The sequence below is a fragment of the Magnolia sinica genome, chromosome 4, assembly GCF_029962835.1.
Source record: "Magnolia sinica isolate HGM2019 chromosome 4, MsV1, whole genome shotgun sequence".
NCBI lineage: Eukaryota > Viridiplantae > Streptophyta > Magnoliopsida > Magnoliales > Magnoliaceae > Magnolia > Magnolia sinica.
Window position 1 is genome coordinate 7,202,990 of NC_080576.1, and position 72,089 is coordinate 7,275,078.

At 40.5% G+C, this 72,089-nt stretch overlaps 3 protein-coding genes and 1 non-coding gene across 7 annotated transcripts; 1 reads left to right on the top strand and 3 right to left on the bottom strand.

Moving 5' to 3' along the window:
* Positions 1–15,944: 15,944 nt before the first annotated feature.
* LOC131242300 (uncharacterized) lies at positions 15,945–19,826 on the top strand. Of its 2 annotated transcripts, none has more exons than XM_058240869.1 (5): positions 15,945–16,103; positions 16,505–16,968; positions 17,077–18,394; positions 18,510–18,656; positions 19,257–19,826. In XM_058240869.1, the coding sequence occupies exons 2-5, from the start codon at positions 16,909–16,911 to the stop codon at positions 19,724–19,726; spliced, it is 1,995 nt and encodes a 664-aa protein (XP_058096852.1). In that variant the 5' UTR covers positions 15,945–16,103; positions 16,505–16,908; the 3' UTR covers positions 19,727–19,826. The 2 variants fall into 2 exon arrangements, with proteins under 2 accessions (XP_058096852.1, XP_058096853.1); XM_058240870.1 differs by having other exon boundaries at positions 17,080–18,394.
* An 11,111-nt stretch (positions 19,827–30,937) lies between these two features.
* Positions 30,938–40,954, bottom strand: LOC131242007 (protein WHAT'S THIS FACTOR 1 homolog, chloroplastic). The gene is made up of 3 exons (XM_058240360.1): positions 40,839–40,954; positions 34,303–35,652; positions 30,938–31,294 (listed from the first exon to the last, which is right to left on the bottom strand). Exons 1-2 carry the CDS (start codon positions 40,952–40,954, stop codon positions 34,386–34,388), a joined length of 1,383 nt encoding a protein of 460 aa, XP_058096343.1. The 3' UTR covers positions 30,938–31,294; positions 34,303–34,385.
* On the bottom strand, positions 38,983–39,077 carry TRNAY-GUA (transfer RNA tyrosine (anticodon GUA)). The gene is made up of 2 exons: positions 39,041–39,077; positions 38,983–39,018 (listed from the first exon to the last, which is right to left on the bottom strand). It is a non-coding gene; the product is annotated as a tRNA-Tyr (tRNA).
* A 51-nt stretch (positions 40,955–41,005) lies between the features above and the next one.
* Positions 41,006–51,040, bottom strand: LOC131242301 (probable pectin methyltransferase QUA2). 3 transcript variants are annotated; one of them, XM_058240871.1, is made up of 9 exons: positions 50,891–51,040; positions 49,408–50,131; positions 49,183–49,315; positions 47,313–47,553; positions 44,335–44,560; positions 44,001–44,176; positions 43,450–43,753; positions 42,519–42,657; positions 41,006–41,680 (listed from the first exon to the last, which is right to left on the bottom strand). In XM_058240871.1, exons 2-9 carry the CDS (start codon positions 50,121–50,123, stop codon positions 41,522–41,524), a joined length of 2,094 nt encoding a protein of 697 aa, XP_058096854.1. In that variant the 5' UTR covers positions 50,124–50,131; positions 50,891–51,040; the 3' UTR covers positions 41,006–41,521. The 3 variants fall into 3 exon arrangements, with proteins under 3 accessions (XP_058096854.1, XP_058096856.1, XP_058096855.1); XM_058240873.1 differs by having other exon boundaries at positions 50,833–50,973; XM_058240872.1 differs by lacking the exon at positions 50,891–51,040 and adding an exon at positions 50,548–50,794.
* Between the last annotated feature and the right edge of the window lie 21,049 nt (positions 51,041–72,089).

Sequence of the window (72,089 nt, forward strand, 5' to 3'; positions counted from 1 at the left end):
TCCTAAAATTAATTTTTCTAATTGTTTCCTCTAGTGTGTTCCTCTTGAGATTTTAATATGCTTCAATTTTGGGCTACACCCATTAAAGAAGATGAAAAAAATGGATGGATGGGGGTGGATAAACCACATGCATTCACTGTAGGCCAGTGAAGAACTTCGATATACGTTTAAAGGAGCTATAGTACAGGTTGGTGTGGATCGATGTGTGTCGATGTGTAGTTTGAGTGTATTTGGAGTCTCCGTACTCTAATGCAACATCTTCACAAGTAGATACGCACACACTCGCAATTTGGCGAAAGCGTTCGACGTGCGTTCGAAGGGGCTACAATGCAAGTCAGAGTAGATCAGTGTAATTTTAGGGATTCGATGACGGTCGATGTTTGTTCGTATAAGGATCGAGTGTTTATGGAGTCTCCATACCCTGATACAACATCTTCTCAAGTGGATACACACTCGTAGTTCGGTGAAAGCGTTCAATATGTGTTCGAATGGGTTGTAGTGCAAGTTAGAGTGGATCAATGATATTTTAGGGGTTTGGTGTTGGTCGTTGTTCATCATTGTTCATCATTGAGGGTCAAATATTGCATATTAGACCACAGTTATTACCTGATTTTACAAACATGATACTATTTAACGACCTATTTTAATTGTGTTTATGTTGTAAAGTGGATTTAGGAGCCTGGACTGAAAAATAGTACTAAAAGCATGGATTTAACGCTCGTAAATCATCAAGGCAAGGGACGGACCCAAGGTGACCGAGATCGAAGAATTTGCATGCCAAAGATCCGATAAAACCTCGTGATCAACGATGAAGAAGCTTGAAAATCATCCAGATTGCAAGGTCACAGGGTTTTCACTATCTGTTTTGCTCGAAACTTTATATATGACCTGAGAACCCAAAATTAACCGTACACGTCGAATTTCAGCCATTGGATCCTTATCAAAGTGGCCCAAAGGATAGATAAGCCCATAAAACTCTGATTTGGGGCCCGCCTGATATCTGGATGTGCTTCTATTTTTGTCTCAACCCCCTAAATGAGGTGGTAAAACGGATGGACGGAGAGGATTTTGCATGAACATTAATGTGGGCCCCACATGGGGTTGCATGCGTACACAGGGCATGCAAGTGGGATGTGCACCGAATCCCATTACGTCGGTCAGCGCACGCTGACCGACTCCAAATTTCTTCTTCCTGCATAAACAGCCAGTGGCCGCACAAGGCTGGCTGATCTTGGCTAGTAGGCCCCACTCATCGCCCATATCAGTGATCAGAGCCGTCCATTAACTTCAGAAGGGGAGCGTGACCCTCGCCATGGTGGTCTTTTGGCCCATGCAAACGTACACACGTGGATCGCCAGAAAATGCAAGATGAACGGCGAGTCGATTTGATACAGTGGACCGCACCAAAATCCGATAAAAACTACTCCTTCCTGACTAGTTTCTCGCTAGAAATCCAATGAACGGGGTGAATTTCACCAAAAACATCACTATATGGCCCATCGAACACGTTAGTGTGATGACGTGCGAATGGTGTGCGTCTGATTTTTAAGAAATCGTGACCAGCTGTGGCCTACCATCGTCCACTATTTCGACAGTCTGGACCGTCCAAGTGGAGCCCAGGACAACCACGACCCTAACCTAGGTGACGGAATCAAGTTCGAGACGTTCACCGTCCCGAAAATCCAGTCCAAATGCAAGTCACTGCGCATACTTGCATTACCGCATAACAGGCTGTGTAAGTCTTTTTCCTGTGAAAAATCTCTACTCTCAGCCTTCATATCTATAAAAGGGAGAGAGAATCATCCTTGCAGTCGTGGACCCATCCTTAGAAGCAGAGCACGTGGGTGAATGTAGAGCACAAGACTTTTCTTCTTCCTTCCTTTTTCTTTATTTGTTTTGTTTTTTTTAGAGTCTTTAGTTAATCATGCATATAGTTGGCTAAACCTCTTAGCTAGGGCTAAGAGGTGAAGCTTGTAGTGTGATGGGTTTGGTTCTATGTCTTTGATTTATGCTTTACTGAACTAACTTAAATTATAGTTTGATTATGAGGAATATTCGTAGTTTTTAATGATTTATTGTGACTTAAATTACAATGGATTTGCGATAGCTTCGGGTATGTTCTTTGCATTATAGAGATTGTGAACATGGGAGCCCTGTTGTTCGTCATCGTCTCATGGGCATTGTTGGATGACGGAACCCTTCCTAATGTTCATAAATTCCTTAGATTGGATGTGGATTGATTAAAGTTCTGTTGTTTGCTTTGTCTCATGGGCATGGTTTTGTGATGAAATCAATTCTAATTCTCATACCTCTCATCTCTTGAAAACTAGATCAAAGGAAGTTTATATTGGATTTTAGTGGATTATCTTCCAACTGGATGAAGATGAGACTCTGATTCTAGTTGTGTTTATAAATCAAGCATAGATCTTCCTGATTTCTACAAGTGGATCCTTGACACCCTAGTTTTCCACCTTTGAATCTCACAAGTTTTAGTTAATTAAATTCACAATTATTTCCTTAATTTTCCCTGGTTTAGATTACATCTTCGCCTAGTTCTAGTTCAAGTTACTTTCAGATTATGCACAAGGTTCAGTCCCTGTGGATTCGACCTTGGTCTTACTGAGATTATTATTACATCGCAACCCTATACTTGGGGTGTGAACACCTTTATTCATCGTATGATCTACTTAAGTTAGCGTGGGGCCTGTTAGCCTTGCATAGTCGGTCATTTCCCCTTTCTACAAGAAGGACAGGCTAAAAGACATGCCATCCAAAATAGGGGAGTGGAATAGGTGTTACCATGGGGCCCACCTTGATGATGTTCTGTATATCCACACCATACATCCATTTTAAGCCCATTTTAGGACGTGGTACCTAAAATTAAGCAAATCCAAATCTCAATTGGACCAATCCATAGGAAATAATGGTGATTGAATGCCCTACCATTAAAAACTTCCTGGGGCTCATTTTCCATCCAACTTGTTGGTAAGGTCAAGAAGACCTAGATGAAGGAAAAATACAAAGATAAGATTGATTCAAAACTTTTGTGGCCCATAAAAGGTTTTTAATGGTCTGCTTTTTTTTTTAGATCATGTTTTAAAATGAGCTAGAAAAATAGATAGACAGTGTAGATATATAACACATTCATCAAGGTGGACTCCACATGGTCTAGGTAACACCTAATTTGCTTTCTCCATAGAGTTGGGCCCTGCGTCGAGATTATTGATGAGCAATATTATACATAAGTCACATTTGGCCATTGGAGCACATAGCTAGTGATTGCCTGGACCATGCTATTTGGCCCAAAAATGCAAAGGCTCAAAGAATCCAAAGGCCTGGTTAGCTTAGGTCCCACTAGAAAAGCTTCTTCTCAAATCCCTCTCCCACTCAAACAGCAACACATAATGATTCCACTATCCCTTCCAGGGTTCTGATGCGACATGGACCTATTGCATTCCGACATCATATTCCAGCGGCAGATGAAACCCTACATGAAAGGGTATGATTATTCTTTACCTATCCAAGAGTTAGAGACGTGCATATATGAAAACATTAAATGCTAGAGTTTTATCAAAAGCAATTCTTTACAAAGTAAATTACATTAAATCAAATTTCTTTCAAGTATTAAATGTTAGAGTCATACAAAAATCAACTTTTTATAGATGCAAGGACTCCAACAAAGTTTCCTATGTAAGAGTCCTAATATGAAACTCTAGTAAATCTTTTTATGCACAACTGGAATAGTAAGAGGCGTACATAATCTCTTGTATATATGACCTAATATAATTAGTTACGCTTATGTAAAGAATTAATAAGATTTGTATGTCCAATTATTCAAATCTCTCACAATTCTGAATTAAACGCACAGTTACCACCTCTTCGAAATCTATAATTTTTTTAAAAAAAAAAAAGCACTCAAAGAAGAGCTTTGAGCCATCCCCACACATAATCAATCTCTCTACATCACAATATTGTCTATTCTTAATTTTATATTCTTAGCCTAGACACTTCACTTCTACCTAATCATGCCGCGGCAAGTCCAAAGTCATTTAATTTAGCTTTTATTTGTTATTGTCAAGGGTCATTGCTTCAATACGCCTTATGAGTAAGTTAAATATTCACGACCACCATCGTCAAATCACCAATTATCGAGTCCCTAATTAAACTATCACTAGTCACGCTGACTTCACACCATGATAGTCTCATGACTGTCTAGTATTTTTCACGGCCGTTTTGTCAACACAAGCGACTGTAGGTATTTATTTTCTTCTTTACGTAATTTCTTTTCTTTCTTAGTGATGGTATTGTCCTTACATTTCAATTAATAAAATCGACTATCAACCTTATTTTTAAGTATGTCCATCCATTATTAATTCATCGAGAAACCTGAGACACTATCATTGTTGAAAGAAAAGTACTTAACTCAAGGCAAAAAAAGATCTCATTTTAAAAGACTAACTCTCCTTCTAAAATCTCCTGATCACAATCATAATTGGTGGGTGAATAATCAAATCAATCTTTACAAGTCTAATTCTAATCCAACTAATTTAGTATATGGTTCATAAGTGTTCAATGTAAGTGTATATGTAGAATTACAAGGACTGTGCTATGCATCAGATATGGAGATCTCAAGGACTGTAGGACGTACCATGTTGGGACGTCATTATTGTTGTAGCTCATTAGAGTCTTCCTCTCCTTACACCCTTTCGAGAAGCTATGATGGGGCTGTAACTTCTGTCGGTGGTGTTGGATTAAGGACTCAGCCCTGTTAATATAGGTTAGAGGGGTGAAGAGTTTAAAACCCATCAAAACTCCTCTCCCTAAGGCTCCACGAATTGTAGTTCCTCTAAAAAATTGTGTGCGAATCATAGTTGTAGCACTTCACCCCTTGCATGAATTTCTGGATGTATCACAACTTAGTGGGGCCAACTTGCATACTCGATCAATTATTCAATCCTTAGGATAATCCAAACCGTTGATCAATAAGGCCCACCTTATAGAATTCTTACAGTTAATTGATTCGAGTCAAGTATAACTTTGGCTGGCCGAACACTATTTTTAATCGCACACGTTTGACTGAATTTGGGTCATTCGTTACATGTGTAACTATGCGTTCATATTAAACAACAATAATAGTACTTTCAACAATTCTCTTGTGTGCCACCACCATGCAATCGTCCACGATCTTCCTCTATCTCATCTCGATAACCTAATCTTGATTTGGCCACTCTTATAGTGTATTTCTGATCTAATTGAATATGTTTCCATAGCCTTGACAATGAGACCAAAATAATGTCACCTTAATGCAACCTTGTCATGTAGTGTAAAGTAATAAAGACACAATAGTCACCTAAAAGACTAGAATATCCATATAGTGATTGGGCCGAAATTGATCCATTACTTATAGGGAGTTGATCTTACAACATGTGTGGCTCAATTCGATTAAACTTTCATCATTTATGCAATCGTTGTACAGGTTTCATTCGATTAAACAATAATTTATCTCGATTAAAATTTTAAGCTTACGATATTTGATTAGGCACAAGAACAATTATGTTGATATCTAAGAGATCTTATGTTGATCATTACATAAATCAGGGCTAAGGTACATCTCATATATACATGCACTCATTATGTACTTTTATTGATCATACTTGCACGATAATCTACACTGTAAGAATGAGAAGCATACTAACCTTTTAATTAGGCCTATTTGATTTGTTGTAATTCATGTGAATTAGGGATAAAACTGTAATTATAGTTTTTCATGAGTGTTTAGAAGGGAGGTGTAATTTCACCTCGAAAGTTGGACGAAATTTAAATTAAGAAATGTTTGAAGCCAAAATTTCCGTGGACCCATCATGAAATGTGTTATATCCATATTGTCCATTCATTTTTATTTTATTTTTTTTCATATTATCTCAGGGCATGAGCCAAAAACATGGTAGATCTAAAGCTCAAGCCGACCATACCACATAAAACAATAGGAATTGAATGATAATCATTGAAAATTTTTTGGAGGCTATTGAAGTTTTGGTGGAAGTTGATATTTAATCTTCATCCATGCCTGTGTGAACTTATGTTGGATCTCAAATAAATAGTATGGTGGGTCCTATGTAGTTTTCAATAGTGGATATCATTATCTCTATTACTTCTTGTGGTGTGGTCTACCTAAGTTTTAGATCTACTTTAATTTTGGACTCATGCCTTAAGATGGCCTGGCAAAATGAATAGACATTGGGGATAAAGCACATACATCACGGTGGGGTCACAAAGTTTTGCCACCTATTATCTTTGGGCTTCATTTTCTAGTTAAGCCTACCAAAGATGTCAACATTTTACATCCAATTTTATCAAATAATAAATGTTAAATTCCGAAAGTTTTATATAAATGCAGCAAGCCAAATAGGCCTTTAAGCAATGAATGTCAGCTACACCCATCATGAAGATGAATCTTACTATATATATATATATATATATATAGGAAGTAGCTACCTTCTTTAGTGAGAGTGTACTCCAGTTGGCGGAACGGTACATTCCTTGGGTGTTTCGTATGCCCATGGAATGTGGACTTCAGTGGCTCCCTCAATGGAGCGCTTCTTCAGTTGTTGCTCATGGGAATAGGCTCATCGCCAAAGCTCATGAGTGAACCCGAATCCCCTCTTCAATTCCCAATGAACAATATGATCTTGACCTATCGTTTGTTCAATTTGGTTGATCGGATACTTGGTTAACTCATTCATCTTGATGTTCCCACTGATACTTAATCGATATCGAACCTGAATGGCTTTTTTAGGTCCAATTCCATCCATTTTTGTTGAGGCAATTCTGACTTTTTTATTGGGAACTGATCTCTCTCTCTCTCTCTCTCTCTCTCTATATATATATATATATATATATATATATATATATTAAAACAATCACATTTATACATATAAATTTAAACCTAGGAAGTTTTCAATATAAACGTAATAAATAAATATATACAATTGTCATGCTCTGCCAGAATATTAAATAGCTCCCATCATCCTACTTTTGTAGTCCATACAAGGACCGTTTCCCTCTGCGCACCTGCAGTGCACTAATTAACCATATAAAATACCAAAAGGCACGTGAGAAAAGATAGGAAGGGTTGAAGCGACGCGGATTGCACCCTAACCCCGCCTGTCTCCATCTGGGAAGGGGCAGCAGCTTTGAGCGGCCACCGTGATGTATGGGTCTTATCCACACCGTCCATTCATATTTTGGTACAAATAAGTTGGAGGGAAAATGAGGCAGATCAAAGGCTCAAGTGAACTATACAATGGGGATTAAACTCCTACTGTTGAAAACTTCTTGTGGGCCATAGAAGTTTTGAATGGAGCTGATATTTTTATTTTCTCTTCGTCCATGTCTATGTAACTTTATTAATAGGTTGGATGGAAACTAAATATCACGGTGGGCTCTAAAAAAGTTTCAACAGTGAGAATTACTATCACCGTTGCTTCCTGTGTTGTGGGTCACTTGAGCCTTGAATATGCTTCAATTTTTTGAGCTTAAACCTTAAAATGATATAAAAAAATGGATGGACATTGTAAATAAGATAAGAAATAAGAAAAAGGAAAACAATGGTAGATCCTGCATGAGATCTATCTACTCTTTCCACCACACCTAGATTCATAGCCCAAGTGGTAGACTGAGTGAAAGATAACTCTATCACTCTTTTGACCACACTCAGATCCATAGCTCAAGAAGTAGACTGAGTGAAAGATACCTCGTTAACACTGAAGTGTGAGCTAACCGGGGGTAAACTAACAATCTAATAAAAAAAGAAAAGAAAAAGCTACTCTTTCCATCGCGTGTGTGCTTTCTCATCTTCTGTCTGGTGTCTCAAAATTCATCCTAATCCAAAAATACAGATGGGCCACTCTGTTGGGAACCATTGTAACTAACGGCAATGAGATTTTGAAATCCAAATCCTGGGTTGTTTTTGTGAACTTGGATCAAACATGATGGAACTATTTTGATAAATATCATAGAGGTGTTAAAATCCTGCGACACTTCCATGCAATTTAATTAAATGATATTATTGTGATAATCTACTAATCTTTAAGTTTTAGTTTTAATAATAAATATTTATAATTTTTCATTGATTACCTTTTCAATAATATGGTGAGAAAAATATCAAAATTCAAAAATCTCTTCAGAAATTGAGACTGAAATGTGTCACTATATGCAGTGAGTAAGCACATTTGAGCGCCCTTGCCGTGGGGCCCACATCGATGTATGTGTTATGTATCCATGCTGTTCATCTATTCATCTAGATCAGTTTGCGGCAATATCCCAAAAATGAAGTAGATCCAATTATCAGGTGTTTATCTGCCATCCAATCCGTTGAGAATGTCACAAAAAATATCAGCTTGATCCAAAACTTTTGTGACCCATTAATGATCAATCACCACTGTTTCCTATCGTATGGTTCACCTGATAATTAGATCTGCTTCATTGTTTGGATAATGCCATAAAATGATCTGGCAAAACAGATGGCCGGTGTGGATACAGAATTCATTCATCAAGGTGGGTCCTACAGTAAGAGCTACACTGCACCGCAACGCACCTCACCTAATATTTTTTTGTTTTTTGTTTTTGTTAGCTGAAAGCGTCATCGGCTCTTATCATGCAGGCAGGATGCAGGTCATCAATTCTATTTAAAATCACGCCTTAAAGCCTTAAATTCATGTGGTGTGGTCCACTAAAATTTTGAATCAAGCTGATTTTTAGAATTGATCTGGACCCTTGTGAGGTGCAACTGATTGTTCCATGTGATGCAGCCCAACTGAGTTCTTTCTGGCCCCAGCAAGTTACACTGAGGGGACCACATAGTTTTGATCAAACAACACGTATGGCCCACCAAGCTCGGGTTTTATTACCTGCGTAATAGGTGTTGCATGCAAACCACTACGGTCCCAGTCTATTTAACGGTCACTGTTGGCCACCCATGTAAAGAAACAGCTCGCACGTGTTATTTTCATACGTATACGGTCTACCTGGTAGCTAAAAAGTCCGAGTTTCTGGGAAAATTATCTACAAGGTTGGTCCCACCTAATGTACGGCTCAGATCCAATTAAAAAAGAAGAAGATATATTATCAAGTGCTGCTGCATGTAGAATGCCACGAGTCCATTGATCAGGTTGATTATTCGTCCATTGCGTGCAATTTTTTCAAACGAGGATTCTCTACAGTGGGTGGGCCCATATTGGATGATGACAGTACACGTGGCCACGTGTCGGAGAGGGGATACGTGGATGTTCTAAATACTCATGGCTTACTCCATTTATCGGGATAAAAACAACTAAGGCCAAAATATCGCTAAGCTTAGCAGGCCTAACGTGGTTACACTGCATCAGATGTTCTGATACGGCCATTTTTATTCCACCCACATGTGCCCCACCCTTTTCAGGGTCCGATATTCTAAAAAAATGATGTGGGTAGAAAAAAAATGGCTGTATCTAGATGTGATGGGGCATGCTATCATGATTATTTGAGATAAAATAAGGTCGATATGTTGATTGCAATTCAGTCGAATATAAGGTCACACGTGGCATCTAGAGTTTGCATTCAGATTTTGTGTGTAATTATAATACACGGGAATATTAGAGTCTATGTCTACTCAAATTAATGTTTGATTAAATGTTGATGACCGAATTAAATTGATTAGAAACTAGATGTAGGATTAATCAGCTATCCTTTCAGCCAACCTTTGGCATCTTGTGAAAGGGTAAGATTCAATCCTTTCAAATAGATTCTTTTTGCCTTGTGTCTAATTAGGACTTGATTTTCAGCGTGATAGTTATCTTAGTTCAACAATAATAACATAGCAAGAAAATAAAACTCAAAAGTACTATTTTTATTAATAATATTTATAATATTGTCACTCATGATCGGCCAGAGGGATGACGATCTGCTCGTTGCTCTATTGCGGATTGACCTTTGTAGCAGGATGGTCATGATGTGTGGAATGATCATCTGTTCATTGCTCGATTGGCAATTGAGTCTCATGGCTAGACGACTGATTGAGGGCGGATCTTTAATAATCTGTTTATTGCTTGTTTAAAACTGGACTTCATGACGAGATGGTTGGTGACGTGACAGTATGTTCGGGGACTTTAAAGGAACCAAGTGAACTATCAATGCCCTCCGCCAATGAGAAGTTCATGTGGATGGATTCTACGTTGGGACCATGTGAGAAATCCATTCCGCTCGTCAGTTTTTTAAGCTCACATTGGGGCTGGAGTCCAAAAATCAGGCAAATCTAAAATTCAGGTAAGCCGTGCCACACAAAACAGCAGCGATTGAACAGTCATAAAAGTTTTCAATCAGGATAATATTCATGGCTGGTCATCTCCACAAAAGTTCTAACAATGAATGTTTTCAATGTGGCCTACCTGGGATTTGGGTTTGCCTACTTTTAAATCAATGGACATAATTGATTCTCCATGCATCTCCGTGGATGAGAATTAGCCAATGAGTACTTTAGTAGCTATCTTGCCAGTAAAGTTACATCAAGAATTAGCTAATGAGTGCTTTGGTAGCTATCTTGTTAGTAAAGTTACATCACTAAGTCTTATAGGCCTCACTGTGATATATGTGTTATATCTGTGTTGTTCATCCATTTGGCCATAGCATTTTAGGATATAAGTTCAAAAAGTAAATAGTTGGACACATTAGGGCCCGTTTGGCCAGTCGGATTGGAAGGGATTGGATGGTATTGGAAGGGATTGGAAGTCAAATCCCGGGATTGGCCTGGCGTGCCAAACAGAGCCGGCGATCCGATCCCAATCCCATGGATCTCAAGACAATCCACTCACGACACCATCATTACATTTAAATCCCTTCCAATCCACCTTAATCCTTTCAAATTTGCCTGGGACGTGTTTGGTTTGAGGGATTGGAAGGGATGAGAAGGCTTAATCCCGGGATTGGCCGGGCGCGCCAAACAGATGGGATATAGCAATCCAGGGATATATCAATCCCATGGATCCCCAGACAATCCACTGACAACACCATCATTGCCTAGAAATCCATGCCATCCACCCTAATACCATTCAATCCCTTCCAATCCACCTGGCCAAACGGGCCCTTAGAGAAAGCGGTTGGAGAGATTAAAAGTTTCTTAAGCCCACCATGATATTTATTTGAAATCCAAATAGTTTATAATAAATTCACACGGACATGCACGAAGGAAAAACACAAATATTAATTTGATCGAAAACTTACATGACCTCTAAAAAGTTTATAATAGTAGTCAATAAACCTCTGATGTTTTCTTTAATAGGTCCACTCGAACTTTGGATTTGCCTCATTATTTGAATGAACTGACAAAGTGTGTAGAAGGCATACACCATAATGGGGCTTATTTTCCTCGTATGCTTTCTTTGGTGCGGTTCACTTGGATCGGTCTCATTCTTCAAATAGACTGACAAAGACATACACCATGGTGGGGCTTATTTTCCTCCAACGCTTTGTACGGTGGGGTTCACTTGAACTTTGGATATGTCTCATTCTTCGTGTAATAAATGGACAAAGACATACACCATAGTGGGCTTTTTAACCTCCAATGTTTTCTACGGTGGGTCCACTTTAACTTTGCATCCGACTCGATCAAATGGACGGACAAAATAGATAAAAGACACCATTGTGTGCTTATAAAATTTGGTGACGTCACCTCATTGTGATATTTCCAGCCGTCTGTAGCTATCCCATCTCTGGCCCAACCGCGTCCCGACCAAACTAACGTGGACACGTCATGAATGACGTCAGATACGTACACTGGTTGTACTTATCGAGCAGGAACAAACGAAAGGCCCATCAATCATGGAGCGGATTAGGTGCGGCCTCGGCCTCACCTAAGCCGGCACTGCGCTGCTCATCGTGGGCCCCACCTTGATGTATGTATTTTATATCTAATTTGGCCATCCATTCTTTCGGATCGTTTTACACCGTAATAATAAAAATGAGATAGTCACAACTCTGAGGTGGACCATACTATAAAAAACAGTGGTGGTTGAATCTTCACCGTTAAAAGCTTCCTACGGATCGCCCTAATGTTTTTGTAATTTTTATTTTAAACCAATCTTTTGACAAGGTAAAATAAAAAAATGGATGAAGAAAAAAAAAAAATCATTTTAATCCAAAAGTTTTGTGGCCCATGAAAAGGTTTTAATGGTACGATCATCACGGTTTCCTATGATATGGTCCACCTGATATTTAGATCTGCTTCATTTTTGGTTTTATGCCCTAAAATGATCTGAAAAAAACGGATGGACGGCGTGGATATGCAGTAAATACATCAAGTCGGACCCCACAGTAAAGGCTGCACCGTCTTGCGGTAAGGCCTAATCCGCTCCTCATCAATCCGCGTACGGCCGGGAGTAGACCCTTTCCATGAGAGCTCAGAGCAGTGGAGGCACGGCAATGGCATTCTGAATACGTGATGAACGTGAATCAGATCAAAGCCATCCATTTCAGGCTTCATACGTGGATCAGATCGAAGCCATCCGCTTCGTGCTTCCAACGTTCCTTAGTCAATGATCCAAGAATCATAGTGTTTAAATAGTTCTAGCACTTTTAAATGATGGCGTACAAATAAACACTAAACGACAAAAAATAAAATAAAATAATCAACGGCTGATATTAAATCATGAAAGGTCCATTTATTAGATGGCTAATTTATTATAATCAAACAAACACTTCGTTATCAGTCAATCTTCGACTGATTCCTCAGAATGTATGGTTCAGATCATAATGTATATATTCGTAGCCATCTATTTTTGGGTCAGCCCCATGAATCGCACCCTCGCACGTGCTGTCCTATTTCGTCAACATCCTCAGTCTTGGAATTGTAAATGTTCAACGGGAGGGATGTCCACCGTTTGATCAGTGGGTCCCTTGGTGTTGGATGTGACCCTCTGTGGTCTCTACCTTAACGGTGCATTTTCAAAACATTTTTTCAGACGGTTGAGATTGTTTAATCAGTTCTATTTTTTAACGGCGATCCACTAACAGATGCTTCCTCATAGACCTATTTTCGGTGATCCAGTGGGCCACCTTCCTTTTCCCACGAGGGTTTTATCGGTGGATATTAACCAGTGAGGAATCAGCGAATCCTCAACTAGGATTGATAATCCAGGCCGTTGATCCGATTGGCCCCTACTAGATCGAGGATTGCTTAGCACCATGCAGGTTGAAGGAGTCCAATCTTTGCTCTTTGGAGGTAGACCCATCACAATCACAATCTGGTCCATCAGATCAGCTGTCTGGATGAATTCCTCTGCTGCAGGAAGCCAGTGCAACATTACATCACTCCGTCCATCATTTATGCCAGCTCCACGTCAGCTCAAAAATAAAGCCAATCCAAAACTGAAGTGGGCCACGCATCAGGGCGAGAAGGTGGGGTATGAGGACACCTACCATCGATTCCTTCTTGGGCCTACGGAAGTTGTGGATCAGGCTGATATTTGATTTTTTTACCTTTCTCATGGTGGGACTTTCCTTATGAACGGTTGTGATGGCATATAAGCATCACCATTGGGCCTAAGAAGGTTTAATGGTGGGTGATCCCATCTCCACCGTTCCTTGTCGCGTGGCCCACTTGAGTTCTGGACCTGCTTAATGTTTGGGTTCAGTTCCTTACATGATGGGTGGTGCAAATGATGGACGGAATGGATGTCAGACGCTCATCAAGATGGCCCACAGTTTTTTGTTGCACAGGCTCCCTGCAACCGTTGTTGTAGGAAATTCGTGCCCGGATCACCTAACCTTGGCCATATCAGCATACTACCGCGTAATGGTGAGGATCCTCGACCGCAGATCAGCGCAATGCACTCATCATGTTCTAAGTAGTAGCTTGTACCAGAGGAGAACATTGTTGCGTAGTTCTAACCGTTGGTTTGTTGGGCCAAAATAGAGAATGGCCTGTAATGCCACAACTCTCTGATTCTGGTGGGCCTTCAATCCCCATTGTTTCAAATGGTGTGGTCCACTTGAGCTTTGGATCTACTTCATTTTTGGGCTTATATCATAAAATAAGCCGGCAAAACAGATGAACGGCATGGATAAATACATACATCACAATAGGCTCCACAGTGCTTAATATCCCGAAGACAGGTGCTCATGTAGTCCGCGTCCTTGACACGCATATAATATAAAATCCTCCAATGGAGAATCATACGATCCCTTTTTTTTAAACTTTTTTGGCAAGTGGGTAAGGATCAAATCAACGAGCCGTTTGGATGAAAGAAAAGCTGTGTCCAGAAGAGGTTGCTGAGCCAGACTGGCTTATCCTTGGTTTGTCTTATCTAATGGATGGACTCAGCTATTCTTCGTGTCATGGCCTGTAAATTGGTGGCATGGTTGAACTTCGAGGGGTCAACCTTGTGGACGGACTGGATTTCCTATAGCCGATATAGTGGGCCCACAAAGGTTGGGTGTGACCCACTATACAAAACCCAGTCCCACGTAGAGTGTGCTACTCATAGACAAGTCACCAGATAAAGAAAAAGTAAAAGAAAACAGCCGAGTTCGGTTCTATATGGGTACTCGACTGTTTAGCGAAGCTTCATCTGTTTAGTGGGTTTTAATGTTTTTTAAGGAATCTTACAAAAAACTACATATTACGTATAGAAATCACATTTAGGTATATTCTGTACAAACGTTTTGAATAAGCTCCATCATCGATGTAAGTAATTACCATTTGAATATCACCACATTCGATTTATTAATTGGGGATTTGGGTAGGGGTTCAAGCATTAAGGTTGGCAACTAGGGTGGGCCCAACCATGATGTTTATATGAAATCAATCACCTACAACTAAAAAAATCAGTCCCATTAAAATGGGGGCTATATAATTGAAAAATGTGTACAAAACAATTTCCAAATTATTTCCCTTGTCGGTGCACATATGAACCATGAATGGACCTGATTTTTGGCCACCAGATTTAAATTTTGATGTGGCATCTAATGGTTGGAATGGATTTTATATAATCGATTTTATACAATCATCATAATGGGTCCTAAAAAAATAAATGTAAACATCTTTCACAACTGATTCTTTTAGGCACGCCTTAATTACAAGTCAACCTAGTGTTTTTTTTTTTTTTTCATTGACCTAATTAGGGATTACACATTTAATGATTAGAATATATCTCACACACACATCATGTTGGCCTAATAAAAAATAAGAGTGGGTGTTCTTAAGTTTTTTAATATATAATGGGGAATACTTGTTCCTTCAATAGTTACTTAGATGAATGTATCATTTTTTTTTTTTTACAAAGCATGCATATGTAAAATTCAAATTCAATCTTGACCACTGAATGTGTAATCTCATATTAGGTCCAAGGTTAAAAGAAGTATACTAAACTGTGATTAAGGTAGGCCGCATCAATGAAAATAGTTGAGAAAGACATCTACCCTTAATTTTTATAGGGCCGTCTATGGCAATTATATAATGGTACACAAAAATTTAAGCCCGAATCTAAAAAATCAGGTCCATCCATGATTTAGGTGGGCCATACCTACAGAGAAGTTTTGGAGGACAATCATTGCGTTGCACATTATTCTTAATCATGTGGTCAACCTCGCCCTTAGTTTTGACCTTGAGCATAAAAGAGGTTGACACGCCTGATAAAGGGGATTTCAAGTGAATATCACAGTGGGGCCCACCAGAGCTGCCTACCACTTTGCTCGCACGGCTGATCCGATCCACTATCAAAAAGTCCAAAAAGGCTAACGGAAGGTTAGGTTAATGATTCTTTTTTTTAATGTACAGGAATGTAAATTCTAATATTAAGTGGTAGTTATTTATAAAATTCCTTTTTTTTTTTACTAGCCCGCGTGGTATCCGCGTATTGCGAATCCAACCTCCGCCAATTTATAAATCTTTACTGCTCTCTCCATCTGGGACATACACACAACCCCCCCTCTCTCTCCCTCCTGAACGGCCACCCAAACACGTCCTTCTTCCAATCTCCATCAGTAAGGAAGGCAAGCGTTTGTACTCAAAACAAACCCATCTGTGTTTTTTTTCCTTCCAATCTGGCATATCTCTGTCGAGCTACTGAGAGGTGAGAAGATGGTTTTTGTTTTAACATTTTTCATCATTGGGTTTTTTTCCTTTTGCTGAAAATCTGGAGCTTGTCTTCCCTTTCCATGGATTTCATGTTAGAAATCCTGAAAACAGCGCTTTTGTTTTCCTGGAAGCCTTTCTTTCATGGGTTTTTCTTTTGGTATTCTTTCACTTGAGATAAGCCATTGATGGGGGTCTGGATCCATGGAATTTCATTGATTCTAATAGAAAATCTAGATTTCTGTAATGGGTTTTTTTTATAGATTGGATTCTGTTTTATTTGCCGGTTTCTGAACTTTTTTCTTAAAGGATTGATGGATTTTTTATTTTTTATTTTTAATGTGGATTGTTCAATATTAAAGAACTTGTTTTGAGGGTATGGTGCCTTTGGTTATGCAGGTTTGGATTCAAAAACGGAATCACCACGGCTTCCTTTGAAAAGGGGTTGTTTTTTTCACTCTGGCCGGCATCGTACTGATACTTCCTCAAACCTTGAGGAAGGTGTGGACCCACGGCGACGGCGGTGACGGGTTTCCTTTTGATTGGATTTGCAATTCGACTGTTTCTCCACTTTGGCGTCTTTGCCTCATGGTTAAAAGCTTTCCGATAGACAATGGCTAACGCTTGAATTGTCTCTAATACCATCTGATATTTTGCTTCTTTGAATCTCTTGTAAACCTGAACATCTGTTTTTTGGTATTAGTGATGTAACGATTGATAGGAGAGATTGGAAATTTAGGATTAGAATTTCAAAAAAAAAATAAAATCGAACAGTTCTCAATTCGAAGCTTGAAGCGAATTCGATGTTCAAAATGGCTAAATTCAATTGCTTCTCTGCATTTGTTGGAAAGAAGAAATCAAAGGTGAGTGGGAGGGCTATTTGATTCTAAGCTTTTTCATTGTGTTAATTGTCCTGTTCTTACTTAGAGATTTTCACATTATGGCTTCTTCTTTTTCTTCTTTTTCCTTAGAAGGCAATTTCAGATGCGCCTGATACATATAAAGGGCATGGAACTCTTCAAGTGAAGCTGGAACATCTCACCTATCCTTCCAAGGAGAAAGTCTCGACCCCAACTTCTTTCGACGTGCCCTTGCCCTTTGAAATTCAGGGGAATTCTACTTTCAAAGTGAAAGTGGTGAGTGAGGAGGATTCGATCAGACCCGAAGTGGTGGAGGTGGCTTATGAAGGTGGGGATGAGCATGATGAGATTTTGTCGATGAGAAGAGATCTCTCTGACTTTGATCTCCAAGCCCGAGCTGTGAACGACGGAGTGGAAACCAATCTGTCAATGAACACAAACTACAGGTCATATGATTCGTTCAACACTGAATTGAATGGTAAATCAGGGAGAGAGGAAGATGGATCCGAGATGATCCAGGGCGGGCACGTCAGCGATCCTGGGATCGGAAGGAGGGAATTCTGGAGCTCGCCGAAGCTGATGCGGTCGTGCTCAAACATAGAAACTCGGGACATGCTGAAGAAGATTGGCAACCAATTACCTCCTTCGAAATCGCATTCGTTCGAAGATCTACAGAATTTGATGGAGAACATGAAAGCAGATATTGTGCGAGGGATTCAAACCAGCCCAATGTCAGTAATAACATCTTGCAGTGCTGACAAAGTGATGTTGAAGAGGCGATCTTCGAGCCAAGTGCTTCCTTCTAGGAGTAGGAGACTTTGGTGGAAGCTCTTCCTTTGGAGCCACAGAAACCTGCACAAACCTGTGACAGCAAAATCAAGGCCGGTCTCAATCAAAACTACTGTAAACAAGAAAGACGGCTATTCATCAGATACTTTGGAACCGAGCCGGGCTTTGGCCACAAGGAAGAACAAGGGCAAGGAGGTCTGCAAGTTCGAGCTGCCAGGACAGTTCTATGCTGAATCCAAAAACAATTACAGAGGTGGTGTTTCTGGTTTATGGCCCCATAATCAATGGGTTGCTTTCTGTACAGAATCGTCCCCTACATCGAGAGTGGACGAATGGGTGAACAGCCTTGAGGCCCACTCATTTCTTCAACATGATGAACATGACACCGAGGGAGAAATCAAGGAGAGTATTGATTATCCACCTTCTCCCAAGATTGCCGGAACACCAGGGAAATCCCTACACACACCACACCACCCAAATTTCAGTCTTTCTGAGGATATTTTACAGGCCAACAACATCATCCAATCGTTGAATTCCTTCTCAACCGCGGCCCACATAGCCGGCATGGGCTTGAAAGTCATCCCCAACATTTCTCCCTTCGCTAGTCTCCGATCAGTTGATTTATCGAGCAATTGCATAGGTAAAATTTACAAACAATCTCTAACTGATACAACCAAATGCATCCTTTCTACATATATCTGTTATAACTTAAGTTGTTATTTATTTTTCTTTTCTTTTTTGTTTTTTTCTTGCAGTTTATATAACACCAGGGTCACTGCCCAAGAGCCTTCACACCCTTAACTTATCAAGGAACAAGATTGCCACAATCGAGGGTCTCAGAGAACTAACGCGATTGCGGGTTGTTGATCTCAGCTACAACAGAATCTCCCGAATAGGCCATGGTAAACATCTTTGATGCTTACATCTCAATCTTCTTCCGTTCGCATTTTTGTACAACATCTGTATCTAACATAGGCACTGTTTGGATGTATCTGAAATCACCATTTGACAGAACATTCGTTCATTTTGATTGACAACTTTTCGGAAATTGTGCCCAAAATGGGGATGTTTCTTGGCCAAATAGCCATCCAGAAGGCTTTGGATCAGATTTGCAGTTGCCTGGATGGATATTTTGGCGGAGTGTATACAGTCCATTGCTTTCTGTGTTTGGACGGGTAGGTGAATTGAATTGCAAACATTCAGTTCAATCGAGAGGAGATTGAAACAAAATTAACAAAGTCTACTCGCATTCTTAATGAGGAATCAACCCCAAAAGGCCAAAATTGCATTTTCTTACATCTTCAACTTCAAACGAACATAATCGCAATTCGGAACCAGACTCTCCATATGAATGCTGATTGCTGAGGGATTTCCACCTTATTGGGTTGGTAATTGCAATTCAATTTGATAGTGCATCCAAATGCGCACTACAGAGTGTCCATCGTAGACTTCCTACCATGAACATGCCTTGGGATTACTGAATACGGGCTATTGAATTTCAGGGTTGTCAAACTGCACTCTCATCAAAGAGCTGTATCTGGCCGGCAACAAGATCAGCGACGTGGAGGGCCTACACAGGCTTCTAAAACTGACAGTCCTAGACCTGAGCTTCAACAAGATAACAACGGCCAAGGCACTTGGCCAGCTCGTGGCAAACTACAACTCTCTGTTGGCTCTGAACCTGTTGGGCAATCCAATTCAGACCAACATGGGTGAAGATCAGCTTCGGAAGGCTGTTTCAAGCCTCCTACCTCAGCTGGTTTATTTGAACAAGCAGCCCATTAAGCCGCACAGGGCACGGGAGGTGGCCATGCACAATGTCGCAAAAGCTGCGCTTGGAAATGGGGGGTGGAACTCTCATGGGAAGGGGTCGAGACGGTCGGGCCATGGGTCATCTCCGAGGGGGAGGATGAGTGAAAGTGTGCAGAGATCAAAGAGTGCTCACCGAAACTCACCCTCTGCTAGGAGATGATCAGCGCCTGGGTTGCATTTGCCATCTTTTATTTAGAAACTACTTATGCGTGTGGAGAGAGATTGCTTGTATGCTTGTGTGGAGAATTCATTCATTAGAAGAGGCTTTTTCTTCTTTTTTTTTCCTTATGTTTTTGAGTGGATCACCTAAGTTCTCCTCTCATTGCATTAATGATTCCACTCTATTAGAATGCAACACCAACTAGTTGCATATATTTGCATCTGTAACATCTGCATTGACACTGACGTAGCGACTAGGGCTGCAATTTGGGTTCAGGTCAACCCAAACCAGGCTGATCCAACCCAAGTTTGTGTCGGGTACTCAAGAGCCCTTGGGTTAGGTTTGGAAAACTCCAACTCGATCTGAAATCGGGTTCAGTTCGGCATGCACAAAATCAGTTGGTTTTGGTCATGTTGGGAATAATCACATGTTTTTCTAGTTGGGTTGGATAGGGTCAGGTCAGTTCAGGGTTGAGTATAGAGGGATTTTGGGTTAGGAACCTTAGGTTGGAATTCAGGTCAGGTTAGGTTCAGTAATACAGGGGTATTTTCACACCGGGCTCGAGCAGGGTGGCCTGTGGCATACAAGGGCACACTCAAGGTGGGCGGCACATGTGAGGTGGGGGGCTTGTGTGAGGCAGGTGACTCGTGTGAAGCGAAACCCATGTGAAGTGGGGCCCGTGATGAGGGTTTGGTTGAGGTCATAACCCATGAAATGTGGGGCCTAGGCTATGAGATAAAGTGATTGATTCGTCATGCTCTATCAGTTTAAGCTTTTAGAGCAAGTAATTAATTGTCCTGCATCAAAGTGGTATCAAAGTAGGAGGTCTTATGTTTGAGACTCATCACCAAGTTGGACCCTTAGTAGCAACCCCTTATGTGTGCCTTGGAACACCATATGTTATTTAAGAAAGTCCAAAGTTTATTTCTTGGGCCTTGTTGGCCCTTGTTGGCCATGAAGGGGTGAAAACTATCGACAGAATGAGAGCTCACACTTAAGAATCCAAGTGAATTTCTTTGCAAAATATGTTATGACATTTTCAGTCGTCGTGCAGAAACAGGACTCTTTAATATTCTTACTTTCCATTTTTTTTTAGTACTGTTGAAAGAGTCGTTTTCTTATAGTCCACTGATATATGAAAGAAGAAACACAGTCGTAATTTTGAAGGAGATTGTAAAATTCCAAATACAACCAAGCATTTCATCAGATGCCATAGTACTTGGAATCTTTATCAACTCATGAAAAGATTATTCGGATTTGGTGAGCATTGGCCACCCCGTCATTGGAAGAGCCAAACTGGTATCATCCACACCACATGCAGAATTCTGCATGGCTCCAAGCATTGCTTTCATTTGGGCCCAAGTTTCAGTTAGTGTAGATTTCATAAGGCCACGTTGAGCCGTCTTAATGGAAAATTTCCACCAAACATATATTTCAATGGGTGTGACAGAAATAACTGAATGTTTGGCTGAGACAAAAAAAGGGCGTGACAGAAATATCTGAATGTTTGGCTGAGGAAAAAGAACAGAGTGTGGCTGATCTTTTTCCCATTCCACATTATGCATTTGTAATCTTGTTGTGAAAGGTTCAAGACAACCTCAATAGATTTGGAAAGCGACAAGACCTACGTTATCAGGTGCACATGAAAGCCTTTCCCTCATCCTGATGATCTTCTTATCTTCTTTGGATGTTAGCTTTCAGGTGCACTTGGACATATATATGATAGAGAAATGCTCACACACAACTAGTTGGACATTGCATTTTCGTCCAACTAGTTGATTAATTCAAGGACTAATTAATGTTATTTAATACCAAGACAGCGAAATGTTATTCTAAGAGGAAAAGTAGCCAGCGGTGGTGGCCCCACTATGGAGTTAAAGTGAAATCCACCCCAACCATCAGGTGAGTCACCCTATATTAGAACCGCGGATTAAAAAATCAGCCTCGACTATGGTTCAAGTAGACCACATGATTGAAAACAGTGTATAAGGAAAACTCACCCTCTAAATTATTTTCATTGGTTTGGCCCACATGAATCACGAATGCCCCTGATTTTTAGACATTAGGCATAGATTTTTAATGTGTTATCTTAATGGTTGGAGTGGATTTCACATGCTTGTCATGTTGAGCTTGGTAAAAATCAAGGGTGGACGTCTCTCCCAATGTTTCCATTGCTGTGGCTGAATTGAATCAAAGGTTAACATGATTTTTTGGCTCTAGGCCCATAATAGGATTACACATCTAATGATTGGAGTGAATCTTACTTACACATCATGGTGGGCCTGTAAAAATAGGAAGGTGGTTGTCCGTGCTGTGGCACCACTTGATAAGTCACGAAGGTTGGTCATTTAGATGGACCTGCTATGGTGTTAATGTTGTAAAACAGATGTCTTAAATCTGGTTTCACTACACTGCTCGACCGGTCGAAGGGCTGGTATGACTAGTCAAAAGTCACCTTCGACTAGTCGAAGCCCGCTCGACTCGAAGTCCAGCGACAATGTTTCTGAAAATCCTGAGGTCTTCGACCAGTCGAGGGACAGACTCGACCAATCAAGGGACAGGCTCGACCAGTCGAAGCCCTGGCTTGACCAATTGAAGGCTACGCAGATGGTGTGCGGATTCTGCGCGGACTGTGTAAATTTGAGGCGATTTCAGAGAGGTGCGTAAGTGGAGTTTCCTAAACTATAAATAGGGGTCCCTATGATTTTTCTAAGTAGTGTTAAGGCTTTCTAAAGGGGTTCCAAGGGTTCCTAAAAAGGTTTTAGGGTTATCAAAGGGTGTAGCAAGGGTGAGATTTGAGGTTGTTCGAATCAGATAAGTCCTTTCTCATTGTAATTTCTATTTTCATAGTGGAATTCTGTCGCTTTGTACTGTTGTTTTTTTTCCGAAATGGTTTTCCACGTTAAAACTTTATGTTCTCTTGTGATTGTCTGGTGTCATTGGATTGCTATCCTAAATCCATATCTGTGTGATTCTGCCACACAAATTCCCAACAATTGGTATCAGAGCTATTGTTAGGGTACATGTCTGAATTTGAGGGATAACTAATAATGGGAAGCACTAGGTATGATATTGAGAAGTACTCAAGGAAAAATAATTTTGAGTTGTGGAATATCTAGATGATCAGTTCCTTAATCAAGCAAGGTGAGGATAGTGATCTTGAATAGCGAAAGTCTACTATGACTGATGATGATTGGAATACTCTTGATAAGAAGGTCTTATCATCGATCCGTTTATGTCTCATGGATGAGGTTCTCTACAATGTCATGAGGGAGAAAACTGCGGCTAAGTTATGGGCGAAGTTAGAGGATGTCTATGCGAAAAAATCATCTGAAAATCGCATACACTTGAAGCGACAGTGGTATAACTTCAAGATGGCAGAGGGCGGAGATAAACTCGGTAAGACCGAGGTCGAATCCACAGTGACTGAAACTTGTACGTTTCCTGAAACTAGGTAGAAATAGAACTAGCCTAAGATGCAATCTAAATCAAATATAAATTTATGAATAATGTTGAGAAATTAATGTAAAACTTTAAGGAATTCAGAGAAGGGAAACTAGGGATTCAGAGGATCCACTTGTAGGGATCAGGGAGATCTTTTGCCTGCATCAAGAGCCATGGAAATTAAACTGAACTTACTTGATTTGGTCTTCACGAGGTGAAAGGTATGTGAATTAGAATGGATTCCATCATCAAACCATGCCCAGGAGACAGAGCAAACAACAGAATTAAACTAATTACCAACCAATCAGATGATTATGAAGGTTAGGAAGGGTACTGACATCCAACCATGCCCAGGAGACGATGGCGAACAACAGGGCTCCCTGACATTATAATCAAAATAAGGGAAGAGGAATACTCAAAGCCATTGCAAGCCCATTGTAATTTCAGTCACAACATGCCATAAAAAACAAAAAATATTCCTTTAATTAAACTAAAAGCAACATCAGTTTTGTTTAAACAAAAAAAAAGGCATAAGTAAAAAGTCTCTCCCATCAGACTACAAGCTTCACCTCTTAGCCCTAGCTAAGAGGTTTAGCCTAAGATAGACATAATTAGGCTGATTCTTAAAATAAGAAAAAATAAAAGAACACAAACTCTTAACTACTCTGTCTCTGTCTGCTCCACATCCAGCCGAGCGCCACAAACCGAGTCTCCCACGGCTACCTCTCTCACGTCCCCACCAAAAGATGCCCCTCCCCACACGCTCTCCCTCCTTCTTATAGCTAAGGAGTCGGTTCGAGAACCTACGCACCTGCGGAGCACTGGAGTCGGTGCGGAAGCTTGCTTTACGCCCCAGTTTCCTTTACGCAGCAACCTTAAGCGCGTTGCGTTTGCTCCATGAATGCCTCATATGCTAGATCCAAGCCATCCAGGCTCCTTGGACTTGATCGGTGGTCCCCTGGGTTGGATTTGGACAGTCAGATTCATCGAACCGATCCTGTCAATGGTCCTTGAATGGCCCGGATCAACTAGGTTTCGGTCTAGTTTTACACAGTCGTCGCAAGTTGCCTGCGCTGATGCTTTATATGGCCTAGGATCAATCGTCAGGCCATAAATCCATTCCGACCATTGGATTGGTCTCGCAAAACCGGTCGAAATTGATGTTGTTTGGGTCGCATTTAGTGTGGCCCATCAAGAATATCGTTCTACCGTCCGAACTGCGCTTGACCAAAACTCTTCTGAGTGTGTGTGCATGGGTTTGGAGGAACTCCTTTTGTACGGTCGGTTTGACCTTCTGGAACGAATGGATGGCTTGGATCGTCCTGATCAATTCAGATGGTGGCCCAACATAATTTTTCACAAGCTCCGTTGCGAAACAAAGCTTTCGGAACTCTGTGTTGATGATCGGTGGGCCTATGATCAAGGTGTTTAGGACAATCCGATCCATTCATTGGAATGCACTCGAAAAATCATTCGAAAAGGACTATTTTTGAACTGGAATCGGTGTGGCTCATACAATCTTCTGAGCTACCGTTCATCTTGCGTGCGGTTAAGATTTTCACCCGTATGCTTGCATGAAGGAGAAAGGAAACCTAGGTGTCGGTTTTGGCTAACCCTTGGAACGAATGGACGGCTCTGATCATCACTCCGTGCGTCTAGTGGGGCCCACTGGCCAAAACCGCAGCTGCAGTGTGAAGACGCTGGAGCTTTTTTCGAAATTTTGAGAATATGTCGGTCAGCGTAACGCTGACCGATTGGGACATTGGCGGTGCACGGCGAGTGCATGCACATTGTGCGCGTGCATTCTCTTGAGTGGGGTCCACTGAGATTTTTGTGAGAAATCCGTTCCGTCCATCCTTTTCCTCATCCACTTTAAGGTGTTGATAATGAAATTTAAGTATATCCAGATATCAGGCGGGCCCCAAATCAAGATTTTAGGGGCTGATCTGTCCGTTGGGCCACTTCTGGAGGGATCTGAAGGTTGGAATTCGCCGTGTACGGTTAATTTGTATTCCTCAGGCCATGTATGAAGTTTTGAGCTGAACGGATGGTGGGAACCCTGTGATCTTGCATTTTGAACGTCTTTTGGGCCATTTATTCTTGGATCCTTGGCGTGCAAATCTATCGATCTTGGTCTCCTAGGGTCCGTCGCTTGCCTTGGTGCCTTCAGACCGTTAAATCCATGCTTTTAGCATCCCAATCCAGTCCTAGCTCGCAAGTCCACCTTGCAACAGAAACATGATCAAAATGAGCTATTAAACGGTGCCATGTTCATAAATCTAGGCAACAACTGGGTCTGATATGCAATATTTGACCCTCAACATGAGGCAGATCTAAACTTCAAGATGGCAGAGGGCGGAGATCTGGAGGCTCACATCAACAACTTTAATAAATTGGTTTGCAAATTGTTGAATATAGAAGAAGTGATGAAAGATGAAGAACAAGCATGTATGTTACTGAATTATCTTCCAGCGTCTTATTAGTCATTCAAGGACACAATGTGTACCACGAATAAAGCCCTGAGTGTCGATATCGTTATCTCATCCTTTCAAGGGAAGGCTATGAGAAAACTTAACGTCGACATGAAGATATCTTCTAATGCACTGCTTACAAGGGGTAGGAATTCTGAACAAAGTATAAGTTCTTCAAGTTCTAAATCCAAATCCAATGGTAAGGGCTAAGGAAAGGTAATGTGTTAGAACTATGGGATGGAAGGACATGTGAAGAAGGATTGTACAAATCCTAAATCTAAGAGAGAAGAATCTGAGGCTTCATATAGGGAGGCCAATACTACCACGTCAGATGAATCGAGTGGATGTGATGATGATGTTTTGTCTGTGTCTACGATCAAATGGCCATACGATGATCGTAAGGACGAGTGGATGCTAGACACAAGGGCATCTTTTCACATGACTCCTCATCGGAGTTGGTTCACCAGTTATAGGGAGTACGATGGTGGACAGGTGTTTATGGGCAATGGCATTGTCTGTAATGTTGTGGTTATTGGTATGGTGCGCATCAAGATGTTTGATAGGGTGGAGCGTACCTTGACTGATGTCAAGCATGTTCCTGATTTGAAGAAGAATTTAATTTCTCTTGGTGTACTTGAGGCAATGGACTGTAAATTTACAGGTATTGATGATGCTCTTAGGTATCTAAGGGGGCACAGGTAATCATGAAAGCGCAACGACTCGGTAATATGTACAAGTTGATCGAGAGCACTTCAAAAGGTGTAGCTGTAATGGTTGCAGCGAATTCCACTTCTACACGTGTGTGACATATTGGGAATGGCCACATGAGCGGGCAGGACATGAAGCTTGAGACGTGCGGATAGGGATACAGAGCAGGTGGAGTAGCCACCTGTGAGAAGAATCACACAGTATAATCACAAAATATCGGCGAGGTACATGGATGACTCCAATATCGCAAGGGATCCGTCTTCTATTCAGATGGCTCTAGGTTAGCCTGGTACTGAGAAGTGGAAGGTGACTGGGCAATGTGATGAACTCGTTGTACCATATCGACACATGGGAACTGGTGGAGTTTCAGTGAGTCGGGAAGCTGTTGGATGCAGGTGGATCTTAAGGAGGATATAATATAAATACAGTGCGAGGTTTGTAGTGAAAGTTATGCTCAAAGAGAATGGATCAGCTTCTCAGAGATATTCGCGCTGACAGTATAACAGGTGTTTATTAGATCCATAATTAGCGCTGGTTGGCCAATGCGATCTTGAGCTGGAAGGATGGATGTGGAGTCTACACTTCTGTATGGAAAATTAGAAGAGTAGATCTAAGTGAAGCAAGCAAAGCGGTTCGAAGTTAAAGGGGTTAAGAAAAAAAGTTTGCAAGAGGTCGTAGTACGACTTGTCGCCTAGGCAGTAGTTTGATTCCTTTATGGTGAGTCAGGAATTGTATGCTGATGATATGTAGATCACCAATTATGACATGTCTGAAATCAATATATTGAAGACTCGGTTAAGTGGGACATTCAGGATGAAGGATCGAGGGGCTGCAAAGATGGTTCTGGCATTGAGACTGAAAAAGGAGTGGGTTTTGGTAATTACAGGTAAAATACCTTGGGTAGGTATTGATCAAGTATGTGATGGACCAGGCAAAGCCGGAGAGCGTTCCCTACATGTCTCTCCTCAAGTTTTTCTAAGGACATGTCCCAAAACAGATGAGAAAAAGCAGTATATATCTCATGAGCCTTATTCGAATATGGTTGACAATGCATGCTATGGTCTGTATTAGACCGGTTATTTCACAGGCTATCAGTATTGTGACCAAATACCCCAACAACCAATATTGGGTAGCGATGAGATGGTAAGAAGACTACGTTTTTCCTTTTGAGAAGACAGGAGCAAAAGTGGTTGGGCACGTGGATTCTGATCAGGCAGACATGCTCACCTAAAACGTTCCTGCAGAGAAGTTCAAGTTCTATGCAACTTCTCTGGGCTTGGCGATGGCGAAAAAGAAAGATGGAGTGTACACAAAAAGCTATGATGTGATATAGAGATAAGAGAAGAGACCAAGAAGCTATACAGTTGAAGATTGAAGACATAGTGGAGATTGTTGTAAAACAGATGTCTTAAATCTGGTTTCACCGTGCTGCTCGACCAGTCGAAGGGCTTGCTCGACTCGAAGTCCAACGACAATGTTTCTAAAAATCTCGAGGTCTTTGACTAGTCGAGGGACATGCTCGACCAGTCGAAGGTTACGCAGACGGTGTGCAGATTATGCGTGAACTGCGTAAATTTGAAGCAATTTCAGAGTGGTGCATAAGTGGAGTTTCCTAAACTATAAATAAGAGTCCCTAAGGTCTTTTTAAGTAATGTTAAGGCTTTCTAAAGGGGTTCCAAAGGTTCCTAAAAGGATTTTATACTTATCAAAGGATGTAACAAGGGTGAGATTCAAGGTTATTCGAATCGGGTAAATCCTTCCTCTTTGTAATTTCTATTTTCATAGTAGAATTTTGTCGTTTTGTGCCGTGATTTTTTCCCGAAAGGGTTTTCCACGTTAAATCTGTGTTTTTTTTGTTTTCCCTATACATTTTATCTTCGCCGTCCATGCATATTTTCAAATCATTTTAGGGTATGATTTAAAAAATAAGGCAAATCCAGCGCTCAAGTGGACCACACCACAAGAAAAGGTGGAGATTGAAGACCTGCGTTCAAAAACTTCTTGGGTTTCACAGAAGTTTTGGATCAAGCTGATATTTGTATTTTCTCTTCTTCATCCAGGTCTGTATGATTTTATGAATAAGTTTTATGGCAAATAAACATCATGGTGGGCCTTAGGAAGGTGTCAATGCCGAGCATCATTGTTCCCATTGTTTCTTTTGGTAGGGTTCACTTGAGCTTTAGATCAGCCTCAGTTTTGGGGCCATGCCTCCAATTAATATGAGAAAATAGATGGATGGTGTAGATAAAACAAAAACATCAGTGAGGCACACAGATCTTTGCCATATATAGGCGCGCGTGCCATGTGGTTAGCTACACAATCTAAGTCCGTTCCGGAAGGTATCGGTCTTTCCTTGGAACTAGTCTATTTTTTGGGAACCGGTGCGGGAGGGACGCCAACCGTGATATTTTATGGGGCCATACGTTGATGTGTATGTGAGATCAAATCCGACCATTATATGTGTAATCAAATCCAACCATTAGATGTGTAATCCCATGGTAAGATAGTAGCCAAAAAATCAGGATAATATGTTTTTTTTTTTTTTTTTTAACACAAGCACACACACACACACACCCCACACACACGCACGCACACCCAACACACACACGCCGTGGGATTTCACCACAGGTGGGTACTCAAACCCTTGACCCGGTGTTGAAACTCCTGGGAGTCTACCACCCCGGTAAGAGTAAGGACCCGGATAATATGTTATTAATTTGGGTCACACAAAGGAAAATAATTGGGAGAGAGACGTCCACCTTCGATTTTCATAGGGCCCACTATAATGTGTATGTAAAATCAATTACACCCATTAGATGTGAAACCAAAAGATTGGCTTAAAGGCTAAAAAATGAAGCTCACATGTGATTCAAGTGGGTCGCATTTAGGGAACAGTGTAGAGGGTCAGATTTCCGGATAAAATTTTTCCAATAAGTGTGGTCCATCTGAAATAAAGATGGGCAGATTTTTTTGGCTGCTTGTCTGGGAGGTCTTGGACTCAGCTGGATTCAACCCGGTTCAACACCACGAGTCACACTGATGAGTCGCCCTGACTAGGACAAGTGGAGCTGATTCACCCCTAACTCGGGTGAGTCATGACTCGACCTGAGGCCCAAGAAGTCGGACCAAGTTGCTGAGTCTTTTAACCATGCTCACCTAACACCATTCACATGCTAGCATAGACCCACCCAGTATTGACCTTAAACTCGATCATTACACTACACACCCTAAAGAGTGAGCAAGCTAAGTAGGGTCATTGAGGGGGATTAGGCAGGCAAATCACCAAGCACCGAACACCCACACATGAAAGGGAGTAGCTAGCTGCACAAATTGGCAAGAATGACAATGATTCGTGATTACCAACAACACTCACATGCAAACACCATGCATGCATCAGACTGCACACCCACCCGCGTATACTTGGCCATGATTTCCAATGAATCCATCAACAGTTCCTAATGTGTAACATGGTTCTCAACTTACAGAGGATCGACTCAAAACTCAGCCGAGGCAAATCAACTCAAAGAGATTTCGAGCCAAGAATATAAGAAACTTGATTACAAGCTTGAGTTAGTCCATACCCAACAAGACTCATTGAGTTGGCTCAACAACTTGGCCGGCTTCATACAACTTAGCATGAATCGATTTGTGTCACTCGCCCTATCAACTACCATTTAGTTATAAGAGAACAAGGTGTGCACTGCAGATCCCAGACCGGCCGATTGAGCACACAACTAGAAATTATGAGATTTTTTAGATGCCACAAGGTACTTCGAAATTGCATGCATGGCATACAACCGAGTCAAATTAAACTGTCCAAATTATGGCTCTCTGTTTAGATGCATCATGAAAACAAAGGGATTGGTTAACATTTATAGGATGGTTGAAAAAGATAAAATATTCAATGATCCTACTTTAACAACTAGGAATGTTCATCCATCTGATTTTGGGACTCTTTAGTGACAGTGCGCTACATCCCCAATTTGGCCTGTTTGCAAATGCCACATAGGCAATTTCCGAGTGCCTGCATATCAAGCGTTGTACAGCTGCCTAAGTATCATATAACTTCCCCAAAAAATGTCCTTGGCAACCTGACCACTACAACCTGTTACATCTCAAACCTTACTCGAAACATTTCAAGATTGAAGTGCATAAATCCCACTGTTAAACAAGCCTTGTTAACTGGAAGCGAAAAATCTATTAAGACATCTCATAAGAAATTCTCATAAATTTCCTTTCTTGTTTTCTTTTTTCTTTTTTCTTTTCTACTGATAATCTCCTCAGAGCCTTAGCCTATAGCATGGATGTCTAGAGAATAAATGGAGCTTTTAAGAGTCATCCAAGTTAGATTGAAACCATACATTTTATACCAACAGGCAAAGCATCAGATAGCTGAAGCTTGGTCATGCATCTGGTCAGGAGCTGGGCTGCAATTACATCAAATCTCACGGACCTACACCCTGCTTCTGTGGGTGCTTCCGGGAAGCTCAAGGAAACAAAAACGGCATCCAACGCATGAGCAGTCAATTGTTCAGGCTGTCAGAAATACAAATCCAATCAACATGATAAGAACAGACGGCCACAAGCATGAATAATGGTCAAACCAGACGGTATGTTGTGAATCATGATTGAAATTGTCAATGGCTAGGAGAACAGATGGCCACAAACACGAGCAATCGTCATACCAGCAGTACGTTCCGAATCATGATTGAAATTATCATTGGCTTTGTTTTTGTTTTTTTTTTTTGTTAGCTTGTTAGTACGAGCACAGTCAGATCACACTTTACCGTTAGCCACCCCCACTAGGGAATCGATGCCAAGACCTCAGTGTTGAAACGAGGTAACTTTCACTCAGTCTACCACCTGAGCTATGGATCTGGGTGTATCATTGGCTTTGTTCACTTAAGAAGAGTTCCTCTGGTAAAGTATAAATCGGTTGCCATACCTGCAAAAGGCAATGCAACATTAACATATGAAAACAAATCATTGTACAAAGAAGAAAGGGCTTCTTTCATAATATTTATGTTCCAAGGACTGATCACCTACAACCGGTTGTAGGTTAACCTAACCTGAACCCATTTTTTAAATCGCTTTGCCCTTAAAAAAAATAGATGACATTTTCAAGGGGCAAGATTGGAAATGAAAACTCTGAAGGCAAAAATAAGAGTTGTGGCAGGTTTTAGGTGATCAGTCCCTTCTCATTCCACTCATATTCTAAGGCCCCTTATTTTTCTACCGTAGGTATCTTAATTTGATTAGTTGGAGTAATCCAAGATGTTTTAACAATACAACAATACAGGATTGCCAAGTTAAGGTTTCCTGGCCTGAATTTCAGCTAGTCTTTTTTGAAAGGCAAGGTATTTTATTAGAAAGCACCGCCTCTGAATTCTTCCCTTCTTTTCTTTCTATGTCAATTGTCAAAAGGGAAATATTTTGTGATTGGAACCATGTGTGAAGTGCTTCTTCCGAACATTAGTTCCATCAACATTTTGGAGTACATGGAAGAAATGCAATCAAGGATCTTCTCAGGGATTTATTCAAATGTCTTGGATATGATTGGGGAGATCGTTGAAGGTATCTAATTGGGTTGTATTGTATCTGTGTTCTGCCAATATCTCATTGGGAACGCTTTCTTGACATGCTGGGTTCACGTAGAGTCTCTCATCCTCTAACTCAACTGGTTAACATGACGATTAAAATTGAACTTGATGGCAGGATCTAAAATAGACCATGGGCTGGAGTATCTTGGGACAGCATGCAGGCTGTGCAGGATTGGACCAAGGGTGTGATCATGCTTTTTAAAGGTACTCACCTCGCCTCACACCTTGAGGTGTAGGGTATGCTGCAAGAAGACACAGAAGAAAACAGCCGTGAGGCTGGTTCCTGAGAATGGGGCATTAGCCTCACATATTCTGGTGAACTCAAATGAAGATGAAGACAAATACGGTCATGGGCCACCTGATGAGCGGATGGGACTGATTCTTTTAATCATTGGGTATTCTGGGTGGGTGTTGTCTGATGAATAGTATGGATCTTGCACACAACGGTGGATGGGACTGAATTTTTTTATCAGTCCATGTTCAGGGTGGGCATGTCCTGATGAACAGCTAATGTCCATTTTTTTCTGATAGATAACCGAATTTGTTAAAAGGGAAGGTTGGTGCAACTGAGAGTGGATTGGACTTTGCCTGCATGAAACGTAAGAGTGGGTAAGTCTGATTTTTTATTTATTTTTTTATTTTTTAAAATCAATGCATGCTTATGACGGGCCTCTCCTGGTGAGCAATCAATATCTCACATGCTTGAGATGATTAATCATTGTTTCCTCATTACTTTTCCAACAAATCCACACAGATCCTTAGATCAAAGCTTAATTTATGAAAAATACCTCTTCTCACAAATTTCTTGTATTTTTCATGAGCTCCCGAGAACTTCTTGATTCATTCTTCTAGACAGTTCTAGTAGTGTTTTAAGCACTACATTGAACTTTTGAAAGCAATTTGAGCTTCCATTTGTGCTGTACAAGAGTGAAGATGAGTTGGGGATTTAGGTGGAGATTTGAAAAATTAGGTGTTAGGGTTTGGAACATGGATTTTGGAAAAATTGTGATTTTGGGTCGGGGAATTATGGTAAATTGGGCAAATTGGGAATTATATCTTAGAATTGGGGAAATTTAGGGAAATCGGGGATTTGGGCTAAGAGAAACAGGGAATATTTAGAAATTTAGGTTTCTAGGTTTGAGAAATTGGGGAATTAGAAATTCTAGGGTTTTGTGATTTTGTTGGAAAATTTGATTTGATGTAAGTTTTGAAAGTGGTGTCTAATGATTAAAAAAATATATGTTTAAATACAGACACACACACACACATAAATATTCTAAATTTCCAATGTAAAATAAATTAAAAACTGAGACTGATTCTCCAGTCATGTGCCTTGTGCACCTACGCATTTCAAGTGTCCCATGGGCACTTGCCCCTGGCATGCGCTAGCACCTTTAACCAGACTGATATACCCTAGTGTTGGTTAGGTATATTGTAAATTTATTTTTAGAATTAGAGATTTATAATTTGATGTATGTAACAGTATGCACGTTTATAATAATGTGTATGCAGGATCCATAATAACAACATCACCAGTTCATGTGTAAATTCCAATATCAATCTGTACATAGAACTATATCATGTATACTTGGTATATGTACTGGAGCAACCCAAATGATCTTACCCCTAGCGTACCACATACTAAGAAAGTTGCGCAATGTATACCCATTGGACCCCTTAGCAGAGCAAACAGCAATCAAGTAACCTTGAAATGGAACGTGGTCTAAAAATCTCCTAGATATCCTAACTAGCCAATCTTTAGCACTTTTCAGTTGAGTGTGGATGGTCAGTGACTTCCTTTTGCTGTCAATGGAGGGGTTAGTATCGTCCGATCTAGGAGATTTTTGGGTCACAATCCATCTGCAGTGGAGCTCATCAGATAAACGGTCTGCATCACTGAATCATGGGCCCAACTCAGAACAAGCTCCCAGATATCCTAGCTACACAAGCTTTGGCTCTTTTCAATTGAGTGTGGACAGAAAGTACCTTTATATGTCATCCATGGAAGGGTCAGTATTGTCCTATGCAGAGATTTTTGGGTCATAGCCCATCCTTGGTGGAGCTCATCAGAACAATGGTCTGTATCAATGAACCATGGGCAAACTGTGCACAAAAATTGAAACCCAAGGATAACGTAGATATCTTCAGTCTGAGGATTCATAATTCCGCCAATGTGAATATGGGCAAAGATAACTATAATATGGTCATTTCCAACTTAGTGATATACGTGTTGCAATTCAATCCCGTAGTGGATCCAAATGCAGCTTAAGAATATCTAATATAACCCTATTACTAGCACAAGCATGAATACCACATGAGCATCAAAACACATTATCAGTCAAGTGAAATGTACCTGATTAGCGAATACAGTATTGCATTCAAACCTGTCCCATCATTCTTCCATTCCAAAACCCACTTCCCAAGTCAGTGCCCTTACTATCCACAGTCTTCAATATCAATATCAGATCCCATTCCTTTCATATTGGCCAACCGATACATCTTCTCATTGAACACCACTTGTGGGTCCTTCACTTTCAAGACCCCATCGTTTCCATACGCATCCCTTAAGAACACCGTCCAATTCATCTCTGTACCCGCCAAATAGAATGCCCGTGGCTGCTTCATAAGCATCTGATAAGTATGCTTTGTGAGGCTGAATTCCTCCTTAAACTCCACGATATGATGTATTGAGGCCCGCTTCTCTAACGTCAAGCTCAAGAACTCGTGCAGGACCCCAACCCGGTACTTCTCCGCCTCCACCGACCACAGCTTCAAATCCGAGCCTTCTGAGTATGGCGAGACAAGTGGGAGTGTCGAGACCTCGTCAAGCCTCCTCTTATCCCCGTCATCCAAATTCAGAGATTTTCGATGGGCCACCTCGAATTTGAACGTCCTCTTGACCCGATCCTCATCCAGGACAAAATCCCGCTCGAGTGCAGACACAGCTAGGAACGGGTCCCACTCGACAAGCTCGAGGACGCGCGTCCCACCACTGTCAATCGCGACCCTGAAGTAGTCAGGGTATTTGAGAGCACGGTCCCGGAAGTCGTCAGGAATGCCGAAGAGGTGACGGCAGTGGTGGATTTTGGAGAGGGGAATTCGGTGTTTGGAAGACATCATCAGGAGCTTACGGACAGTCGTGACGCGGGATTGCTCGAGCACATCCATGATTGAATTCTCTTCCTGGAGAAGATCTTCCATTAAGTCAGTGAAACCGAGCCAGATCTTGCCATCGGTGTGGCGGTAGAGCTGGAGGAGGGAGGGATGCCGTTCGATGGAGCGGGCCACCTTGCGGCCGCGGGGGAAGCCGAGCTCGCGGTGGAGCTTTCCGGCTTCATCGAGGAGGAGAATGTGATCGGGCTGGTTGGAGAGGAAGGATTTGGTCCTGGTGATGAACCGGAAGAGTGTGTCGCGCTGAACGATCCGCTCAAAGGCTTGGATGCGTTGGGATTCGTGCTGGACGAGCTTGGTGCGCGGAGAGTCCTTTCTCTTGCGGGGCTTTTTGGGGGGTTTTCGCTTTTTGTTGATTGGAGGGCATAATGGGAAAGATGATGAGTTAGGGTTAGGGTTTTCGAAATGGGATGATGAAAAGAAGGAAATGAAGGGTTTTTGCAAGGGTTTTTGGGGTTTTTTGGAGGAGAGGAGGAGGCGCCAAGCCATGGGTTTTTTGGGAATTTTGTTTTTCCTCGGGTGATTTTGTAATCTGGAATTACTCCGGTAGAAGTTTGATAGTTCATACTCTTGTGCTTTGATATTTTTCACTTGGGATTGATGAAACTCAATTTAAACCGTCCAGATCATTTAAAATTCTGTAGATAGGTTTTTCTATAAACATCTGATTGATTTGACTATCATAATGTTTGATATATGTGGAATTTTGTTTAGGGTTTTTTATATAACGTAGACCGTTGCGCCTGACCAGATTAAAGCTGCTAACACGTGGCACGAACATGAAATCTAAACCGCCCAAAAAGTGAGCCCCGCTGATATTATGAACTTTTGACGTAAATGGTTCACTAGTGGACATCTAACACACCGTAGAAGTGAAAAGAAGCAGACGGTCCAAATTCAACGAACATATCTTCGTTAATCAGAGATCGGCTTGTCAAAGTCAAGTTGATTTTGAGTGTATGACCAGGTCCCACTACTTGGACGGATGATATTTGAGGTACATGCGACTTGAATGGTAGGGAGCCTCATCAGTACCCAAAATGAGATTGTTCTAGCCTCTGATTGGTGGACACCAACCGTCCAGTATATGACCACCAATCCAATGGTCAATCATCCATTACACTCCGCCGGAATTTCAAGGTTTCTATTTTATAGTAAGGGCCCGTTTGGCCGGATGGGTTGAAAGGGATTGAATGGTCCTAGGGTGGATGGCATGGATTTCAAGGTAACGATGGTGTCGCAGTGCATTGTCTTAAGATCGATGGGATCGCTATATCTCAGGATTACCATATTAAGGCTCCGTTTGTTAAATCCAAAGTCTAAAGCCTGAATCTAAAGTCTAAACCAAGCCTGAATATAAAATCCAAAAAACTTGTTTGGTAACTATGTTGAAGTCTGAAAATTAGTACTGAATTTGAAACAATTTGTTTGTTAACAAACATCTGAAATGTTTGAAATATATTATTTTGACACATTTGCCCATCTCTTGTTTGGAAATAATTTACATTATAAAGAAATTATTTTTTATTAAATAAAAATAAAATTATTCTTTTTAATTCAAATAAAATATGAAATACTTGATAAAAAATTCTAAGGGCTACGAAAGTTTTCGATCGACCTGATATTTGTGTTTTCCCTTCTTTCATGTCTGCCTTAACACATGAACAAGTTGGATCTCAAAAAACATCATGGTAGACATTTGGAAGGTTTCAATGGTGGGCACACGCTCACAACTCTTTTATGTGGTGGGGTCCACTCCAGCCTTGGATCTTCCTCATTCTTTGGATTATGTCCTAAAGTGATCTCTCAAAATGTATGGACGGTTTGGATACAACATACACATCATGGTGGAGCCCACAGAACTTGGTGACATCACTTTAGCAGGGACTCTTGCCACTCAACCCGTCAGCATCCAATCTGCGTCCGTCGTCGTAGGAGATCCGCATCTAGTCCAAGACGGAAACGGATTGGCTACTCCACCAGCCACTGTGGTCGGTGCTCTGTTAGCCCCTCCATGATGTATGTGTTTCATCCACTTTGTTCATCCATTTTTACAGATCATTCTAGTGCTTCAAACCAAAAATTAGAAGGATATAAATCTCAGGTGGACCACACCATAGGAAAACAATAATAATTGGATATGCATCATTAAAATCCTCCTAAGGCCCACTGTACTGTTTATTTGACATCCCATATTTTTATTAGGTCATACAGGCCCAGATGAAGGGAAAAAACAAAGATCAGCTTGATCCAAAACTTTTATGGTCCCCGAAAGGTTTTTAATGGTCAACGCTATTTAACACTGTTTCCTGTAATGTGGCTCACTTGAGATTTTGATATAACTAATCTTTTGTCCCATAGCATGAAATGATCTGAAAAAATAGATGGATGGCATGGATGAAACATATACATCATGGTAGGGCCCACAAAGCACCGACCATCAGCCACTGGCCGGTGGCAGTGGGAGTAGCTAGTCCGTTCCTGCCATGTTTAACGAGGACGCGGATTGCTTACTACCCCCGCCCGTCCCTGGCTCCGAACTGGAAGTTCTGTGGGTGGGTCCACTGTGATGTATATGTACATCTAAACCGTCAATCCATTTTCTCAAATTATTTTAAGTAATCAAAATAAAAATGAGGCAGATCCAATGCTCAAATAATAATCTTGGTTGCATTAAAATGCAAGAGTAGTCTGTGATGTGGTCCATTTGATTGTTGGATCTGACTCATTTTTGTTTTGATGCCTTAAAATAATATGAGAAAAGGAATAGAGGGTTTGGATATACAGGTACATCACGGTGGGCCGGCCCACAGAACTGCCTGTTTGGAGCCAAGGACAGGCGGGGGTAGTACACAATTCGCATCCGTTGTACGAACTGTTCAAAGAGTTCAAAGTTACATGGGCCACTGTGATGTTTTTTTACCATCCAACCTATTCATTAGGTCATGTAGACGTGGATGAAGTGAAAACACAAATATCAACTTGATCTGAAACTTCTCCAACTCTTAGGAAGTTTTTAATGGTGTACGTTCAATCCCCACCTTATGGTCCAATTAATTATTGGACCTGCTTCTTTTATTGGATCACACCTTAAATTATCTGAAAAAGTTGATAGATGGTGTGGATCAAACATATAAATCATGGTGGGGCATAAAAAAGTTTCACAGGTTAAATGTTATTTTTGTACTGCACAAACAATTGAAAATAAAAAATTTTCATAATAACTTGAAAAGGGGTACTTTTAGAAGCAAAATAATTGTTGTTTAATGAAAAATCACAGAGCGCATTCCGCGTTCACCGTTAAGCCAGACTCCTATCACGAAAAGAATTCAATGAAAAACCCTTTAGCGCTTTCCGTCTTTCGCGTTAACAATGCATTAACAAATACCACTAAACACGGAAAATTTTTTCTATTCCGCGTTAAGTGCAAAAATTCAGCGTTAACAAACACGGCCTAAGTCTTAGGGTGGATTGAATGAGATTTAAAGGTAATGTTGGTGTTGTCAGTGGATTGTCTTAAGATCTATGGGATTGATATATCTCGGGATCAGGTCACCCAATCTGTTTGGCACGCCCGGATAATCTTGGGATTTAACTTCCAATCCCTTCCACTACCATCCAATCCCTTCCAATCCGCCCGGCCAAGCGGGCCCTGAAGGGGCCGTTGGACCGGTGGTGATCAGTGCCTTAAATAAAAGGGGGGAAATTTTCGAGGCTTTAACCATGGAAATTGTGTGGGGTCGGTATTATTTATGAGTCTGAATTTGGACCATGGCCCCACCTATGATGGAGACAAGTTTGGTGGATAAAAGTGGGGGAAAAAAAAAGTCCTAAAACCCCCTGCCTTTAAAATTCTCAAAAGTCCGACCTGCCGGATTCGAACCAGCGACCTAAGGATCATCCTGCTATTTTGCATCAAACTACAGTCCTCCGCTCTACCAACTGAGCTAAGGTCGGTTGATGGGAAAGAACTGCATAAAATATGGAAGATGTATAATAATTCTGCGTCAAATCATCCTAGCCATCTTATGTCCTGTTTGATGTGGAGCTGAGATTAATTTTCAGTGAATCAAATCCGGAGGAAGCATCGTATAATATCGGGCATGATGATACAGTTCCAATTGATGAGGTGGTTCCGGATATTGTAGGCCCAACAGGAAGGGTTCAGGCAAATCCGCCCCGTCCAAAATTGGCCCCAAGTTGGACGCCCGGATTTCAGTATACGTACGTGGACCCCTAAGGCCTTACGTGCAAAGGATACTGGCGGCTGACCTGGCATCACGCAAAAGTAACGAGGACCCATCAATCTAATGTCCACTCGTGATTTTCGCAGCTGGGTCCATCAAAGTGACCAACGTTGGCCCACCTGAGCTCAACCAAACATGAGACAGAGCTGGGCCTGATTTCAATAGGACCGTATAAATAAACCAGATTGGCAACCTTTACTATGGACTGGCCCGATAGCATGAATCCTGACCCATTTATGGTTGCTATAAGCCAGGCCTAGGCGTGTGATGATGGGCCTTGCAATGTGTCAGGTTCGGTTCAGGCCCTATACGATCCATGCCGGCTCCCATTCCTTAGGACCCTGACTTGCATATCGGGTCGTCGTCGCATTGATTAGATGATCCAATCTATTCCTTGACCCATATTAGGGCACTCACACCAGTGGGTACTTGAACCCATGACCTTGTGTGTTGAAACTCAAGACTAGACATAAGGGCCCATTTCCAAAGTCACTCATTCTAAGTTATGTAAGATTTTTTTTTGGCTCACCACTCTTTGAAGATTGGACCCACCTTACTGAGAGATGGTATAGTCAATAGTGTCATTGACCATGGTCTAGACGTGAACCATCTAACCATTCAGATTTGAGTAATGTTAAAGGTCCAGTTCTTTCTTGAATGTGAAATCATTTTAGATCGTACCCAGCTTTGAACGTATAAGCTCAACCCAAACATAACCCGAGTTGTGTTAGGGTTTACGTAGTCATGGCCATGGTTGGGTTGATGTTGGCTTGGGTTGACCTGTCGCACCCCACACTGGAGTTGTCTGAGGTGAGATTTGACAACACTTGAAAATCATCCTTGATGTCGTCAAGCTGCGAAAATTTCATCAAACAAATCATATGCTGTTGGGAACAGATGGAACCAGATGCTGTAAGGACAAGATATTGACCATCTTGATTGTTGCCCTCCACTCTCCATTCTCTCTTTGGATGAGGTCTACTAACTGAATAGTACTTGATGCCCCAGCCAACCCCTGTTAACTTAAATTTTGAGTTCTCCGGCCTACTGAAGAGGAGACATAAATGCAGCCCAACGGTCGACATTCATGGCTCAACAGTCAATTGGGAAAGGGACTATCTTCCTTGGTAACTCAGCAACAATCCTCCAATATGGATCTTTGAGGTGGGACAACCTTAGCAGGCATATGCAATCTCCACAGATCATGCTAGCTTCACAAGAAGTTGGGTCATGATTCAGGATCCATAGCAAATGGCCAACTTGATGAGCCCTCCATTACATACATGTGGGCCCATGGTTGTGATCAAGACCATTGATCTAATGGGTGCAATTTCAATGGGGTAACATGAAATCTCCCCAGGCTGAAAATCCTAACCCCATTCGATCTGTGGAGTTGTCTAGATCAAATGTGGATCATTGGTGTCTTGTTCCTAACTCTCCATTTTTGGGCCACTGATGGATGGGTTAGAACCTTACAAACTCAGAGATTTTCAGACAGTCCAATCCACAGTGAGGCTTCTGTAATTCCCCCAACAGAATATTGTCATTATCTAATGGTTCAAAATCACCACACTGAAGTTTCACCATTCTTACAACCATCCAAAATCTAAAATAGAAAGAGCTTTTGGCGAAGTTGGATTTTGTGAACCTAAAACATGTAGAGTTTATTGCCATGAACATATCAATCTACATAATAGAAATACCAAAGAGAAGTTGAAGAATAACAGAAAAATAAATGAAGTAGCCTGCATGCGATGTACAGGAACATCATTTGTTTTATCCAGCAATCCACCGGCTTTTGCCGTCTGCACTGTTGTATTCTTATACTGACAAGACATGGAAAATTACGTACCACCCTATAATCTAATCCCTGCATTTGGGTAATTACAATGGCCCTATGGACGCCTTGCGGTTCCATAGGTGTTCGTGGTTGTGTCCACCTCAATCTTCTTCTTTTCTTTTCTTTTCTTTGTTTTGCTTTGCTTCTTTTTTCTTTTCTTTTCTTCTTCTTCTTCTTCTTCTTTTTTTTTTTTCTTTTTTTTTTTTTTTTTGTAAATTCTAATATCTCCCTTGGCGGATCTTTATGACAAATAACTACAATCCAGAAATTTAATGAATACTATATACCTTCTCGGGATTTGGTAAAACTGTGTTTTATTTCTGTTGTTTCTTGATGAAGGGCTTCTGGCAGATTAGGAGTCTCTCATCACTATTGCTCTCCATCTCCACCACACGTGCATCCCATCTCAGCTGGGACACAAGAGCTCTGGCCGTTTCGATTACAGAAGCCGAATCGTGTAGGATGACCCAACCCTGCACATTGGTCATTGTTCATGACTTTAAACACAAATGACAGTAAAATGTAGCATGACATCAGAATAACAAGCTCAATTTCATTTTCTTGTGTTTGCACTTCAGGTCTCTGCAAGCTGCTTCCTAATTCTGGGTAAATGGCAATGTGCAAAAATGCCTCAAACATAGTAACGTGGATCAGTTTGACAAGTTCAGATAATTCTATCTTAGGGACAAATAATCATTTTCAAAATGCAAGGATCTGACTCATCCAGCTACTTTAGAATATGAATTTTATCTCAGTCGGTGTTCAAATATTGAAAATATTAACTTCGCGCATCAAGTGTATCATATGCTTCCATCGAGATGCAAACAAAATATTGAATGGATCAATAAGTAATTGGATGTTCCCTTTCCTTTTCTTCTCTTTTTTAAATTTTCGGTGTGTTTGGTTGCACCAAATATCATGAAATTACATCATGTTTTGCATCAGATTAGACTGATTGATCATGAAATTTGGTGCAGCCAAAAACGCATTCTTTATCAATATAGTAAATATCGCCAAATTGCAATTACTTAAGCATTCATATCGAGGACTAGGCTCCAAATTGCAAATGCCACTTTCAGGCTGGGGTTAAACATACTGCGACTGCAACGTGATTATGTATTCTAAGATACGCCAATGCAATTTCATTATTTCCCTCTTTCAATCAAACTAAGTGACCTAACAATGCCTATGGCTATGAATAATTAACTGAGCTACTCCGGAAACAGTGATTGAATTTTAGCAACAAGAGGAATGAGAGAACCACCTGATACTAGAATAAAACACAAGAGAGACAAAAGGTATATAGGGTACCTCTGGCCGAAGGATGCGATCCATCTCCAAGAATAAATCGAGCATGTTACACCTGCGCTGCTGACCATCTTCAAGTGACAATAATCCTTGGGCATGCACCATATCATAAGTTCTAGGATATGTTGGAAATGCCTCACACCTGAGTAAAGGATGTAAAAATTATTCAAAACCATTCAACAAAGGAAAAAGATAAGGAAATAGGAAGAAACTTCAATTTCTCTAAGGGTGCATTTGGTTGCACCAAATATGAAATTTTCATGATATTGATGCAACCAAAAGCACCCTAAACAATAAAGGAAAGTTGCTTCCAAGAAGGGCCAGGTCCATGTGATAGAAAAGTTTCCCATGATCTAACATAATAAAATAAATCTTTAAAGTGGAAAGAGAAGCAGCAAATAGAATTGGAAGCAAGGTTTTAAATCAGTGTATTGGGTTTCATATACAGCCCTGTATCACCCGTATTTGGCTGTTTCAGGCTGATACAGCTGTATCGTTCACAGGCGATACTGGTGTGTAACAGTTAATACATACTGGTTTGGGACAATACTTTGAATCTTGATGGGAAGAATTTCTGTACCATGAAGGCACGAAGAAAACGGATCTGCGGAATTCCTGTAAGACAGGTTTCATTACTGGAGGAAGGCTGCAAGGTGAATGCTGCTAACTACTCGTAACAGCCATTGACTTTTTTAGTGCTTGGTTGGTTGGTTCAATGAAGTCTAAACGGTTCCTGAACGGTGATTTAAAGGATAAGATGGATGAGACCGTGATTGGGTGAGAGCAAGGAACAAAATGTAGGGGGGCGGTTAAGAATCAGAAGGAATAAAAGAAATATATTTGCAGAAGTTATAGTGGCATTCAAGTCGTGTCATCCAACATAATTTTGCTTGGCTTGCGACTAATGTATGATGAAATCAGTTCACGTACATACCAGTCATGTAGAACACCGACAAATCCCCTATCGAGAATTAGAGGGAGGTAGTTGGGACCACTTGTGGGGACCACATTCATAACCCAGACAGTTTTCCCAGAATCCAATAGAGCAGCATTAAAGCCACCAAATTGCGCATTCATGTCCAGTACATTTCTGATCATGTTGAAAGGTGGGGATGGATCCTCATCACCGGGCCTTTTAGGGTGGTCTGAGAATATCAGAGGCGAGAGAAGAGACCAATAATTGCGGATGATGGAGTTCCACTTTGTGGCATCCTCTGCAAAGTCTTCTGAATGCACATCTGATGAAGCAGAAAGACATTCATTAGCAAGAACGAAATGGGCATGTTTCAACCTAACCCGACCCGAATTTGCTCAACCCAAACCCAATCCGAATTCAAATCGAATTGGCGTTTTCCAACCCAAACCCAACCAGATGACCTTGATAACCTGACCCAAAATCAGGTTAGGTCAATTAGGTTTGGGTTGACTTGAACCCAAGTTGCAGCCTGTAGAAATTTCCCCTAGTTCTGTGGAATGAAATGTTACCGTGTATTTCAAGTTCTGTTGAGTTCAAATTAACCCGAGAAGGCCAGGTTGTTCTTTCTTCAATAGGTATCCATCGATGGCTCCGTGTTCCCCCAATGCAAGCTTCCAAAGGCCGGTAGTATGGAGATTCAATATCATGGCCCTTGCTGCAAACAGAAGGGCCAGCTCCAGATGTCCTAAAAAAGCATGCAGTGTGTTATGGTAAATCAGGACCTCTCATTTTCATCACATAACGAGGGGGGGTTACAGAAGGCATTTTTATTTTCTATTATATGATTATGAAAGAAAAATCACATGTTACAACTGAATGGTAGACTTGTGATGGTTGCCTCACCGAGAATCATAACAGTCTCTTTTACTGGTTTTTTTCCAGACAACAGTTTCATCTTGCTGTGATAACATCTCCCAGCAGAGATTTTCTGCAAAACCTCGAACAAACGTCCATTTCTTTTGTTTCTCCTTGTCACGCAGTGACCTCTGAGTGTTTGTTAGCGGTGAACTCCAGACAAAGTAACCACCAGGCCTCAAAACTCTATCAACTTCAACCAAGAAAATACCATCTGCATTCATGTAATAAAACAAGTAAACCCCACATTTCCAAATCTACAATTTCCATGAAATGACCTAAGTTAACAGAAACAGAAAATATAGCAATTGATCATGCGCAACATAGGCCTTCAATTGAAGGAAGTTCAGTTCATGTGGCAAGCATCAAACCAATAAAGACATGTTTGAAAAGTACATCTAAATGATGACTCTCGGATAAGGCTTCTGGTGCCTGACAATTCAGTCATGATCTTCTTTAGGGGGTGTTTGGATCGTAAGTTACTTAAGATAAGCTACTTTTGCCTCAAGTAGCTTATCTTGGTTTCCACTTATTAAGCTGAAGTGATTAAGTAACTTTAAGTCTTTAAGTATAAAAGTTACTTATAATTGATCTTAAACCAAACTTACTTATCTACTGCTGTAAGCAGAAAAAGTAACTTATTTGGTGGTATCCAAACAGGCCCTTAATTAAAAGGGAATTTTACAAACACACACACACACACACACACACACACACACACACACACCCACCTACCTACTTAATACATAATTTACATTCTGGTACCTTTCTCCAAAAAGGTTTTCAATAAGCTACCCCATTAATTTAAGTAATTATCATTAGAGTACCTATATGTTAAGAAAATTAATGGAAGTTGGGGTTCAGCAATGCAAGCAAAGGGGTTGACAGCTCAGATGAGCCCTAGCATGATGTTTATGTGAAATCCACCCCGACAACGAGGTGCTTCAACCCATGTCAGGCCTAGGGCCCAAAAATCAGCTCCATCCGAGATTTAGGCGAACACATGATTGGAAATAGTGTACAGGGCAACCCTCACCGTCCAAACTATTTCCCTTGGTGCAGCCCATTCGAATCATGGATGGGCATGTTGTTTGGGCTGTGGGCCTAAATTTTGTTGTGGCATCTAATGGTTGGAGTGGATTACATATAATCATCACAAAGGGCCCTATAAAAATCCAAGGTGGACGTCTCTCTCCCAACCGCTTCCTTTGGTGTGGCCCACCTAAACCAAAGGTCAGCCTGATGTTTAAGCCCTAGGCCGAATATGGGATTACACATCTGATGGTCAGAGTGGATTTCAGATACACATCACAGTGGACCTATAACAAATCAACGGTTGGCATCCTATAAATTTCCCTTTATATATATATATATATATATATATATATATATATATATATATATATATATATATATATATATATATATATATATAGTTGAGAGAGGGGTACCACCCTTGATTGTTTAGGGGGACTGCAATGACGTGTGTGTGTGTGTGTGTGTGTGAAATTCACTTTGACCATTAGATGTGTAACCACACGTTAGGCCCAAGGCCAAAAATCAGGTTGATTTGTGATTCATGCTAGCCACACCAAAGGAAACAGTTGGGTGAGAGATGTCCACACTTAATTTTTATAGGACCCACTGCTATGATTAGATGAAATCCACTTCAACCATGAGATGCCACACCAAAATTTAGGCATGCGGCCCAAACATCAGGCCCATCCGTGATTCAGGTAGGCAATATCAAGGGAAACAATTTGGAGGGTGAGGGTTTCCTTATACACTGTTAAAAGTCATGTGGTCTACCTGGATCACAGATGGGGCTCATTTTTGGGCCCTAGGCCTGCATAGGGTGACACAGCTAGTTGTCATGGTGGATTTCACTTAAACAACAAGGCAAAGCTCACCCAAGCTGTCGATCCCTTTGCTCTCACAACCAAACCCCATCTTCCATTAAATTTCTTAATGGGGTAGCTTATCAAAAACCTTTTCAAAAAAGGTACCGGAATGTAAATCATATGTTAAGTGGGTAGTTTGTTATAAAATTCCCTATTTAAAAACGCATCTCATAATTAACAAGAAAAAGGGAAAGGGGAGATTTTGAGAAAAGAAGGAAAAAAAAAAAAAATCATTTATTTTTTATGTGCCCCATTGAATATTCTGTTTGTGACTCGGGTTGCAACATGGTTCAGGTCAATCAGACCCGACTAACCCCAATCCAAGTTCTGGTGAGGTTGTCAGGGAACTTGAGTCGAGTTAGGGTGGAAAACTCTGACCCCTTTTGGAAATCAGGTTGGGTTTGGGTTGAGCAAATTTAGGTTGAGTTGAGAATAATCCTATGTACTTGAGTAGGGATGAGTTAGGTCAGGTTGGGTTCAGTCTTTTTTTCTTCTTTTCTTTTTTTGAAAGGTAACAGGAATTTTATTAGAAGAAGAAAAAAGCACCGACAAGGCAAAAAATACTAGCAAAGGAGGGGGGAAAAAAAACAAGCATCCCAAAATTTACAACAGAAAATTACAATCATCTACCAAACATGACACCCAATTGCTAACAAAACCCATCACCCTCAAAATCACCCAACCTGGAACGTGGCTTGAATTTCAGAAGCACCTTCCATTCCACTCTTAGGTTCAGTCAATTTGGGGTTGAGTATAGAGGACTTCGGGTTGGGTCGTGTTGCAGCTTGGGTCCTCTTGAGGTCGGGTAAGGCTCAGGTGGACCCTTAACCTGGCCCAACACGCCCGAGTTGTAGCACCCCTCTTTGTGACTCTATATACTAATAATAAGTTCATTATCATGTGCAAATTAGGTAAAATAATCAACAAATCTCTCTAAAAATGGAGAAGCCTAACAAACTTATATTTCATAAAGGCATTGCCTATAACTTTCACTAGCCACTACCAGTCCAAACATGGGACAGAAAAGGTAAACACGAAAATGTGTGTGTATATATATATATATACCTTTCTGCTCCCAGTCGACTCCACATTGTGCACAATGCAACATATCAAAGGAAAGAGATGGATATGGCAATTGTTTTGATGCAAAGGAACCAATCATTGCAGGAAGGCCTCTTTCAAGAGTTAGTTGAACTTGGCTGCCCGATACCTCATAATTTGCGATACACATTGTCAATATCTGCTTTGAAAAGAGGTGAGCTCCAAAACTTCCATAGCCACATCCTATATCTAAGACAGTTCTAATCTGCAAAATTAAGAAGAAGAAAAAAATATGAGCATTTCCACCTTCCAAATGGATAAAATTAGTTGAGTGGATCATAATGTGGGGAATGATTGAAAAATACAACTCAGACACTGATAGCTTGCAAAAAGTTTGCAATTTTTTTATTTGTTTGTTTATTTATTTATTTATTATTATTATTATTATTATTATTATTATTATTTTGCATCCAAGTTACCAAATTTGACTAAGGGTATGTTTGGTTGCACCAAATATCATGAAATTTCATGAATTACTCTAATTCGGTGCAACCAAACACCCCAAGCAAGAGTGATGTCCGAAGTCAAGTCTTTGTCAAGATGCTATACAACTTCAATGCGAGTCTGACCTGATTAAATTGCTCCTATTTTACGTTTACACTAGTGCAATGCTTATATCCATGCAGTTATTTATTCAAGTTACCTTCCGTGTGCTCTGTAGTTGTATCAAAACATTAAAAGAACACGTTCAATGATACTATTCTAAGACCATGAGTTAAATTTTTATTTTTTATTTTTTTTTAGAAAAAAGGTATGGATGGATAGCATAAAAAAAAAAGGTATGGGAGACTCTGCTTCAATGAAATCCTGAAAAAACTTTCCGAGTCACAAATTTCATCTCCTGTCAAGGCTTTCAAATGAAGGCCCACCATTCATGTGCTAGACACTTTGAATCAGTACTATCTACTATGACATGTGCAGCACTTCAATTGTGTCTACCTAAGCCCATTTCTTCAGGAACGTTGTTCCAAATTCCAGAATTGATCTATATATTACATGCACGCATAAATATATGTATAAGTTCCATCATGAAAAAAAAAATGCAGTGGCATCAAACATGAAGAAAGCCACTTGAAGTTTGCAAGACACTTCCATATGAAAGGGGCCCGCTTCACCCATTTGCACAACCTGTGGCGAAAAGCATTTTAGCAGTCCACGAAGAAATCAAAGCAAAATGGTAGCAACTGAAATATTGCGCTGTTGTTGCAGTGGCCATGTTTAGATTTCAGGGAATTGAATTATTTCGAACCAAGATAAAAAACTGAACCCGCCCCAAGATATCAAAGAAACATATAACTCAACAGCAAAAGCAAATATGGTCCCACTAACATGCCAGGATGCCCTTCCAATCCGCATACCATTCCAAAGCACCATATTGCTCATTACCAGGACCAATTCATTAGAACTAACAAGTATAACAATGAACAGACCGAATCAATTAAGACTATTTGATTTTAGAAAGCTCAGGTTTCGTCCGGATAAATAGTTGGGAATGGCATTTTAAAAAAAATGCATATATTCCAAAGATTCAACAAGTGGCCATGCCAATTTCATACTCAACAAAGGTTTTTATCATTGTTAAAGGAATCATGCGGCCATCAATACTACAAGAGCTAGTTGGAATTTATCAAGTGCAGTAAATGTAACCTCGCAACTGATATTCAGCTAGGGGGCATTTGGTTTGCCCAAATATACTGAAATTTTATTAAATTTGGTGCAACCAAATGCACCGTTAAATGTATTGGTTTTTCATCTGACAGATTAATGTGGGCTCACCAGCAAGAGAGAAAAAAAAGAAAAGAGTAAGCTCTAATAACAAGCGCGTAGTACTCACACCAGCCTGGTTGAAATTATATTCGTTTCGCAGCCCGATCATTTCCGCTATTTGATGGGAATAGTCTTCAACTCCAGCAACAATTCCAGAGTCTGAATGGAAGGACATCTGATCTTCATCTAACATCATCATTCTGTAACCATAAAGAGCGGCAATGTCAAATACAGTTAATTGGAAATCAGCAATTGGAGAATTGGTTAAAGGAGGGAGAAGATCAGCACCAACCTCTTGGTCACGATTCCGGAGGAAAGGATTTCTTGGGCAGTGATCTTCACATTGGCTATCCAAATGACATCCCTCCCGGTCGGCCACCGGAGAGGAATTTTGTAATTCTTTGGTGGGAGGACCAAGCAACCTCGGGTGGATCCACGAGGGCACTGCCGATCATACTCGCTCCCATCGGAATAACCCAAATCCACAGTTTCAGAGACGTTGAAGCATGGGACATAATTCTCATACTCCTGAGGGCATGACTCCACCTCTTTCAACTTCGCCAGGCCGAGCGAGAGCACTCCAACATCAGCGAGGTCTGTGATCAGCTGTTCTTGGAGTCGTCTATAACCCCGAATGACGTTACCTCTCGATGACGTTGAGATGAAGATCATCCACCAAACGGACCCGATAAGAGCAAACACCATTATCAGAACCAGACTGAATTTGAGAAATGACAAGGCGAAGCTTTGCCGAGCTCTTGAAGCTCCAGAGTACGCCGGGTCTGATCCAAAGCCATTAACAGCCGAGCTCGATTTTGAAGAATGATTGTCAGGGAAAACAATACTAGTGAGGAAGCGCAATGACAGGTGGGTATGCCGACCAGGCGAACGATTCCTATCCACATCTTCCTTCTCTGTTCTATCTTTCATCTGAGAATCATTCCAGGAATTGCGGCTACTCTCGGCGAACCGTCCGCCAGATAAACCGCGGTGAAGCGGCTGCGGCATTCTCCGACCTGCAATTGTCCAATAAACAAATTCAAAACCCAAATTAAAAAATAAATAAAAGAAAAGCATCCAGGAAGCTTATCCTCTCCCAAGAAACAAGAGAAAGAAGAAAATGATATTTCAGGAAAACCTGGAAAGAGAGAGAGAGAGAGAGAGAGAGAGAGAGAGAGAGAGAGAGAGAGCTAATTCCAACTGAAGAAACAGGGGAAACAAGAAGAAGGGTATCTCAAGAAGTCTGAAAAACAAAAATAAAAAAGACCCAAATAGCTTATTCCATCTGAAGAAACAGGGGAAAGAAGAAATGAGCATTTTAGGATAGATATGCCAGCAATTCCTTCAAACCAGATCTATAAACCCACTATAAAAAAAATAAAAAATAAACCCCACCCAGATTTCAAAAACACACATACACACTCTCTCTCACCTCAGATAATTTACTTGAGGTTTTTGCCTGTATTTCCAAGCAGAGAAGAGGAGTAAGAACTCAATCACCAAAATGGCGATAGCTCATTTAATGTGCTTGAAGCCTTGAACTGAGTCCCACCACCACTCCGCATTAACAAAAGTGCAAAAGGTGGATCTTTTCAGTACGTAGGAGTAAGGACTAGGAAAGATACATGAATCCCAATTCAGAGAACAAGATCAGAAACAAAAGAAAATGAAAAAAAAAAAAAAGAAAAATGAAAAAAGAAAACAAAAATCAGATTACAGAAGCTGCTTTCCAACTTCACATCTTTCAAGAAAGAAGTAGAGAACAAAAACACTACCGAATTTCAGCGTATTAAGCTCCAGATTTCATGAAGTCTGTTACAAATGTCATTACTCTATCACCAACCAAAACTCCACCTTTTTTTTTTCTACTCCCTCCCCATTTAAAAGCATTTTCCTTTATTATATAATATTTATTAGATTGATTTAATATTAATTATAAAAAATGAGAAAAGATAATTACATGAAAGTTACCTGAAAAATAACTCTCTCACCGGTCACCACCCATGAAATAAAAGCCCAGTCGAAACACGTGGATTACTTACTCGATACTGGACGTTGCGCTGTGGGCCCCACAATGATGTATGTGCTTTTCTATCCACGCCGTCCATCCATTTTTCCAGCTCATTTTAGGGCATGATTCCAAAAATGAGGTAGATCAAATTCTCAAGTGGACCACACCATAGGAAAATAATGGTGATTGAATGGCTACGTTAAAAACTTCTTGGGGCACAAAAGTTTTTCATCAAGATGATATTTGTGTTTTCCCTTCGTCTATGTCTTTGTGATTTAATCAACAGGTTGGATGCTAAATAAATATTACAATGGGTCCTAGGGAGTTTTTAATGATGGGCATTCAATTAATACTTTTTTTTCCAGTGGTGTGGTCCATCTGAGAGTTTGATCCTCCTTATTTTTGGGCTCATATTTTAAAATAATGAACCAAAATATATGAACGGCGTGGATAAAATACACACATCATTGTGGAGCCCACAGAGCACCGTCCAGTAGCGACCTGGCAGTGTCGGTATGCAATCCGCGTTCGATTTTTTTAACACCCTTACTTTAGAGTTTTGATAAATGGACAGTGTTAGAAATTGCAGCATTTAAATCCGGATGAACGGCTCCTGTTTGTAGTTAATTAATTCAAGTCGGTTACCCTGCAAGACTTTGCAGAATAAAGTAGTTAGTTACCTGCTTATACACTTCCTCATGTGTGGGCCCACCAGTGGAAATGCCATCCAACTCAATGATAATCGAATGTATAGTTGTGCTTCGAGTTGAGTTGGATAAGTTAGGGGTGACCCAGTTCAATTCGGTTTTGAAATAGACTTGATCCGAGCTAGACCGACTCGATGAACAGTCCAGCGTGCTTGACCAGATCCAATTTCAGGTCTGTGTGGGATTAATCCGAACCAAGTCCATCCTAGTCACATGTATAGGTCAGGCTGGACAGGCATCCATTGGCTGGAATAACAATTCAAAACCTAAATGCAACTGCCTGGATTGTAGCCTTTTCAAAAGCTACACTGCATCTCATATTTGAAACATCAAATATGAGTATTATTATTATTATTATTATTATTATTATTATCCACAGGAATCAGGTTTTGAACCGAGTTGAGTTAATACTGAGTTGGATTTCACATCAAGTTGAATTGAATCAAATTACTAGGTCACCTGAACTTAACTTGGTTTGAGTTCAAATTGAACGGAGTCTAATTAGTTTGATTGACTCACCAACTTAGTCCAGAACAAGTCGGTTTTGAATGAGTTGGATGAATCGAGTTATCGTATGTCAATATCTAATTAAATGCCCCAAAACGGACGTTTTCCTGGCAGTTGCGGATAGTGTAGCAAGGCCCTCACAACTCTTCAAGGGTGTGTGAAAACTCCATCAGCTCCACTCTGATGTAAGTTTTTTTATCCACGCATCCATCTGTTCTTGGAGCTCATTTTAGAACATGAGCCTAATTTTGAAATATACCCAAAGCTCAAATGGACCACACCACAAAAAATAGTGGTAATGCTTTCCCTTGACCTTGGCAAAAGTGACCTTATGAACAGGTTGGATGACAAATAGATATCACCGTAAGCCCATAAAGGTTTCAACTGTTAACATCATTTTTCTTATTGTTTTATGTGGTGTGGTCCACTTGAGATTTGGGTATGCTTAAAATTTGATCTCATGTTCTAAAATAAGCGGGAGAAAGGGATATATAGCGCGGATCTAACACATACATCAAGGTGGCCCCACAGTCCTCACACCACAGTAAACGGTGGTGAGCGCCTCATACACAATCCGCATCATATCCACATCAACCATATTAAATTATGGACGACCGCTATAAAACTTCCGGGTGGTGTGACCCACACGATGATTGGATGGGCCTGATTCCTTGGGGCGTCCAGGTTCACGGTGCTGGACAGGTTGGATGCCATACACACTATGGTGGGCCCCACGCAAAACCCCTGAGAATTTAGAGAGGCGAAAGGAGTTTTCACTGTAATTAGTGATAGTAATGATTTAAGGGATCGAATCAAATGATGTTTTAGGTTTCCTTTTTGGATGCGTCAAAACCGACAAAGATCCAAATGCAGAAAAGCTGCCGATGTCTATTGACGGATCGAAAATCTACGTCCGTCCGTGTAGAGAGAGAAAGTGAGAGAGAGAGAGAGAGAGGGAGGAATCATAGTGAGAGGCTCCCGTGTTAATCACGCATCATTGAGAAAATGGTGGAGACTTTGCAGCCATACACATGTCATAGTTCTGAGGCAATCCAGACTGTCCAAATCGATGACACGACTGTGGATGGAGAATAAGTAGATAAGATAATACTAACATTCTAATCCTTCTATATTTTAATCACAACTATCCATTTGATAATCATTGGACAGTTAGGATTTCTTGATCAGTGCGATTTTATACATATGATCCATCCACAGTGGGATCTACAATTTGGATGGTGTAGATATCTGTACGTCATTACCACATGGTGACGATTGAGACACCACCATTTTTTAAATTGTGCAAAATTAACATATGAGTATCCTCGAGAGTCTGTTTATACAAGCGGGTTCCTTTTCATGTAATCCTGGCCATTCATATGTTTGCCCCACTGTACATCTACGCGTTTTTTAGGCAAAGGTGGACCATCTTTTCTTTTCATTTCATTTCACGAAGAGGTTAAGATTGTCCAATCAACGAAAATTTTTAGAGAATGGTCCATCCAAAATAGGGACTAAATAATCAACGGTCATGATTACTAAACCATGGCCTGCAGTTGGAAAAACAGAAGCCTCAGACACTGTGCATTTCCTCCTGTCGATGATTCTGTCACGAAAACTCCTGCGTGACTTGCGTATGTTTGCCGGGAGAAATCCTACCGCTTGCCTGAGGACAAATACTTTACGTGCAGAGGATCTATTCCGTCCATCAGGTATAAAACCTCTTTTTAAGTGTTGAACCCAAAAATCAGATGATTTAACAATCATGTGGGCCATCCCATAGGGAATTATCCTTAAAATCTAAATTCACGTGTTATGCATCACCTTGGTTTTTTAATAACGCGAATTTAGGGAATACTTTCATCCAGATGTGACAAGTTAGATCAACGGATTGGATGAAATACACACCACGATGGCCCTACGCAAAGCGTTCAAACCCAAATGTTCCGTATGGTGTGGCCTACCTGATTTTGGATCGTCATGATTTATGAAATTTTAAGGGAATGTGAAGCATAGAACCTGATGAACGGTTTGGATCAAATTAAAGTTTCACCCACCTGGTGGTTGGCAGGCTCCCCCATACCGACCCAAATCACGCGGCGGAATTCCTCTTCTCGGGATTGGAGCGAATGCGAGCAGAGCCGCAGCACAAGACAAATATCCTTCTAAGATCCAGTGTAAGTCGAGTGAATTAAGTTGACTGTAACAGGTCTCTAAACCATCAAATTATGGACTTTAGTAGTGGATCCAGACCGTCTGATGGGTGGACCACATCTTATTTAGACACATTCCAATTACGGAATATCAATTAGCCAGTCTGATCGATCGAAAACTTCACCAATCCTATCAGTTACATCGTCGCTAATATTGACTCGATCTATACCATTAACAAGGTCCAACGTCCACACCATCAGCGAATGGGGCTGATGTGAATATCATAGGCCAATTATATGGGACGATCCTGACCATTTCATTAAAATCTTTTGCCTATTGAGAACGGTAGCCTTTCTAATGGCCATCTATCTGCACTATGTTTACAGGCCATTGATCCAGCGGCTATCATCATCCCATTTCTATGTGCTTTGCCTAACGGCAACCCAAGTGGGCTGATCTCACAGTGCATACTCAGTGCGAGCTACAATTTAAGAATGTCACGCAATGCACCGTAGCGGTTTGTAGTAAGTAATCAGTGGAGGTGGCGCGTGTAGGGAAGTGAGGGATGGTTCACATGGAGCACTATCCGGTACTTATGAAGGGGTGGGACCCACCAACTGCGTTTTGGTATGACTGACGTGTTTTGTTTTGTTTATACGTCGCTGTGTGAACGTGAACCAGGAGAAGCTGACGTCTATCACGGGATGAAGCTGCTGAGGTGGATTCAAAAGCCCCTCGATTCCGCAAATGACGGTACGTTATATATGCTGTAAACTAATCACCTGTCGCGTTTGTATGATAAACTTAGGAATGTTCCGGTACTCTCAAAACACTATATGTTATAAATCTCCAACTTGCATCGGTCCACTTGGACAGTCCAATCAATCAATCTGAACTGTCTATTAGTTCTAGAGCTAATTTCATGAGCTACCGTGTAAAAATTATACTGATCAGATGTTCTAATCTATCTTGATTTGAGATTATTTTCTTTAGCCATCCTTTTTCCAAGCTATGGATGGAATGGCTAGGATTATCTAACAAAAGTTATTCTTTAGAATCATAAGCAATCCAAGATGGGACCTAACAAACAGATGGATCAAATTATTGATTGGACCTTTTTTTTGTAAACAATCTTGACTGTCCATATTAAAGGCCATTGACCAATGGTTAATATTTGTTGGGTTTGTGTGAAGTTTAAATGGTATCAAATCAAATGTGTGTTGGACATAATGAACGGTATAGATCATTGAATTGGACTGTCTAAGTGTCCCAATGTTACTGGGAGCACTGTAACTAAAGCGTGCTTTGAGAGCATTAAAGCATTGCTCAATAAACTTATTCCACAGCTCTTAAGCTTGGGGGCCACTTTCACGTTTCCATGTCATCGGATCCGTTCAAAAAGGTCGCCCCACCATCTTGATTGTGACACTTCAAAAAGGCCGGTCCAACTACTATGATCCTGACACATGAATCGGATCTTTTAGGTTCATTGTCCATCATTTTCTATGGTTATGTCTTAACACTGTGAGCTTTATTTGGAGACATGAAAAGTTTATTCCATTCATCTTTACCGTTCATTCTGTTATATCCACTGTTGATAGACCACCAAACAAAATCCAGACCGATAAAGTGATTTTAACCTTTTGATACGTAGCTTGAAAAAAAAAAAAAAAACAGCTCAATCATCAATTTAATCCATTCATTTGGTGGATCCAATCGTGGACTGTGTACGCTCCAAACCATCACTTTGATGAGACAATCCTAGCCATTTGATCCGTATTTTGTTAATCCCTATGAACAGTCCAGATTGATTGGAACCACGGTTCAGGTGTCCACCTTGTGTCAAAAGAGCTCTACTTGAAGAGGTTTGCTAGCCCCATGGGAGAATCTGATCATGTGTTGGTAGATCTGATCCGTGTACCAGATGGGACCCACCGTGCATATTGGTTGGGAAAAATTTTAGCCGTCCGATTTTTAGGTAAGACATTAATGTACCGTTATAAAACTTGCAAGTTCTCTTGACATATGGTGTTACCGTCCATGGGTGACCTATTTGGGAGTTGAACTGTCCGAGAATGCACGAGTACTTGATTGGCACGTGTGGCAGCGTGTGGAGGTGTAGGTGTTGGTGGGCCCAGCAAACCTCATGCCTGAGAAGGGATTCTATGGGCATGATTTCGCGTGATACCGAATGCCTCATAAATCGCAATATTTGGATGGAGGGAAATGATACGGTGGGGAGCAAACTCAATCAAGAACCGTAGTGATGGAAAGTGGGCCCCAGTTGAAGTGATGGGCCCACTTCACATCAATGGCCGACCTTGGACATAATGTCACAATCTCCACCCACTGAAGTTTCCGTAATGGATGTGTTCAAATCCTATCATTTCTCCCACTATCGGCTCGCCAAACCCTCCCCTCCGTGTGATGATCCAGACCGTTCATCTGAAATCTCATGGTCAGCGTTGGAAGAATCTTACTGACCAATGATCATCACAGTGCATGTCTTTTCAACTGGTGGACTTTTATTGGACGGTTACAAAATGAAAAGTATTAATCTGACTTTTGGGCCATAAAATAGCGGTAGTGGGTCCCCTTATTGTATAATTTAAGTTAATTATGCCACGTGTACTAATTCTATGTACCTAACTATCCAGCACTCGGAAGCAGCCATAACAGTTCCGTATAGAAAAATACTTAAGTAGACAAGTACTCTCAGCGCACTACAAGTTAATAGTGCTCTTAGAGCATAATAAGTTAAGTGCTCCTAATTTCATTGGAATATTTAGATAGCTCAATCTACAAATCCAAACCGTTCATTAGGCCCAAGGCACATTTCATAAGCTACTATGCAAAAATCACACCCATCTTACATATATTTACCATTTGATTAATGAGCTTTAACATGGACTATCAAGATTGTTTACAGAAACATAGGTCCATACCAATCTATTTGTCATAGCCCAAAGCTTATGATTTTAAAGAATTACTTTTATTAGGCAATTACAACCATTCCAACCATGGATATAAAAAATAAGGTTAAATCAAAGATGAACTGAATTATCAAAGTCATACTCTTTTTATGTAGTGGTTGAAAAAATGTGTTCTATGATTCATGATGTTCTAAAAGAAGTGGGGCATTTCTCTTCATTGCAAGCTAAGCATTTCAATAAATTACTGAGTTAGGGTTCATTTATATGCCTATAATTAATTATAAATGATTTACAAGTAAATAATTTACAAACGTCCTGGCATCGATTCCTGGTGGGGGTGGCTAACAGTGAAGTGTGATCTGACAGTGGGTGTACTAACAAGCTAACAAAAAAAATTAAAAAAAATGATTTACAAACTATAAATCATTTTACAGCTTTCAGCTTCATTTAATTTATAGACAAAAAGCTATAGTTTTATTTATAAGTTTTTCATTGAAGATTGGATCTTCATTTAAAGAACTTAAATAATTTATAAGTTATCTAAACATATACAATTATTTATAGCTTACAGCTAAATAGGAAAAGCGATAAAAGATTTACATATGTAAATTATTTAATTACTTAAACCATTTATAGTCATCCAAACGAAACTTTGGAATTATATGTTTGTGTATATAACGTTGAAACGTGTAAGCATAGGGCTTCTTTCCATATAACGGTTGAAATGCCTGCCTCCCTTTAATGTATGAAATTGCACGCTCTCTTTTTTAACAGTAGGGAAAACCGGTTGCATATAAAAATGCTTGGAATTGGCTTCTTCAGAATGAATGGATGATTTTAAAATAGCTATACTTCGAAATTTTATAAAATAAGCAACCATGGAAGGATTTAATATATACAAAGAAAATACATACAAGAAAAGAATGAAAAATTACCTTTTTAGTTGAGGAATTTTTCTACCAGTGACACATTACCTAACAAGGTCCTCATTTTCCAATCTTCTTCTCAACGTGAATTAGGACATATTATTAAAGTATAAACGGTACACATAAAGTATGAAGAAATGACCACCTAGAACATGTACCCCAGAGTTTCCTATGCATTTTCTTCCTTATTTTAAGTAGCCCATTATTATTTGACCATTAAGAAGATCCAAGCTGCATGATTTTCGGGTTACTGTTGTCCATCTGAGAGGTGGGCCATGTATTGTGTGCTGGATAGAGGCTAGCATGCTAGACGTGTGTATATTTCATATTTGTACAAGATCATTAGTCTATACACTATAGATACATGACATGTGACCTTGGCTCTTTTATTCTCTTCTTGCTCCTTTAATTGTACACTTGCTTGTACGTGTGATGATCCAGACCTTTCATTTATTGGGTCAATCATGACCAGGTCACAACGACCGAGCCTTCATAAAAGTTTAAAGATTATTAGCAAAAATCACTAATCTGATCCGTGATTTTTGCAGGACATCTTTTACATGGTTAGGATCGTTCGAGCATAGTGAATGCTGGGCCATAGTCAATTATAGAGCCTTAAGATGAATTAACAGTAAGGATCATCGTACACGTGTGCCATGGGCACAATACAAAGGGTGTAAGTACACAAAATCCGTGCGTCGGAGAGCACTGGATTTATCAGTCTTTGAAGGGAGAGGAAGATACGATGCGGAACCCGCATCTCTACACAGTATACACCTTTCAATTCTGGCAATGAGGCTCATCGTTCCATAATCCAAACCATAGGTCTGTTGTTTCCCGCTATCAATTGAGTTTGCCTAAAAAATCTCCCTTGAGTTGACAACTTTAACCTTTTGATGTGTGACCCACGGATGGACAGCTAAGAAGACAACAGTCCATATTCATCTGAAAAAGGTCATGATATGCTCGCTGGCCTCTCCAAATCCGTGACTTTGGGGTATTCTCCGCTGACAGTTGAGGGTCAACAGACCAGTGGTCTATATGACCGAACCATGGACCCACTCGTCAATATAAAAACCCCCTAAGACCGCAAAAATAGGGGCCACGTCCCACCCATCAAATAATAATTCCTCTTACGCGGAAGTCATTTTTTAACAAAAAACTTAGATACTCTGATAAAGTGTGATGGATGATACGCAAGCACCTAAAAGATCACTTTGAGAGTGCATACATCCAATATAAGGACTGTTTGGATATGTTGAAACACGAATTAAGGAAATGAAATTTGTGTTGAAATATCGTTTTACTTACTGTGAGGTCCATGACTTGGTGATCCGAGCCGCTTATCTGATGGCCATTCCCAAAGCAAAAAATACCCACAAATCTTTCAGATTCAAAACTTCAAATTCTTTGACAACGAACTGAAGGCTAAGATAAACTACACACTAACGGTCCATGTCAAAATGGAAAATTCTAATATTGGAATGGTCCATGCTGGGGTATTTTTGGAAAATCTTCATCCACTGTGAGATCTATCAGATCAACGGCTTGGATCACTGAAATATCGACCTCGCATGCAGTACACGCGGGATTTTAGTTTTGGCAACTGTGGCCCATGGTTAGGAAATCCAGACCATTCATTTGCTGCGTCTCACGGGGAATGGATCATGCATCTAAAAATCTCCCATATTTAAAGGCCTTTGTAACTAAAAATAGCAACTTTTCATTTGAACGTGAAAAGCTATTTTATTTCTCATCTTAACCGTCTATACGCGTAGGCCAAAAAATTGAATGTTATAACTTTTCTTACAGGTCATGGTCCATCCATAATGGGGCACAACAGACCATTGCTTTAGATTAAGGAAGCAGTGTCTATTAATTCAGAGCAATTTCCATGGACCACATCAAAAGAACTATTTTATCTGAGGATGCGGATCTAGGAAACATTTACCTCTACTTTTATAACAGTCCATTTGCCAAGCCAGGAATGGAATGGCCATGATCACATGATCAAAATGGTTCCCTGGAGATGTACCTTAACTGAAAGTAGACTATTCATATTTATTTTTGGAGATTCTTGGATCCAAGCCGTTGATTTACATGAGAGTGATGAGATGCCTGGAGCATGATTTGTTAGAAATTCCAAGGGGTTTTGATAATTTTGAGAAGGCAAAAGGGAGCTTTTTGTTAATTGATTCCATAAGAGATAGTACATGAAGTATCACTAGTTTAGAAAACATGTGCCAAGTAATTTAAAATTTTAAGAAAATATGTTAGCCAAACATACCAAGTAAAAGCTGAGACCATTTTATTTGAAAACAAACACTAGAAATGTCCTTTTATTTCCACCTCATTTCCTAGAAATTTCATTTTTAGAAAATCATCATTTTCTCTCCTTTTGTTTTCAGGAATCCAAACAGGCTATACATTAAAATGTCTAAATCATTGTTCCAACTTGTTGTACTATGAACAAAAAATTGTGCTTTATTGGACCATCTGTCAACAGATTGGGGTACTTTTTTTGGATGTTGAAAAATGAAAGATAAAAATAAAAATCCAATGGTCTAAGAGATCCACCTGGTTCATCAGATTTTGGCCTTGATCCTGAAAATAAGACTGATCCAAAACTCAGGTGGGCCACACCATAGGGGATAGTATATCTAACACCTCTAAATTCACCTGGTGTGGCCCACATGAGTTTTGAAATAGGATATTTGGTCCTGATGAAGCACAATAAATGAGTGGCTTGGATGGCTTATAGACACCACCACCCCACATCAACTAATGGGACGTCCTACGGTCCATTGACCTGATTTTTGGGTTCCAAGATGACATAAGGCAGCACACCTGATGGACGGGTGGATTTCATCCACGTTCCCTGAGCCATCAATCTCATACCTTTTAAGCTAACTTTCTTCAAGCTGTGAAGGCCCACCAGTGCTGTGTACACGGAATCTGTATAGTGCATTAGGTGCGTCGTCGCTTCCTGCTCATCACATCGTCCTAATCAAAATTCAGGTGGTACACACCGCAAGAAGCAATGCACAATTGCACCTAAAACCTTTATATTCATATGGTGTGGCCCACCTCAGTTTTTTAACGGCATGAATTTTTGTTTGTCCCTTCATCCTCTTGATTCACACCTGATGAATGGCTTGGATGGTTTATAAAAAATTAACAAAACATGATGGACACCAAATTCCATTGGAATTTCTATGGTGTGCGTCACCCCTCCCAACGTCCTCCATTCTTCCCTTTTGGCGTGGTCCATCTGAGAAATGAGTCAGGATAGATTATCTAGGCCTAACGTGGCTAGGCCCACCAGATGAACGGTGCAGATTCCACGTACACTTCACGGTGGAACCCACAAAGAATGCACGTGAACAAAACCCAAGCAAGTTGCAAACTGAAAGAGTTGCGATTATCTTTTCGGAGGAAGAGCTTAACAACTAATGCATGGACCACTGGAGGATGGGCCCTACTCATACCAACCGGTAACCCGAGGATGCTGTCCATATCGGCCGGGGATCCTGGACCGTTCATGGGTTGGATTTTATGGTGAATATTCTCACCCCAAAAATCTGGCCGAGCCATATATTAGGTGGGCCACACATACAAAATATTGCAAGTTAAAAAAATAATAGCAAATGCTGTACAGTTCTACCTACAACGTACACGTGTTACTTGCATGATCAGTAGGTCCGGCCTGATTTTTAGGGTAGGACAGGTGCGCCATATTGCCCACTCAATGGACATCCAGGATTCCACACACATGTGCCACGTGGGAACCTGTGATGCACTTGTGGGGCCAGTAATATCTGAGATCAGACGGTTTTAGTTGGATGTCATCGTGAGTGATAGATGAAATGGTTGGGAGCTTTTTTGCTATTCCCGGAATGGGATGCGCCACTTTCGCTCTCATACACATCTGTCTACCACCCACCCCTTCGATTGCGTAGTGTTCTACGTCACTAAGGAGCATGGAACTATCCCCTAACTTGTTTGCTAATTACAAGACTGCCCTTGAGCTTGTAACCTTGTTAAGGATTTTTGGCTTGTTTGGATGTAAGAAAAGTTGCTTGGAGGTCATGTGATTGTGTCTGTGGTTATCTTGGTCATGCTGTATTGGATTAGTTATTTTGGATAATTTATTCTTTAATGTTTTACGATATTCTTAACAATTTTGCAATTGATATAATGTTTGTGAGGAAAACAGGATTCATTCTTTAATTTTTTTTATGTTTTTTTGAAGACTGTTACCGCTGGTATAGTATTTGTGGGGAGTTGAGTAAATGTCCCTAGTTAATAAAAAAAGTTTAAAATTATATTTTCATTGCTAAGGTTTTCCATTCCCTAGTTAGAAGTTGGATCAATTTTTCACTGTCTAGAAAAATATAAAACTCAACCAAAACATGTGAACCTAACTTGTTCTGTTTTAATTAAGTGAGGAAAATTGCTTGATGCTATTTACATCCCCATGCCCCTTCCTTACGGCGACGCATTTAAGGGTATTAAAAGGGCTTTCTCTCACTTTTGGCATTGTAAGCTTCCTTGTAACTTGCTCTTTCATTGTGAGTACGATGTGAGGGCTCTTATAGATGGTTCAATGCGCTCATCAATGCCAGACCGGTACATTGACTCAAAGGTACACTTGTATCTGGCATATATGATGTCTATGCTTGGAATATTATATTTCTGGATGCATCAAACTGCGTGAAAAAATAAGTTTGGCAAAATCGTACTGAGTTTAGCATACTGAGTAAACTCTATGAGGGTCACTGTAACTAATTTATTTTGTACGCTTCATCTATCAATTTTAACATATAATTTTAGAGCTTGAGCCCAAAAATAAAGCATATTTATAGACATTACCACAAGAAACAATATGAATTGAATATCTACCGTTGAAATTTATTGGGGGCTATAAAAGTCTTGGATCAAGCTGATATTTTTATTTTCCTTTCAGTCATGTATAGTGATCATATGAATAGTTTAGATGACAAATAAATATTTTCTTGGCCCTAGCAAGGTTTCAACGGTAGAAAATCATTATTCCCATTATTTTTGTGGTGTGGTCCACTTGAGCTTTGGATATGCTTTAATTTTGGGCCCAACCCTTAAAAGGAGTTGGATAGCATTGATAAACAACATACATTTATTGTGAGCCTAATAGCGTTTACTCGATATGATAAAAGCATACTAAGTAACTCACAAGAGTTTCAACACTAAAGTCATGGGTTCATGTAACCACTGTGGTGGGTACGTGAAAGCAAAAAGAAAAAAGCTAAGAAAAGCATACAAAGTAACTCAGCAGTCCATGTAATTTCATTAAATAGTTTGTCAAGCTCATCAATGCAGATCATCTAAATATGTTTCTAAAATCATAAATGCACTCAAGTACCTTTATATACATCTACCTCATCAGTTAGTTTTATTTATTTATTTATTTTTTAACACATGCACACACACCACCACACCACACACTCAAGCCCTAGTGGGATTTCGCCACCTATGGGGTACTAAGGACCTTCAACTGGGTGTTGAAACTCCTGAGAGTCTACCACCGGAGTAAGAGCAAGGACCCATTTACCCCATCAGTTAGATGCACCATTCGATGGTGGGCCTTGGGCTTAAAAATTAAGTCAATGGTTGACTTTTGTGAGCCACACCACTACAAATGTTGAGAGGGGTTACCCTCCCATTAAAACATCCATAATTATTTATTAGGCCCACTGAGATGTGGTTTATAAATCTAACCTATCCATTATGTGTGTCTCACTTGGATGAGGGGTTAGACCAAGTTTCAGGTGCATCCAAATTTTAAGTGGGCCTCACCAAGTGATTTTATATGTTTTAGGCATGTCTTTACCTAATTTTAGATGGTATGGCCCACCTGAGTTCCGTAGAAGGCTGATTTTTGAGATATCCCATAATTTGTTTGACATATATATAGTCATACTCACATATATTATATATACTTATGCACCTTTGCACATGCGTTATGAGCGTATAATCCAAACAATACATGTGATGTGGGATCCATGAAACTCTTAGGAACAAATTTTCACTCTGAAATAAAATTTTGACGAGCCATACTAAAGAGAAATACAAATCAAGGGAGGAAGCTATTTTCATTTTTCATGGCACACCAAAGTTTTGGATCAAAGTAAAAATTTAGTCCAGAAGGTTTCATGAGGTGCTGCTTCACTTCACGTGGACCATTCAAATTTTAGAGTCACATCAGGTATGACGAGTTCTCATAAAAGAATGTACGAGTTCCATGCGGGTGCGTGGCTGATCATTATCTCATGATCTTAGTTTTAAAAGAGAGGCTGTCTACCACCGAGCCATGTAGCTGGACCCAGTCAAAATGATCCTACAACCGTTGATATCATTACAACATCTACTGTAAAGGGTGGAATATGACTGCAACATCTGGACCATTCATCTGGTGGGTATCATCATGGATGGGTCATTTGGGTCATTTTCCAGAAATGATCTACTAAGATGATCCTAATATCCGATCAAAGGGACATTGAGGGTGGAAAGGGATGGACAGAATTATCAATCCATGATTCAATGGAAAAAGGAAATGCACCATAGGAGCACCTAGCCCTAGGCTTATCCAACTTTTTGGGCTGAACCAGATCCATGTGCCATGGGTCCCACCGAGCTGCATGTGGCAATTGGTGGATGTGACTTTCCATTCATAACCGTTTAATCCATATCAATACAGATAGCTAGCTTTACATGATCGTTTTAGCATTGAAGATGCGCATGTGAATATGACGAAGGAGCATCAAATCATGCCATTCTAAAAATAAATATAGATTTTCAAAGATTCCCCCTTTTACTTTTCGTTTGTCATTTTTTAGGTGTATCCTAACGATTAAAAACTTGAAGAAGGATTCATCACTCTATTGCAAGAGTAAGAGATCTGGACCGTTCATCCGTTGGATCTTATTATTAGTGGATCTCACCAATAGCCCATCATCCTAACCACCCAATTGAAGGACAAATGAATGGTCAGAAAAGTTCTGAGAAACAATCTATGTTCTATTGAAACAGTCTTCTTATAAGCGGCTTGGATCATTTAGACACTCCCTTTTTGGGAGGAGCAACCTAGTCTAGGAAGGGTGGAAGGATGACCGGTCCAGATCTCATACTCGTTCCACATGCGCAAAGATAGTACCATCAATATCTTCCTTGGATAAAAGTATAGAGAAAAAACTTTGATACTCCGTCGAAGTGCGATGAATGATACGCAGCCACTTAGAAATTACATCGGGGGACATTTACTGGATGGTTAGAAATGAAATATATCCCATGGTCCTATTTCAACAAGCAAGTCTGGAAATTAGAAGGTATGATTATACAACTAATCTGAATTTCAGATTGTGACTGAGTGACAGTAGGTTCCACAATTTAGCCCGTTTATTTTAAATTAATGTGTTCCATATATACAATTTCTGAGTACCTGTGCATCAAGTGTCATATACAGCCAGAGTATCAAATAACTCTTCAAAAGAATCACAGGATGATAAATTCACAGAGAATAATACTCGGAGCAACCTTTGTAGATTTCCCATGAATGAATGGCCCACTTTAGTGGGCCCACCCATGTGAGATGCGCCTATAATGTGCCATCTAATAGATGTCCTGAAGCATCTTTGTTCCATAAAGTTACTTCATCCGCACCAAACGTTCAAGTAGGAATTCTCTTTTACCCATCTCTTTAATAGTTGGTAAGAAGGAAAAATAAAACATGATGTATGGTTGCTTTTGATTAGGACTCGCCTCTTAATGGCCCACCACCTTTGCATTCCGTACATCTATCAACGTCTCTCTCTCTCTCTCCGTTTTTTTGTTTTTTTGTTTTGATAAATTAAGAGAATGACACGTGAGATGGGTATAAGCATTTTTCACCGTTCATTGGTGGACGCGGATTCCCTGTAAAAGGCTTTTGCAGGAAGTTCCTGCGCTGGGAACCCAGGTGGGGCCACTATCATATTTGTGAGAAATCTTCTCCGTCCATCCGTTTTTTGAGTTCATATCTTAAAATGAACCGTATTTAATGCTCAGGTGGGCCGAAAAAGTGATAATTGAACGTCGACAGTTGAAATATTCGTGGGGCCAAAAAAGTTTTGAATTATACTATTATTCATGTTTTCAGTTCATCCTAGTATAAATGACGTTATTAACAGTATGGATGGCATGTAAACATCACTGATGAACCTAGGGAGGTTTCAATGGTAGAAATTTCCCTAACCAAGTACGGCCCATTTGAGTCTTGTATCGTGCTCAATTTTGAATGCGTCTCGTAAAATGAGGTCACGGAACGGATGGACGGAGTGGATTACTGAAAAACATCACTGTGGATCTGACCTAAGTTTCAAGCGCAGGAACTTCCTGCGAAAGGCTATCGCAGGAAATCCGCATCCGTTCATTGGTAGCCGGCGGGAATACAGTGCACATTGAGATGGGGCGCGGATTGGATATGACCCGACGAGCGGGGAATCGTTATATGCGGGCGTTTTGTAGGCCCCACCAGGATGCGTGTGCTTTATCCATGCTGTTTATCCATTTTTTTCAGATTATTTTGAGGGCATGAGCCAAAATATGAGGTAGATCAAAATCTCAGGTGGACCACACCACAGTAAGTAGCAGTGATTGAACGGACACCGTTAAAAACTTCTCAGGGGATACAAAAAATTTGGATCATGCTTATATCTGTTTTTTTCCCTTCATCCAGGTCTGTGTGACCTAATCAAAAGGTTGGATGGAGAATAAACATTGCAGTGAGCCCTTGGAAGTTTTAATCCGTGGATGTTCAATTGCCACTGTTTTCCTGTGTTGTGGTCCACGTTGAGATTTGGATCTGCTTCATTTTGGGCTCGTGCGCTAAAATGATATGGAAAAATGGATGGACGGCGTGGATAAAATGCAACACCATGGGGTCCACGGAGCACCGGGTCAGTAGGCAATCCGCACACATCTTAATATGCATGGGTGTTTGGAATTGGCCCCTTTTTGCCTAAGAGTGTTTTCCCACTGTACGACCACATATGGGCCAAGTGCCTTACTAAGCCCACTTATTCTTACCTTCCAAGAATAGGACCCTGCTATACGGATAACATTTCACATGTTCAAAATGCCCCTGCCTTATCAATTTCAATCCATTCTCTCCTTTACACCCAAATACACGTCTGAACTCATCTATATCATCCCTATTCATTCTTTTTACCCATTTTCTTCATTAAATCTCCATAGAATCTCCATCCTACTATCACATTAAATCTTCCATGTTCTATTCTACTCAAGGCTACCTGCATTCGTTTTCTAAGAGGACGTGGATACATTGATAAACGTAAAATCTTATAGGCTTTTCTCTGAAGAATGTGTTCACATCAACGCACTTTTATTCTTCTTCTCGAACGCGGATTTCATTAATACGGCGGCTATAAGAGGTAAGCATATTTAAAATCTGAAGAAATTAAAGGATGTCTATGCGAAAAAATTCTTTGAAAATCGTCTACACTTAAAGATACAGTGGTATAATTTCATGATGGCAGAAAGTGGAGATCTGGAGGCTCACATCAGTAACTTTAATAAATTAGTTTGCAAATTGCTGGATATGAAGGAAGTGATCAAAGATAAGGAATAAGTATGTATGTTGTTAAATTCTCTTACAGCATCGTATGAGTTATTCAAGGACACGATGCGCACCACAAATAAAACCTTGAGTGTCGACGTCGTTATTTCAGATTTTCAAGGGAAGACCATGAGAAAGCTTAATGATAACACGGGGATGTCTTCCGATGCACTGATTACGAGGGGCAAGAATTCTGAGCAAGGTATAGGATCTTTAAGCTCTTAATCCAAATTCAAGGGCAAGGGCAAAGGTAAGTTAAAGTGTTGGAACTATGGGATGGAAGGACACATTAAGAAGGATTGTGCAAATCCTAAATCTAAGAGAGAAGAATTTGAGGCTTCGTAAAGGGAGGTTAACACTGCCACGTTAGATGGATCGAGTGGATGTGATAGTGATGTTTTGTCTGTGTTTACGATCAGGTGTCCATACGATAATTGTAGGGGCGAGTGGATTCTAGATACAGGGGCATCATTTCACATGACTCCTCATCGGAGTTGGTTTGCCAACTACAGAGAGTGCGATGGCGGACAGGTGTTTATGGGCAATGATAGTGCCTGCAATGTTGTAGCTATTGGTACGGTGTGCATTAAGATGTTTGATGGGACATTGTACCCTGACTAAGGTGAGGCACGTTCCTGATATGAAGAGGAGCCCGATTTCTCTGTGTGTATTTGTGGTAAAAAGATGTAAGTTCATCGGACTTGATGGTGCCCTTAAAGTATCTAAGGGGGTACGGGTAATCATGAAAACGCAACGACTCGGTAATCTTTACATGTTGATCGAGAGCACTTCAACAATTGGAACTGCAGTGGCTATAGAGGATTTCACCTCTGCATGTGTGTGGCATGTTGGGCATGGCCACATGAGCGGGGCAAGGCATTAAGGCTGAGACGTGCAGACAGAGATACAGAGAGGTGGAGCAGCCACCTATGAGAAGAATCACATAACATAATCGCAGGATATCGGCGAGATACATGGACGACTCCAACATCGTATATGCTCTCGTTAAAGACAAGGGGGATCCGTTTACTATTCAGATGACTCTAAGTGAGCCTGGTATTAAGAAGTGAAAGGTGACTATGGACGATGTGATGGACTCGTTGTGCCAGATCGACACATGGGAGTTGATCGAGCTTCTAGTGGGCTGAAAAGCGGTTGGATGCAGGTGAATCTTCAAAAGGATACAATATAGATACAGAGTGACGCTAGTAGCGAATAGTTATGCTCAGAGAGAATGGATCGACTTCTCAGAGATATTTGCGTCGACGATATAATAGGTGTCTATCAAATTCGTGTTAGCGCTGGTTGCCCAATACGATCTCGAGCTGGAAAGGATGGATGCGAAGACTGCACTTCTGCATGAAAAATTGGAAGTGTTGTTATTCATGAAGCAACTAGAGCGGTTCGAAGTTTAAAGGGGTTGAGAAAAAAAGTTTGTAGTAGGTCGTGGTACGATCTGTCACCTAAGCAGTGGTATAAAATTTGATTCGTTCATGGTGAGTCAGAGATTGTATGTTGATGACATGTAGATCACTAATCATGTCATATCTAAAATCAATGAACTAAAGACTCGGTTAAGTGGGACATTCGAGATGAAGGATCGGGAGGCTGCAAAGATGGTTCTCGGCATTGATATTCATAGAGACTAGAAGAGGAGCAAGCTTTGATAATCATTAGTAGAATACCTTGAGTAGGTATTGATCAAGTATGCAATGGACTAGGCAAAGCCGATGAGCGTTCCCTATGCGGCTCACTTCAAGTTTTCCTCAGGACATGTCTCAAAACAGATAAGGAAAAACAGGATATGTCTCATGAGCCTTATTCGAATGCGGTTGGCAATGCATGTCATGGTCTGTATTTGACCGGTTATTTCACAGGCAATCGTTGTTGCGAGCAAATACCCCGATAAACAACATTGAATGGTGGTAAGATAGTTATTTCGATACATTCGAGGTACAGAAGACTACGTCTTATTTTTAATAAGATAGAAGCAAAGGTGGTTGGGCATGTCGATTCAGATTCGGCAGATATGCTTACCAAAATCGTTTATTCAGAGAAGTTCAAATTATGTGCAACTTCTCTGGGCTTAGTGATAGCATAAAAGAAGGACGGAGTGTGCACAAGAAATATTGATAAAGCTATGGTGAAAGGCAGAGATAAGAGAAGATGACAAGAAGTTACTCAGTTAAATATTGAAGACATGGTAGCGATTATTGTTAAAAAGATGTCTTAAAAATGGATTTCCTCGACTAGCCCCGAGGAAATTTGGCTCGAAGTCCAGCAACAATGAATCTGGAATTTTCGAGTTCTTCGACTAGTCGAGGGACAGGCTCAACCAGTCGAAGGGGTCCTTCGACCAGTCGAAGCCCATGCTCGACTAGTCGAGGGTTACGTAGATTGTACACGGATTCGGCGTGGACTACGTAAGTTTGAGGCTGTAACAACCCTAGTTCTAATGGTAGTTACACATGTCGATACCTACAAATGTGCCTCATATGGAAAGTAGCGAATAATTAAAAATGCTGTAAAGGAGATATTCTCCTTCACAGTATGATTAGGACCAAAATTCTCTTTAAAGAAGATAGATTGTAACACCTCGTACTTTCAGTACTCGGGTGTTACCGTGTTACCTAACGTAGTAAAAGTACCGACCTAGCTTATATGAACATTCACCTACAACCTGGCCTAAGTATAACCATTGTAAGTAATTTTCACCCATAGGTCAAGTCATCCATCCATTGATTTTCAAGATGAATCATTGAACCATCAGATCTACCATTCGTTGGATTTACAATGGTCCATTCTTTGAGAACACGCATCGGATTTCTTAATTTCATATCCAACTCCCAGATCACGCCTAAACATTATTAGGATCCCTAGAATTATTGATAATTATATAGTAGTCAATCCAACTGTTGGATGGATTGAACGCTAAGTAAACTGAGATTTGATAATTAGACATTCATGTGGTGTGGCTCACATAATAATTAAAAATTACCTTAAGAACCGAGTACATGATTGACAAGGATTGATCTATCGTAAGGACAGTTCTAAATAGAAGTAGGAACTACCATTTTAAGTTAAGATAATAATGATAAATTTTTATATTATAATAGTGGTGTTAATAGTGAAAACCCATAGAATAAGTGTCCCGATCATCCGAACAAATTCCTAAGGCCCTTTTGACAGTTGGAGTTTGGATTGAAATCAATCTGACCATTAGATTAATAGAACTCAATAGTATAACACAAAACCTAGTTTCTATGGACCACTTAAGCTTTGGATTAGCCTCATGTTTTGTCTAATACCTTAAAATGATCTGTAAAGTAGATGGACGGAGTGGATTTGTTAAATCCATCACGGTGGACCCCACATTAGTGTGTGTGAACCATAGACAGTGCACTCGCGGTGCACTGGATCGTCAACACAGTCAAGTACATGTTGACTCGAGATTTTTTACAAAAAGGAGAAATTCTCCTCTCTTCTGCGTGATTGCGGTTTAAACGGAAGACTATCGTTTGAGTCGATCGTGGCCCACCATCATGGACCATTGCACTGATCCGAACCGTCCATCACATTCATGACACAGATATAACCAAAATCGCTTAAGTCCCACATGTAGTTCACCACGTATATACACACAAACACGGGCTCAGGAAGAGCTGTGCGTGTGAATATTCTGAAAATGGAAGTCGTTTTCTCTCGTTAGCTCACATCACATGTGCCTCCTCACCTTTGAATCCTGCTCATACATGTAGAGGAATCCCAACCCTCCATTTTTACCTTGACTCTAGGGCTTCCTTTGCAATGAAAGAGCTACTGCAAGTGATTTCGAACCCACCAAGTTTGGAGGAATGCTTGGATGATTGGTGGTTCCCACAATGTACCTAAGACCAATTTGGACCATCCATGTGCCTCAGCACGAAAGATGGCCCACTCAGTTGAAATCCGCCATGAGCAGCGTATCATCATCCCCATTGAGCCGAGATACCCATCATTAGGCAATGGGTCCCGTTTCACAATCAAGGCTGTCCATTCGGTGGGCCATGGTGTCAAAAGTTCGGCTGTAGCATTCGATCGCAGC

Excerpts from the sequence above, each read along its gene's own strand:
- LOC131242300 (XM_058240869.1), top strand. The coding sequence starts at position 16,909 with ATGTTCAAAATGGCTAAATTCAATTGCTTCTCTGCATTTGTTGGAAAG. Across the intron at positions 16,969-17,076 it reads TTGGAAAGAAGAAATCAAAG|AAGGCAATTTCAGATGCGCC; the intron begins GTGAGTGGGAGG and ends CTTTTTCCTTAG. Across the intron at positions 18,657-19,256 it reads AATCTCCCGAATAGGCCATG|GGTTGTCAAACTGCACTCTC; the intron begins GTAAACATCTTT and ends ATTGAATTTCAG.
- LOC131242007 (XM_058240360.1), bottom strand. The coding sequence starts at position 40,954 with ATGGTGAAACTTCAGTGTGGTGATTTTGAACCATTAGATAATGACAAT. Across the intron at positions 35,653-40,838 it reads AAAATCTCTGAGTTTGTAAG|ATTACAAAATCACCCGAGGA; the intron begins GTTCTAACCCAT and ends GAGTAATTCCAG.
- LOC131242301 (XM_058240871.1), bottom strand. The coding sequence starts at position 50,123 with ATGCCGCAGCCGCTTCACCGCGGTTTATCTGGCGGACGGTTCGCCGAG. Across the intron at positions 47,554-49,182 it reads ATAATTTCAACCAGGCTGGT|ATTAGAACTGTCTTAGATAT; the intron begins GTGAGTACTACG and ends TTAATTTTGCAG. Across the intron at positions 42,658-43,449 it reads GTCGGTGTTCTACATGACTG|GTGTGAGGCATTTCCAACAT; the intron begins GTATGTACGTGA and ends TCCTTTACTCAG.